At 35.5% G+C, this 72,089-nt stretch overlaps 1 protein-coding gene across 1 annotated transcript; it reads right to left on the reverse strand.

The window, feature by feature from the left end:
• Window positions 1-22,755: 22,755 nt before the first annotated feature.
• LOC116014992 (superoxide dismutase [Fe] 3, chloroplastic) lies at window positions 22,756-27,050 on the reverse strand. The gene is made up of 10 exons (XM_031254969.1): window positions 26,935-27,050; window positions 26,725-26,864; window positions 26,562-26,654; window positions 26,199-26,390; window positions 25,380-25,551; window positions 24,318-24,391; window positions 24,196-24,222; window positions 24,027-24,050; window positions 23,793-23,938; window positions 22,756-23,009 (listed from the first exon to the last, which is right to left on the reverse strand). Exons 2-9 carry the CDS (start codon window positions 26,827-26,829, stop codon window positions 23,813-23,815), a joined length of 813 nt encoding a protein of 270 aa, XP_031110829.1. The 5' UTR covers window positions 26,830-26,864; window positions 26,935-27,050; the 3' UTR covers window positions 22,756-23,009; window positions 23,793-23,812.
• Between the last annotated feature and the right edge of the window lie 45,039 nt (window positions 27,051-72,089).

Raw genomic sequence — 72,089 nt, forward strand, 5'->3', positions numbered from 1 at the left:
CATTCATGTGCTCTACTTTGAAAGAGGCGTACGATAGAGCCTCGGATCATTAACAGGTGTACTTGGATCAACAGGAAGTTTACGGCCGAAACAAAAAGAAGGCTGATGATAAATCACGGAAGTTCCCGTTGGGAAACAAGAAAGCTAACCAAGGTAGCTTTAACCCAATACGAGGAAGAGGAAGGGAAGGAATCAATCAGGGAAACCGTCCTGCTTGCCGAAGATGTGGAAGGAATCATCCCGGAGAAAATTGTCAAGGAATAAAGATTAAGTGCTTCAAGTGTGGTCTCTTTGGACACAAGTCCTTTGAGTGCCAAAGTCAAATAGACAGTCCCCAAAAACCCCTACAGAATGTAAGCCAAGGGAGAACATTTAATGGGAATGCCGGCCAGAAGCTCGCAGGGGCAGAAAATAAAAGGGCCAACTCCCAGTCAGTAAATTTGGGAAGACCAACAAACGTCACATTTCGCCCCAATCACAAAGGAAAGCAAGTGATGGGAGAAAGCAGCGCGGGGAACCAAGGCAGGATTTACGTCGTTAATAGCGCTCAGGCTCAGGCTAGCGACGCCGTAGCTGGTACATTTCCCATAAACTCAGTGCTTGGATTAGTACTATTTGATACGAGGGCTACCAATTCATTTATATCATCTGCATTTGCTGATAAACTGAAGATAAGGCCTACTGCTAGATTAGATCTAAATGTCACAACGGCGTCGGGAGTAGTAGTAGTAGCCTGTAGAGATAGTTATGACAACGTTGCTATAGAAATAGCGGGATCTAACTGTCCCGGTGATAAGACTCCGAGATACCCTTATTTCAGGCACATTTTAGGGTGTTTTATCGCGTCTATAGCATCCTTACTTGGTAAATTATGTGCGTAAATGCTTGAAAATCACTAACTGATGCACAAAAGCTACTTTTAGCTTAAAAGAAGTAAAACAGGAGCCCCGGGAGCAAATAGGACCAAAAGTTGAGCTTAAAGAGCAAACCACGCAAGAGCGGAGCCCCGGAGGACCAAACTGGAAGGCCACACGCGTGTGAGCAGGCGTCAAAACTTTCCAGAAGCTTCCCACGCACGCTCACACGCGTGTGAGAGGCGTGGAGACGGTGATGCGCGAATTTCAGCTAGGGTTGTCATTTCGGAGACTATTTAAACCCCTTTGATGAATTTTCAGAGGAGGTTCCCAGAAATTTAGTTTTCCTTTTCTTAGTTTTTCCTTTGGAGAACTTTCTCCATTTTTCTTAGCTTTTTAGATTAGATCAATCTCCATTGTAGCAAGGCAACAAGCTTGGATTGAAGATCTTCTTCTCTCTAGGTGATCTCTATTTCATTTCTATAATTTTAGCTATCTTATTCTTGGATTAAATTAGCTTTTGTTTGCATTTCATACTATGAGTAGCTAGTTTAGTCTAGGGATTTGGATTGTGTGATTGAATATTGTTTGTGTGATGATCTTATCTCTATATCTTGGATCTATGAGTTTGTGTTGATGGATTATCTATTCTTGTCTATTGATTGTTGTTTTGATGAGATCTTGATTGGATTTGGCCAATCTAGATGAGAGATTGAGCTCTTGACTCTTTCATGTCTTTGATTAGAGTTAGGATTTGAAGCTTGACACAATCATAGTTCCTATGGACTTCTTGAAAATAGTAGGATAGTGTGTAGCTTGAGTGTTTGATAAAATTCCTCTTAGAACTTTGGATGCTTGAAGGCACTCCTAAGTCAAAGAAGCCTTAGTACACAAAGGTGGAAAAGGACTAAGACAACACACTCTTGAATAGACAATATCCTAGCAATCCTAATCCTTGACCTTAGACACTCCACTATGCAATATTCATGAACACTATCCAATCCCTACCCCTTTTACATATTCACAAAATCACTTTTACTTTACTACTCTCTTGCACTCAAACCAACCAAATGAACTACTCTCACTCACAAATCCACCCTTCACCACACTCGAGTCCTATGCATGATCCAATCAAGTAAACTCTCGAACGCTTGACACACCTCCACGTCCCTCCTTCGAGACCGATACTCGGGGAGTCACAGACTTTCCGTTTTAACATAAATATCTTTTGACGAATCAACCCCTACACAATACTGCTTCTTCAAAAATGGCGTCGTTGCCGAGGAGGGCAATAGGTTTTCATATGTTTTTGTTTACTTTGATTGCATGAATGCTAGGTTTGAGAAATATTAATCCATTCCACTTAATTTTGTTTTATTTTTATTTGTTTTTGCTACTAACCCAATTGACTACTTCTAGTCAATTGTGGAAATTTTTGTTTCATTGATAATTTTACTAGGTGAATGCACACGCGAGCAAAAGGAAATCAAGGTTTACTACCCTACATTCCTGAAATTAATAGAGCAACTAGAAGGAAAAATACCCAAGGATCACTAATGGCTTCATCAAGCGCAACAAGAAATCCACAAGGAAGAGGCACAACCGTACCAAATCCATCCCCAGTTCCAATTAATCCACAAGTACCAATTAACCATGAAGAACCAATTATTGAAGAACCACAAGCTAACAGAGCGAAGAATCAAGAGAACATTCGTGAAGAATAATATTATAGAAATCCTCAAGAACCACAAAGATCAATTGCAGATTACATGACTCCGGATTTTAACATGCACAACTCGATCTATGTACCCCCAATGGAGAACGTCAACTTTCACGTGCATCCAACTATTCTCACACTAGTTCAGAACAATCAATATTCGGGATTACCATCTGAAGATCCCAATGCACACATCACAAGGTTTATACGAGCATGTGGGATGTACAGACAAGAAGGCGTTAGCGAGGAAATAGTTTGACTCAAATTATTCCCATTTTCAGTTATAGGAGAGGCAGCACGATGGTTGGAAAGCCAAGACGACAATCATTTCAGAACGTGGCAACAGTTGCATAGTAAATTCATGAACGAGTTCTTTCCCATTACAAAAACTATGAGGATTAGAAGATTGATACAAGAATTCAAACAAGGAAGACTTGAAAGTTTGGGAGAGGCTTGGCGAAGATTTAAAGTTCTTAAAAGGCAATGCCCACAAGATCTGATGCACCCATGGGACATGATTAGCTCATTCTATGGAGGGATGACATCCGTGAGGTAGATGAAAGACTCACAAAGACGATCATGGAACTGAAAAATGATTGGGCAAATCTGAAACAAGAGATTACTCAAGAGATTAGACAAGAAATTTCTAGTCTTCGACAAGAGTCTAAAGCCACACTTAAGACAATTGAGAATCAAATTTCTCAAATGTTTAAGATGATGTCAGATCGACACTACGGACAACTCCCGAGTAACACTGAAAACAATCCGAAAGAGAGAGTCAACGCCATTGATGCAAAGGAAGAAACACATGTGAAATGTGATCCAATGGATGCTATCTGTGGAACATGTCTAAGGTAGATGACCAAAGAATCAAGACTACCGCTTGTAGTCCGAATCTCGAATTGAAGAACGCGAGCACTTCATGCACCATATCAATGAAGGAACACAAGGAGAAAACCACTTCGGAAGAATGCCCAAAAGAAAAGGAGCTACCACGAGATAACATCAAAAGTTCAAAAGAGAAAGAAACGGCTCTAGAAGGTACAATTAATGCTTTTATTCGAAAATTTTTCAATAACAAAGAATGCCGTGAATTGTTTGAGAATGACATTTGTGATAATTTTACCTGTTTAAGCCAAGAATCTTCGGCTTGTTTAACTGAGGGAAACCCCAGAAAGAAGGGTGACCCTGGAGCTTTATTGATTCTTTGTTCTATACAAAACATGGAACCTAGAAACGCTCTTGCTGATCTTGGTGCTTCTATTAATGTCATGTCTTCAAACCTTTTTGAAAAATTGAACTTACCACGTTTGAAACCGACGAGGCTAACTCTACGTTTAGCTGACGGAACCACACGGTATCCTGAAGGCTTAGCGGAAGATGTTTTAGTAAGAATAGGAAAATTTCTTGTGCCTGTCGATTTTATTGTTTGTAAGATGGGTGATGATGATCCCCATGAATCCTTAATTCTTGGAAGACCATTTCTGGCTACTTGTCGTGCACGAATAGATGTTAGCTCAGGTGAAATTACCCTGAGATTCGAGGGACAAGCCACAAATGATGGCAAGGAAAAAGCAAAAGAATGAACTAATGATGATGAAAGGGCAAAGGTCAAATCAAAGACGAAACCAAAACCGAAGCGGAGGAATGATAAGCTTACATGGAAGAACACGTGGGTACCAAAATGCTTTCTACCCACTACCAAGGAATATGGTTGAATTTTAACCAAGGTATAATGCGTCTAGCCAATGACGTAAACCGTGGCGCTACATGGGAGGCAACCCAAGGTTTTAATAATATGTTTTTACATCATTTTTATGTTTTCGTTTTTAATGTTTTTGTTCTAATAAATTGCTACAATCAAATGGAACCATGTTTTGAGGACTAACTTGTTGGAGTCGGGACCGAAAATTGCTTTGGAAAGGCTTAAATTGGACATAGGTATGAAGGGAAAAGCCAAAAATCGGAAGAAATCAATGCAGTGGACCTACACGAGGCTCACACGTGTGTAGCCGTGCGTGGGAACGAGGCAGTAGCCTCCCACGCACGCTCACACGCGTGTAGCCATGCGTGGGAGCAAGACAGAGAGCTCCCACGCACGGTCACACGAGTGTGACCAGCGTGGAAGCCCCCCCTACGGATTTAAAACCCTTGATTTGGCCACTCCACGCCATTTTGTCCCAAAACACTATTTTTCTCTTCTCTTCTCCACGCAAGGAAGAACCAAACTCACGGTTTGAACATATCTCTTACTTTTTACCTTCAAAGAAGATCAAAAACATCAACATCAAGGTAATTTCTCATCTTTTTAACTCTTTATCCTTGAATATTCATGAGTTTGGAAGAGCTTGAATGTGAAATTTATTCTACATTCCCTTGCATGATTTTGAATGTTTTGAATGATTAAATTGGTTTATAATGCTTCATAGAATTATCCTTTGATGTTTACTTTCATTGTTGATGGTTACATTGATAGATTGTTATATATTTTTGAGCTTCAAGTGTGAACACCATTGATGAAGAAATGGGTTTGTTAAATTTCTTGTTTAAATTATGAAATTGATGCTTGAATTGATGAATAAACTTGTTGTAGAACTATTATATGCCATCAATTTGATTTTTCACATGCTACATTGCCCAAATTGAATTTTCAATTTCAAACCCTAATTTTGAATTTGGGGAAGAAGATGAAGTTGACTTTTTGAAATTCTTGACTTTTGTAGTTGACTTCTTATTTGACTATCAAATTGATATATCTTATGATGAATTTATGCATGTGTGTGATAATGGAATGATATTGTTGATATTCTTATGATAGAATTGTCTAAAATATAGGGGAAACTATGGCAAAATTTTCAAAAATCCTTAGCCCTATATGTTGCAACCCATTATCTTGACAAGTAATTTTACACAAATATAATGGTGATTTATTCAAAACCAATTACCATGAATGTTAATTTCTATAATTTGTAGGATGGGACGCTCGAAGGAAATTGCGAAGAAATCAAAGCATGATAAAGGAGAATCGAGTCGATCAAGGACACGGCAGCAAGCTACAGCTCAACAGGCTACACAAGAGTCGGGGTCAAGGTCATTACGACACTTGATACCCATCCAACTCGCAACAGTGGATAACTATAAAGGGAAGCAGCTTTCTGTTGGTCGTCACTTCGAAGATAATGTTTTAAGAGAATTTGGTTGTTTGAATGAAGTAAATAGGCTTCTTAGGCACCCACAGCTCCGCTATCTGTTTGAGTGGAGGGGACCCACCTATGCGCTTGTCACTTATGAATTCTTGGCGACCTTGGAAATTAGAAGGGAAGTCAACAATGCAAGAGAGTCTATTTCATTCACTCTTTTCGGCAACCACTATTGTATGTCTGTCAACACTTTGGGTGTTACACTTGGTTTCCATGATGCAGTTAGCGTGTCCATGCCATATTTCAGAGATTTCAAGGAAGATTTTGATATAGACGAAGTTGCTAGACAGTATTGGAGAAGCATCACAAACAATGCCCCATACAACTCTTCAAACTTGGAGGCAAAACTCATCACCCGAAATGCTCTGAAGGCTATCCGATTAGCCTTTGCTATAAATCTCTCAGGTAGAACCACAAATCGCAACAAGGTATACAAGCAGGATCTATTCTACATGTGGTGCATGGAGAATGATGTTGGCATCAACATGGGCGTTCAAGCTAGAAAGTGGTTCCAGACCCAGCAAAAGCCTAAACTGTGTTTATTGGACCTTTTGTTACTAAACTGTGCATCGGGTTGGGCCTATTGGACCAGTTGATGGGAGAGAGATCCGATGGTTGCACAATTTCTTTCTCCGTGGGTGAGTTCTTTGCCGCAGAATTAAAGCTTGGAGGTGATGATGCACCTGATCTAGAGGCTTCTGATGAGGATGATGATGAGGACGAGGAAGAGAATGAGGAGGAGGATGTTGCACAGGAGCAAGGCCCTATTCCAATGGATTGGGCCACGACGCAGAATTTTCATAAACAGCTCCATGAGGAACAAATGAACTTTTGGCATGAGCAACATACATGGCAAGAAGGCCACTTCACATCCATCTCCGCGAGACAGGATGTCCACTCCGAAGACCTCAACGGCATGAGACAGGCGGTGGAGGATAATGATAGGAGAATTGCCGCTCTTGAAGCTAGATTCGACATGCAATTCCATACCTTCGGTGATGACTGATGCCTTCCTACGATTTTTCTCGATCCTGATCTATTGACATTTGATATTGAGTTCCTTGACAGTGGTTACTATGGTTGCTAGCCCCATCTGAACATTAGGATCCCTATGCGCGGGTTTCTGACTTTTATTTCCTTTATTTCTTTACTATGCTTTACTTATCTTTATCGCTTTATGTTATTTAATTTCCAACTGCTTTACTTTTTTGCATTTCTATTCGAATAATTCTACTTATTTATATGCTTTATTATCTAAGTTTTTGTTATCCTTATTGCTTTTATATTTCTATCAGCTTATAATAATTGAATAGTACTCCAAAAACCCTTTTTGTATGTTATGTCTCCATTTCTTATAGAGCATCTATAATGGGAGCAGGCCTATGCTGGAAGCTAAAGTGTGGAAAGAGGGATGCATACTTGGTTTATCCTCTTATCCCTTTTCTAATTTTAAGCCTCGTTTTGATCTTTAAAGTGTGGAAATATTTTCTTTATAGCTTTGTGTATGAGTATATTAGAGCTTACCATGATTAATGGGATCGTTTGATGCATACCCTATATCCCAGAGCAATTTCCAAAGTGTGGAAAGGGATTTTTATTTGTCTATCCTTCGAATCCCTGTTTCATTCCTTTACCCTGTACGTATGGAAACATCGAGGACAATGTTTACTTTAAAGTGTGGAAAGGACGCACTTCGTTCTTTACATGCTTACATGCTTAGTATTAGAAGTTGAAGCTCTTGGGAATGATAAGCGGGTGCATTTGCAGTTTTGAAAAGAGAGTTATTATTTGTAATATCTAGGGAGAATTTTGACTGGATGCCCAAAAATTTTTACTCTCGAAATATCTTTGAGGGAATTACTTTTCGCACCCATGAGAGTGTTTAGAGCCAAATAAGTTTATATTCTTGTCTGCTTGCATGATGTTCACCTCTTATTTACGTAGGACCTTAGTCAAGGATCTCTCGAAGTGGGAGTGTGCACTCTTTAATTTGAGAAAGATAAAACTATCGAGGCCCGGAATTGAACTAACCTTGGTAGGGCATGAGGCAAAAGGTGAGCCTAATGGTGAGCTTAATGAGAAAACAAAACCCTTGAACATTAAATAGAAAAAGGCATGAGGGGTTGACATGAGGAGAAGTCGAAAAGGCAAAAGGCCAATCACCAAAGAGTTTAAAATTGAGGAAAGCCAATTCGTTGGGTTGTGTCCAAACCATAGTCTTCAGTAAGCAAAAAGCTTTATATGGAGTCGGTTGTTCACATAAAAAGATCCCAAGAATTGAGAAAATAGAGCTGAGGTGAGCTGCTTTGCTAGGATTCGAGTACCCATTGCACTGACCTTCGGAAAAGCATGTATCTCCATGTGAAGTCGGGCGGCTCGATGACGTTATCCTAGGAAGTGAGAAGAAAGAGGGACCGCGCTAAGCCAAAAGCGGTGAGTGGTCCATGCCCCTACCCTCATTTACATTTACGTTGGGCTTTGGCGTATAAGGATGGAAAGTTGATTAGCTAGTGCACATCGTTCCCACTAGTGGAATCGGATAGAGGCCCTATTTAAATAAAAGGTGAACCAGAACTTCGGAAATGCATGCTTGCGTATGGTGCGAGGAGTGTGATCCCTTGTTTTACTTGTTTATCTACGAAAGGTTTTTATTTCCCGAAAATATTTCTTTAGTTGCTGACATCTGACCAAAATCCTTTGTAGATAACACAAATGATATCCCCCGTTTCAACAGTCTTAGACAACCATCATTTTGACTTGCCAAAAGCTTTGTTTTGTATGAGAGAGTATCTCGGAGACTTATATGCTTAGAGAGTAAAATGTCTTGCTTGAGGACAAGCAAGAAACAAAGTGTGGAAAATTTGATAAGACTCCGAGATACCCTTATTTCAGGCATATTTTAGGGTGTTTTATCGCGTCTATAACATCCTTACTTGGTAAATTATGTGCGTAAATGCTTGAAAATCACTAACTGATGCACAAAAGCTACTTTTAGCTTAAAAGAAGTAAAACAGGAGCCCTGGGAGCAAATAGGACCAAAAGTTGAGCTTAAAGAGCAAACCAGGCAAGAACGGAGCCCCGGAGGACCAAACTAGAAGGCCAAACGCGTGTGAACAGGTGTGAAAACTTTCCAGAAGCTTCCCACGCACGCTCACACGCGTGTGAGAGGCGTGGAGACGGTGATGCGCGAATTTCAGCTAGGGTTGTCATTTCGGAGACTATTTAAACCCCTTTGATGAATTTTCAGAGGAGGTTCCCAGAAATTTAGTTTTCCTTTTCTTAGTTTTTCCTTTGGAGAACTTTCTCCATTTTTCTTAGCTTTTTAGATTAGATCAATCTCCATTGTAGCAAGACAACAAGCTTGGATTGAAGATCTTCTTCTCTCTAGGTGATCTCTATTTCATTTCTATAATTTTAGCTATCTTATTCTTGGATTAAATTAGCTTTTGTTTGCATTTCATACTATGAGTAGCTAGTTTAGTCTAGGGATTTGGATTGTGTGATTGAATATTGTTTGTGTGATGATCTTATCTCTATATCTTGGATCTATGAGTTTGTGTTGATGGATTATCTATTCTTGTCTATTGATTGTTATTTTGATGAGATCTTGTTTGGATTTGGCCAATCTAGATGAGAGATTGAGCTCTTGACTCTTTCATGTCTTTGATTAGAGTTAGGATTTGAAGCTTGACACAATCATAGTTCCTATGGACTTCTTAAGAATAGTAGGATAGTGTGTAGCTTAAGTGTTTGAAATAATTCCTCTTAGAACTTTGGATGCTTGAAGGCACTCCTAAGTCAAAGAAGCCTTAGTACACAAAGGTGGAAAAGGACTAAGACAACACACTCTTGAATAGACAATATCCTAGCAATCCTAATCCTTGACCTTAGACACTCCACTATGCAATATTCATGAACACTATCCAATCCCTACCCCTTTTACATATTCACAAAATCACTTTTACTTTACTACTCTCTTGCACTCAAACCAACCAAATGAACTACACTCTCACTCACAAATCCACCCTTCACCACACTCGAGTCCTATGCATGACCCATTCAAGTAAACTCCCGAACGCTTGACACACCTCCACGTCCCTCCTTCGAGACCGACACTCGGGGAGTCACAGACTTTCCATTTTAACATAAATATCTTTTGACGAATCAACCCCTACACAATACTGCTTCTTCACCCGGAAACCTCGTTCGTTTTGAACTTGAGGGCGTCGATGTAGTACTCGGGATGGATTGGTTGGATAAGTATAAAGCTAGGATCGTGTGTAATGAGTGAAAGGTTGTCCTACGAGGACCAAAGGGAAGGAGAATATCCTACCGAGGAATTGGCAAACAACCCGAGTCAAGGTTGTTGACGACGCAGAAATTGAAGAAGTTCGTGCACCAGGGATGCAATGTGTATCTTTGTTTGGTGCAAGATGCCGAGGTAGAAGAACTTGAGATTGATCGAATCCCAGTTGTACGCGAAATTCTTGACGTATTCCCCAACGATCTCACGGAAATGCCGCCGGAAAGGGAAGTGGAATTCACCATCGACCTCGTACCAGGAACCTCACCTATCTCGAAAGCGCCTTATCGAATGGCACCTAAAGAGATGGAGGAACTGAAGGCACAATTGGCGGAATTATTGGAGAAGGGATTTATTAGGCCAAGCGTATCGCCTTGGGGCGCACCGGTACTGTTCGTTAAGAAGAAGGATGGGAGTCTTAGACTGTGCATCGATTATAGGGAACTCAATCGAGTCACAGTAAAGAACAAGTACTCGTTGCCCAAGATCGATGATCTATTTGATCAGTTGAAAGAAGCGGGCGTATTCTCGAAGATTGACTTACGGTCAGGGTATCACCAAGTGCGAGTTGCGAAGGAGGATGTGCCTAAAACGGCATTTCGGACGAGATACGGGCACTATGAATTCACGGTCATGCCATTTGGAGTGACTAACGCCCCAGGAACCTTTATGGACTTGATGAACCGAATTTTCCTTTCGTATCTAGATAAATTCGTCGTCGCCTTCATATATGACATCTTGGTCTACTCTAAGACACCGGAGGAACATGAGGAACATCTCAGGACAGTGTTACAGACACTAAGGGAAAAGAAACTTTTCGCAAAGCTGTCAAAATGCGAATTTTAGAAGAGAGAAGTCGCATTTCTTGGACACGTAATCACCAAGGAAGGAATAGCGGTAGACCCAGCTAAGATACGAGCTGTAATTGAATGGGAAGTACCCAAATCAATTACGGAAGTCCGCAGTTTCTTAGGTTTGGCGGGTTATTACCGAAGATTCGTTCAGGACTTCTCAAAGATAGCAAGGCCGTTGACAAACCTGCTCAAAAAGACGACCAAGTATAGTTGGAGCGAAGAATGCGAGCAGGCATTCCAGGAACTTAAGAAGAGGTTGACAACTGCTCCAGTGTTGACCCTACCTGTTAGAACGGAAGGTTATGAGTTGTACACTGATGCGTCTCACAAAGGACTAGGATGCGTCTTGATGCAAGATGGAAGGGTAATAGCTTATGCTTCTCGTCAATTAAAACCTCATGAAGCTAACTACCCGACACATGACTTAGAACTACCAGCCGTGGTATTTGCTCTCAAAATTTGGCGACACTACCTCTATGGAGTCTCATGCAAAATTTATATGGACCACAAGAGTTTAAAGTATATCTTCACTCAGAGAGATCTCAATTTAAGGCAAAGGAGATGGTTGGAGTTGATTAAAGATTATGACTTGGAAATTCAATACCAAGAAGGCAAAGTGATAAGCCTCCGAGATACCCTTAAATCAGGCACATATTAGGGTGTTTTATCACGCTTGTAGCATCCTTACATGGTGAATAATGCCCATAAATGCTTGAAAATCACTAACCTACACATTAAAGCTACTTTCAGCCTAAAAGAGGTGAAACAATAGCCCCGGGAGTAAATAGGACCAAAAGTTGAGCTTAAAGAGCAAACCAGGCAAGAGCGAAGCCCCGGAGGACCAAACTGGATGGCCACACGCGTGTGAGCATGCGTGAAAACTTTTCAGTAGCCTCCCACGCACGCTCACACGCGTGTGAGAGGCGTGGAGACTGCACTGCGCGAATTTCGACAGGGTTGTCATTTCGGAGACTATTTCAACCCCTTTGATGGATTTTCAGAGGGAGTTCCCAGAAAATTAGTTTTCCCTTTCTTAGTTTTTCCTTTGGAGAACTTTCTCCATTTTTCTTAGTTTTTTAGATTAGATCAATCTCCATTGTAGCAAGACAACAAGCTTGGATTGAAGATCTTCTTCTCTCTAGGTAAATTCTATTTCATTTCTATAATTTTAGCTATCTTGTTCTTGGATTAAATTAGTCTTTGCTTGCAATTTTACATTATGAGTAGCTAGTTTAGTCTAGGGATTTGGATTGTGTGATTGAATGTTGTTATTGTGGTGATCTTATCTCTATATCTTGGATCTATGTGTTTGTGTTGATGGATTATCTATTCTTGTCTATTGATTGTTGTTTTGATGAGATCTTGTTTGGATTTGGCCAATCTAGATGAGAGATTGAGCTCTTGACTCTTTCATGTCTTTGATTAGAGTTAGGATTTGAAGCTTGACACAATCATAGTTCCTATAGACTTCTTAAGAATAGTAGGATAGTGTGTAGCTTAAGTGTTTGATAAAATTCCTCTTAGAACTTTGGATGCTTGAAAGCACTCCTAAGTCAAAGAAGCCTTAGTACACAAAGGTGGAAAAGGACTAAGACAACACACTCTTGAATAGACAATATCTTAGCATCCACGATCCATGACCTTAGTCACTCCATAATGCAACATCCATGAACACTATCCAATCCCTACCCCTTTTACATATTCTCAAAACACTCTTTACTTACTACTCTCTTGCACTCAAACCAACCAAATGAACTACACTCTCACTCACAAATCCACCCTTCACCACACTCAAATCCTATGCATGACCCAATCTAGTAAACTCCCGAACACTTGACACACCTCCACGTCCCTCCTTCGAGACCGACACTCGGGGAGTCACAGACTTTCCGTTTTAACATACAAATATCTTTTGACGAATCGACCACCACCCTACCACTGCTTCCCTTTGCCCAAAATGGCGCCGTTGCCGGGGAGGGCAATAGGTTGTCATATGTTTTTGTTTACTTTGATTGCATGAATGCTAGATTTAAGCATTGTTAATCCATTCCACTTTATTTTGTTTTACTTTTATTTGTTTTTGCTACTAACCCGATTGACTACTTCTAGTCAATTGTGGAAATTTTTGTTTCATTGATAACTTTACTAGGTGAATGCACACGCGAGCAAAATGAAATCAAGGCTTACTACCCTACATTCCTGAAATTAATAGAGCAACTAGAAGGAAAAATACCCAAGGATCACAAATGGCTTCATCAAGCGCAACAAGAAATCCACAAGGAAGAGGAACAACTGTACCAAATCCACCCCAGCTCCAATTAATCCACAAGTACCAATTAACCATGAAGAACCAATTCTGGAAGAACCACAAGCAAATAGAGCAAACAATCAAGAAAATATTCGTGAAGAAGAATACTATGGAAATCCTCAAGAACCACAAAGATCAATTGCAGATTACATGACTCCTGATTTTAACATGCACAACTCGATCTATGTACCGCCAATGGAGAACGTCAACTTTCACGTGCATCCAACTATTCTCACACTGGTTCAGAACAATCAATATTCGGGATTACCATCTGAAGATCCCAACGCACACATCACAACCCATGTGATGGAGAAGAATATGCATCATCATATTATACCACTATCTGTGATGGAGGCAATATTTGTCAAGCTTCCTCAGTATGAATTGAAAACACAACATATTCAAGGCTCCGCGGCGCGAGTCGAAACTGCCTCATATTCATTCAAGGCTCCTTGGCACGACTTAAAACTGCCTTATCTCCTTCAAATCATTTCAATCTCCTTAGCACGAGGATAAACTACTTCAAATCATTCCAATCTCCTTAGTACGAGGATAAACTGCTTCATATCATTTCAGTCTCCGTAGTATGAGGATAAACTGCTTCATATGGTGTCGAGACTTCCTTGAATTATGCACTTTCAAGCTGGATGCGTTCTCACGTGACACATTCAAGCAAGTCTCGAGGGGGCAATTTGTAGACACAGAAATTTTGATGGAATTAAATTGGTTATTAATATTGGACTGCATATTATTTAAACTTGTATATCAATTAATTAAATTAATTTGGGTTATGTTATTTGCCTAATTAATTTAATTATTTGATAAAGATTTAGTCAAATTATATATTATTATTTAAGATATTATAGTTGTGATAGGATCATGAACCTAGACATTATGGTGACTAAATACATTTTGGATAACTCTTTATATTATCTCAAATATTTATTTATTAATTTTGAGATAGAGTTAATTACACTTTTGGTCTTATGACTATTGGAGTCCTATTAATTTGAGTATGCGACTTTAAAAAGTAACAATTTAGTCCACTGACTATGCTTTTTTTAACAGATTTGGTCCTCCTGGCCAAATCACCGGCTAAATCTTGCCGGAAAAATGTAATTATTTTTAAAATGTTTATTGATGGGGGTAAAACGGTCAATTGTTGTTATTAAAATAAGGGAAAAAATAATTCTGGTCGTTGGGTAAACAATCCTAAATCGATTTTAACCTAATTTCGCATCAACTACGAAGAAAGAATCCAAAGCTACTCTCTGTGTGTGAAAAATAGTCCAAAAGAAAATCGATGCAATCTTCACAGTATCGCCGACCTTGCCAATGCTCTAATACATAATGAAGCTAATAATAAATTAAAATTGGTTTAAAATGCGTGCAGGAGTTCTAGCAAAGTTGCTATTGATTTATGCATTATTTGATTCATTCTGGCAAGCACTCTATCAGACGCAATCTTCAGTTGGCGGCGGACGACATTTCTACCGATTTGTGCATAGACCATTATTTTAGGCTATGAAATTGACAACAGAATTGTAAGAGAACAGCGTTCAACACTGCTACCTTACACCCTTGCCTGCTTGTTCAATGGTTTGATCTGTCGCCAGTGTGCGACGGACTCCGGGTGATTGGTGAGTTCGGCGGACTCCGGGCAACTGACTAGTGAGTGGTGAGGGCTGAGTTGCTGACTTCAGCTTAGGTTAGTCGCATTGGTGATGAATTAACTTAAATTGACAATTTTGCCCCCATAAATAAACAATTTAAAAATATTTACATTTTTCCGGCAACATTTCGCCGGTGATTTGGAAACGATCAAGTGTGGTTCATTGTCGATCGACTGACCAAAACAGCGAGGTTCATTCCAATGAACAAAACATGGTCAATGGAAAAGGTGGCGAGAGCCTATATTAAACACGTGGTTAAATATCACGGAGTAGCGCAAGATATCGTTTCGGACAGAGACTCACGATTTCTGTCACGTTTTTGGGAAGCGTTGCAAATGGCTATGGGCACTCAGCTCAAATTAAGTACAACTTTTCACCCTGCCACTGATGGGCAAACGGAGCGAACAATACAAACGTTGGAAGATATGCTCAGAGGTTGTGTGCTTGACTTTCAGGGTTCATGGGACGAGCAGTTGGATCTAATAGAATTTTCCTATAACAACAGCTACCATGCGAGTATAGGAATGGCTCCTTATGAGGCATTGTATGGGCGGAAATGTCGAAGTCCTCTGTGTTGGAGCGACAAGAGCGATGTTGTTATACAGGAGACTACTGAGGCAATCAAGGTAATTCGAGAAAGGATGAACGTCGCGCAGGATCGACAAAAGTCGAATGCCGATTTGAAGCGACAATTCACCGAATATCAAGTTGGGGAGAAGGTATTACTGAAAGTCTCACCCACTAAAAGAGTCAGAAGATTTGGAAAGAAAGGAAAGTTGAGCCCTCGTTATATAGGACCTTATGAAATTTTGGAAAGGATAGGAAATTTAGCCTATCGACTGGCCCTACCAATTGAGCTTGATAAGGTACATAACGTATTTCATGTTTCTCAACTTAAGCGGTATGTACCTGATGCATCCCATGTATTGGAACCTGAGGAATTGGAGATGGATGATTCGTTGGTATACGAAGAAAGGCCAATTCGAATCTTGGATTCTAAACCCCGAGATACAAGGAGGAAATCAGTCAAAATGATCAAAGTCCAATGGTCGAATCACAGCCCAGAGGAAGCTATGTGGGAATTGGAAAGCGTTATGATAGAACATTATCCAGAGTTGTTTAACTCAGGTGCGTAGAGTCGATCTCCTTGTTATGTAGAGTAAACAAATTTGTGTGCTAAGATTAGGCATACTAAGAATCCATTATGTGTAAACGTAGGTAAGTAGCAGTCTCCTTGGAAATCGTGGAAAATAAGAAGGAAGTTTCGGGGACGAAACTATTTTTAAGGAGGGAAGACTGTAACCCCTCACCTATTCCAATAAGTCTAGGGTTCGAAAAATATTTCTTTAGGCTATGAAATTCATGAGATGATCTTCCGATACTTCAAAAGGATTTTTATAAGTAAGAATAGTTATTAATAAGCTGTGATCATACGTGCCGGTCACGAACCGTAAAAATTTTTAAGGACGAATATTCAGTTCGGATTTTTTTTCCTAGGAAATGGATTATTATGCATAATATGATTAAGCATGAACTTCCTAGTTAGTTAAGTTGAAAGTAGACGAACTATAAGAGTGAAATTTATTACGAACCTTCGTATCGTTGTACTTCGCGATATACCGGAAAATTTTCCGATTTTAGTGGTTAATGACGGGATTATTTTTAGAATAATTTTGGTATTAAAATTTTCCCGAATTAAATTATATTCCTCCGAACTTTTATCTAATTTAATCCCTAACTGGCAAGGAAAGGCTTATTCTTCAAGATTTACCATACTTACCATAGAATTGTGACAAGTGTCACATTTATTTACCATGTGGTAATAATAAATTAATTAACTAGGATGAGTATTGGCTAAGTCTTGCTAGGAAGAAACTTAATCTCCAAGTTTCCCCATTCCTATCCATCTTGGCCGAAATAATTAGAGAGGAAAAGAGAGAGAAAATTTCATCTTCATCTTGGTGTTCAAGAAACTCCATAGCCAAGTTTCTTAATCAAGTTCTTCCATACTAGGTAAAACTTTGATTTTTATTCGGTTAAAAGACTAGAATTCTTTCCTAGAACTTAATTTTAAGCTAAGAATTCTTGAAAATATTGTTATTATGGTGTAAATTACTTAGGATCTTCGGTGGAAATTTGGAGGAAAGGATCACAACAATTTATACGGTGTTAAAAGCTACTTGAAAGGTAAGGAATCCCTTAAGTCCGTTTAGTCACTTGAAATGGACAATTGCAAGTGAATTATGAGACTAGGAGTTTTACGTGGAAATTATGTGTTAAGGTCGAGGATTTCTTAGTTAGCTCATGAGACTACTCTTTGAATTTTGGAAATTTTTGTATACATGTTCATAGCTAGTATATGCATGTATATGTTATATTTATGTCCATATAGGCTTATACTGATGAAAATATTGGAAAATCAAGTTGTTACCACACTGTTTTCACTACCCAGAACTGGCAGAATTCAGGGACGCGACCCTGGACGCGCGTCCACAGCGCGTCCAGTAGGCTCGGAACCAGGCAGAACGGTCGGACATGGCACCAGACGCGCGTCCGTCGTGCGTCCAGCAGCGCGTCCAGCGGTGCGTTCTCTTATGCGTCCAAGTTTTGCGTGGATCTGTTTTCAACTGAGTTTTCTTCCAAATTTTTGCTCATACATGATATGATGTTTGAAAGGCCTATGGGCAAATGAGTTCAATTTTTGAAAGAACAAACATTGTTTTGGAAGTTATGTACATCACTTTGGAAGAAAAATCTTGTTTTTAAGGAACAAGTATAACCCTTGTCAATTGAGAAATTTGTGTTGAAAAGCCATTGGCAAATGTGAATATTTTGGAAACATAGTTTGAAAGAAATAAGCTGTTTTGGGAGGCATTATGTGAAAATGCTATTTGAATCCAGGAAAGAAAGAATGTTTTGAAAACCTTAGTTTCTAGATAAGTTGTGGAGGACTTGATTAACCCACGAGAGGGCTTAATAGCCATAGCCCAACGGTTGTTTACAAGATTGACCTACGGGAGGGCTTGAATGCCATGGCCCGGGGTTGTTGAGATGATTGACCTACGGGAGGGCTTAAGTGCCATGGCCCGGGGTTGTTTACAAGATTAAGGAAGATATGGTTGACCTACGAGAGGGCTTAAATGCCATGGTCCGGGGTTGGAGAAAGGGAGTTAAGAAAATACTCCAAAAAGGCCTCACACTTACCCAGGGGAAAACTAAGTGAATTTTGACTATGAAAAATTAGTTACTCCGTAACTATGCTGAAGAGCAAAATGTAATGAATTTTGAGCATTGAAGGGTGCTGCTGAACTCTCTTTTGAGATAAAAATGATGAAAATTCCTGGAAATGAAAGTTTTGCAAACTTGTCTGAAAGGAGGAAAAGTGATTTTGAGCGGCAGTTATGCCATTATCTTTAATTGAGAAAAGTTTTACATGTTGATTCAACTCATATACTCTACTATACTCTCTACTGTTAATAATCTGGTTGTAGGTAGAGTTTCAACTCATGGGTAAAACTTTGCAGCTTTCAAATTATTATATTTTCAAAACCTTTGTTTACTTTTGAGTGACAATGGATTTCCTTGCTTAGCCGTCGTGCTAACTACACTTCATTGTGTCCCTTATCAGATGCAGTCTAGTGTGGGCTCTTGCAGCCCAAGGAACTCTGGTGGTTCATCAGATTTTATGTTCCTCATACTAGATTATGATGATTATGTGCCGTATCTAGCGGGTGACGACCCGTATACTCCCCGCTTCACTCCTATCCCTCCAGCTCCGGCTTACGCTCCTGATCCTATTCCTGCTCCTGTTCACCCGGTTGTACATGTCTGTCCTCTTGCTCCCAGTAGTCCATTGAGTTTCATTGATGCTATTCAGGCGAGTTATGGGTTCTACCCCATCGAGGTTTTAGAGGAGAGTGACCCTCTCGAGTTCGTTGTTCACTAACCTTATCCGTGGGACCCTAGTCCCCCAGATAGTTATGACGAGTGGATGATGGTAAACACCCCATGTAATTTCTTAGATCATATCACCTGGTTTGCGGGCGACTGGCACCTTGTTTGGGAACGTATACCGGCCCAGTGTACCGCCCACTAGAGTAGACTGCGTTCCAGGGAAGAAGTCAAAGCTGACCTTTTTGTGTAAATACCTTTTTGTAGCCATGGTAGTTCCAAGTTGGCTAGTAAGGTCGGGGATAGCCCAAACTTTTGTTCTAATGGGCCGTAAGAAAACTCTTGTACATATTTGTAGCTAGTATAGCTACCCTTTTGCTGCTAATATATATATATAGAAGTTATGATGGGTAATGACGATATGAAATAGTTTCCTTGTCTTCAGCCTGTGCATCTAGAGTGAATTCTATCTGGATTTGATTGGGTTCAGTCTAGGTGTGGCGGTAACTACTCCGGATGTATGGAATAGCCGAGCCGGGGTGTTACATTTAAAGTAAGAAAATGTTGCCTACTTTGCTGCAGATTTAAGAGTAAAAATACATACCTGTTCGTCGTGTAAGACCACTTCCTTACTATTTATTTTGGAAGAGCTATTCTTTTCCATCACCAAGTACGTACGAATAACTTTAACCTTCATTGCACTTCCGTTCTTGAAGGTGGATAATTCATTCACCAGGATGTACATTCCCATAATTGATGGAGGGGATATGGAAATGAATCGCAAAATTGTATCAATGGTTCAGAATGTTGGACTGTGATTGTGAACTTGTAATATATAAGATGTATCCCTTGCAGTTTTGAATCTGGTAGAGTTTTAGACTCACAATAATTCCTATTTAATTTGCTCTTTAATTCCAGGTAAGTATAATGAGACTTTACTTTTACACTTCTCCCAATCGACTCTATTGGCGAATCGTTGGAAACTATTCGATTTCCCAACGAAAGAACAATTATTCCATCTAGATAGTTCTGCCATTAATATCTCTATAGATTAAAATAAAAGATTTAAATAAAAAGATATTGGTGTTGGAGCCTTTTTTCAGAGTTCTAACGCAGGATTTGTATATCAATATATTCCCGAAACGGCACCGTTTCTGCTTGGGCGTTGGGCGGGAACGTTGTCAAAACTGCATTTAATGCTCTTCTTATGGCTTTTATATATATATATATATATATATATAATAGAGATATCAATTCACGTGTGAAACTCTTGAAAGATGGGGTGAGATCTGAGTCGTTAATCTAATCTAGATCAACGGCTCAAATCATGAAAAATTATTGTTTTTTTTTTTAAAATGCGCTTCTTGCCAACATTGCTTGCAAATGATCAACTGTCTCAAACTGATGTACCTTAAGATATAAAACTACGCCCTTAAGTTATAAAACAGTGCACCTTAAGATATAAAACAACGTAATTTAATTTTAAACTGATGCACCTTAAATTAGAAAAGTGACGCATCTTAAACTTTAAACATACACACCTTATGTTATAAAAGTGCGCACCTTAAAGTATAAAACAACGCACCTTAAGTTTAAACTGATGCTCCTTAAACTAGAAAAGTGACGCACTTTAAGATTTAAACATACACACCTTAAGCTATAAAACAATGTACCTAAACCTTAAAACTAAGCATTATAAGTTTTAAACTGATGCACCTTAAACTAGAAAGTGGCGCACCTTGTGCGTTAAAAATACGCACCTTAAGCTATAAAACTACGCACCTTAAATTTTGAACTTATGCAAACTTACCATAATGTCACCGCGTTTTTTTTTTTCAAAGTTTTCTTCAATCTGGGCTATTGATTTTGGTTAGATCAAGGGTTGAGTTTAAATCCCATCTTTCACCTTCAACCTATTACTGCACCTAATCATATATATATATATATATATATATATAATAGAGTTCAGGTGCGACCACACCTTTCATTTTAAGATGGACCACTAACCTAAAGTTCATTTTTAATATATTAAAAGTTCATTTTTAATATATTAAAAGTACATTTTTAATACACTAAATTATTTATTTTTGAAGGTACATTATTTGAATACTGAAGATTCACTATTACCAAATAATGAACCTTCAATATACCAAAAATATAAATTCAGTATATTAAAAATGAACATTTATTTATGGTCCACATTGCAATATGAATACTAGTATACAGTATAATTTACCGTGAACTTGTGTACTAATAACAATTATATTGCACGTTTCTAGAAAGATTGTATTTAACTTTTGAATACTACTATATTTTACACATTCAAAAGTTTTTGCTGTACACTTATATTTTCAATTGCACTTGTAAGTATCAAAAAATGCATTTGTAACTCTACGTGATACACTTTAAAGTTCACACTTGAGTGCAATTTCGAACCTCTTTTTATATATATACTAGTTTTACACGCGCATTACGCGTATAGGTTAATGTCCAATATTTATATTTAAATAAATATTTAAAAGTATATTAATACAAGATTATATATGAAAAGTTTATACATAGGTAATTGAATGTCGAATTTGTTTATTTAAATATGCAACTCAAAGTATAAGAATCCAAGATAATATATGAAATTTATTATAATTGTCACTAAAATAAATGTTTGCAACTTTGTAAAATCGATAGTCTAAATACTTGGTCTAAAAATGATAGTCTAAATAAATACTACTTTTGGTTTGAATTTTTCTAAGTATTTTTAATTCTCTTTTGAGTAACATTGTCATTGTCTTCATCTTTACTATTTGTCATCTTCCTTTTTGTTGTAGTGTGTTATTTGCAATTGGGTTACTGTTTGTAGCATAGATGACAATGTCGTGCAATGAGATTATGATATAGGAGCTATGGACTTTCCTTTAGATGTTCTGCTCGAGATTCATTTGGTTCAACTATTATTGTTGGATGAGTCAATGTGGATAAAGAAATCCCTAGTTTAAGGAAAAAAGATTAAATAAATTAGTAAAATTTTGAACATTTTAAATATGATGTATTCCAAAGATATTAAAAGGTAGTTTTGACTTCAATTTGTTGGGTAATGGGTTATTTGAGTACTTTCATTATTGTCAACAAATTTCCCAAGTAGTTAATATGATTGGTTTCAAACTATTCTTTTTTATTTTTTTCATGGTATTAATAAAATACTTGGTAAATAAATATACAACATTATTTTGTATTATAACTTTGATATTTAATTACAAGATATTGTAAAAATAAGATAATGGACAATGTAATGAATATCAATTGATAAATTTGAATGTAAACAATCAGGAAGAAAATAAAGACAATATAACTAATGAAATCATGTCTCTTATTTAATTTATTTTTTTTTATATTGAATAATTTTTTCAAATAAAGGTATTATAGACACATAATTCTAAATTAAAGAAATGCATATGTATCATTTTTTGTTGTAACTACTAATTTATTTAATTTAATAAGAGTAAAATAGAGTAAGGAACATAGTTATGCCAAATTTGATTGGGGTGAGATTCGAACCTAAAACCTTTCTTATATAAATTAATGGGTAAATTAAAAGTTAACGTAATATTAACGGATAAAAGAATATTTAACGAAAAACTTAACGGATAATTATATAATTAAGGATAAATTTGGAAATCTCAAGGAAAAATATAAATCTAAACAATCTGAACCATCCATTTGATAAATTAATTTGACCGCCATTTTTCTACCTATTTTAGGTCTAACTCTCTTTGCCCTTATTAGTATAGTAGATAGATAGAAGTAAATATAGCCCCAAAACACCGTTGTTTTGGGCGGTACTTTTACCAAAATTTAATATACCAAAAGTTTGTTGAGATTAAGAGGAGGGAATGGGGAGAGTGATTTGCAGAAGTATGAGGGAGAATTGCAAAGTATGAAAAAAGGGAGACTGCAGAAAAATGGGAGGGAGAAAAGGAATAACTTTAATTAAAACTCAGCATGATAATCCAAACACTGCCTACAACTTCAAATATCAAATCCTCAGCATCCGGATGAATCCCTGTCAGTCCTATGCAAGCAGACAAAGCTTTGATCCAAAAACGCCATTTTGGCCCCCATTCTCTTTGGTTGCCAATCTTCTGCTATTTCGCTTAGGTCCTCTGCTGAATTTAATCCATTTACCTGCTTCTGCTTCATGGCATTTTTACTTCCCTTTGTTATCATCAAGGCAGGAAAGCAAATAATTAGGATGGGTTGTTTCCACTTTGTTTTTAGTTTCATATCATCACAACAGACGTAGCAATATGCGTAGTTATTACATACTTTAAAAAAAATACACATAACTTTACTTTCTACACTCACAAATTATACAAATGCGCCAAGCACTTTGTGCTCATTTGGCACATCTGCGGCTCTCCTTGAGGGAAGGTCACAAGATTGAATCCCGGGTGGTGGATATTGACTTTTTGGGCTACAATAAATGAAAAAACTACACATGCAATTTTCTGTGTAAATGAATATGAAAAGTGTTCCAAATCATGAATTGCTTTAGAGATAAGAATGTCAACTTCATATGGCAATACGTTGGTCAATGGACCGGAAACAAGACCGCAAAGATCAGACAGAAATGTTGAGCCATGTAAACAATGAAATTGGAATTCTTACTTTATCCTTCTCCAATAGAATTATAATTCTTTTTCCTCCTTAATTCTTTCATTGCAACCAAACACCCCCTAAAGGTTTAAATTACTTTGAGCACAAGCACACAAAGCATTAATGGTAGAATAAAGTAAAAAAAGACAAAATAAAAAATAAAAAATAGCACTATTTCAGTAATTTGATCCTCAACAGGAAAATTTAGCAAAGATATTTAGGTGATCCATACTAGAAACAAATTCAACTCGACCCTCAATAAAGCATCTTGTAGATAAAACAGCTCTAATGAAGAATGCCCCTGCTTTACTTTGACAGATGCAATATAAATTATATCCTTACCGAATAAAGTTGGAGGAGTATCATGCAACAGGAATTTTGGGTTCTCCTAAGTTCACAAATGCCTGTGCGCGAGCCATGCGTACCAATGCAGATTGCCAAGAAACAAGGTGATTCATGAACATGTTAACATACTTGGCTCTATCGTTCTGTAAAAAGGAGGAGGAATTTAGACAATGACTGAAGGAAAACCATAGAATTAAGAGTCAGAGAAATATAATACTTGTGAGTTGTTACCTGGTAATCAATATAATAAGCGTGCTGCAAAGCAGAAAAAGATAAGTTATCATCAGCATGTATCATGTCTGTGTATGCAAGCAAATAGTGCTGTGTGTGTGTGTGTAAATGTTTAATTAAAAGGGAGGAACAGTGAAAAAGGGGTAAAAGTAGGTGACGATGAACATACTTCCCACATATCCAAACAGATGAGAGGCTGGAAAATTAAGAGAAGTCAAATTAACATCTAGAGAAGTTTATCAAATATTTTTAATGCTTGTAATACAGATGAGATCCGCAAAAAGTTCTCACAATGTCATTCCACAAAAGAGGGTTGACAGCATTTGATGTTCTAACAACAGCAAGACATTTCTCCTCACTCTTCACTGAAAAATAACAAATCAATCAGAAGACATGAAGCACACATAAAACAAATATACAAGTTAGAAGACATGAAGCCATGAGCAATTTGTCCATTGAGACACTAAGGGGGTGTTCGGTTTGCTGGAAAATATTTTCCAAGGAACTAGAATTTCTAAAATTTGAGGAAAACATTGTTATGCTTTGTTTGGTTCAAGGGAATTTTTTCCAAGGGAACTTAATTCCTCAAATACGAGGAAAATCTTTTCTTAACTCGGTATTTTATTTTCAATAGCATTTGGGAACAAATGTTCACTTAGCAAGACAAAACTACCCTCATACGACTTGATTGTACTGAGCATAGTCTGGAGATGCAAGTTATCAAATAATGCTTATTTAAATATTGCTATAATATTTATTACGGAGTATATTATTATAGTAAAATATATAATTATAATATTTTAATTTAAATTTGTTATTTTATAATGTTTTAATATTTTAATTTATAAATTACTATTACTCTTAGTATTGTGTAGGGACATGTAGTTTATACTCATTATTCCTTACAATTCCAAACCCAACCAAACAATAGAATCAACATGAATACAGGCCATTTTCCCAATGCAGACACTTTGTATATTCATATGCCATTTTACCTCAAGAAATGTATCAAAGGGCTGAAATGATTTCGATTCTTATAATGCATTATATCTTTGATTTCCAAATTTTGATAAGGCACCTATATAAACCTATTACATACACCAGACAAAAAATTTGACAAAGAAATTTTCAGTGACTTTCAGATTGGTAAAAATGATACCAGTCATTTATGATCCTAATAATGCTCTCAGGAAATGTAGTTGCTACGTTGAAAATATAATTGAAGAAATGGTTGACCTTCATCTCCTCATTTATTTTAATTACTTTTAACTGAATGAATATTAGGACAAGGGCACAAGGTAAATAAATGTTTAGCCATGGCCCATGAGGCACTCTAATTGCAATGGAACTTACAAACAAGCCAAACCCAACCAGAGCCAAATGATTTGAGGGCTTCTTCTATGAACTTCTCTCTGAAATTTGTGAATGAGCCAAAATCCTTTTCAATCTGCTTTAGTAGACTCAATGTAGGCATGTCCCCTCCTCCAGGTTGCATGGATTCCCAAAAGAAATCATGATTCCATACCTATAAAAGCATAAGGCTTCCATAAGTAGTGCAATAGCTAAATAAGCTTCATAAGAGACTGAAGCATCAGCAGCTGAGAGGGAAGTAAAGTTCACTTTTTTTCACTTGGCTCGATTTGGTGACACAACTCAGAAAGATATCTCAATAGGCATTCTGTAGATAGCTCTACCATAATTCAAGTAAGCAAATTCTGAATGCAATCTTCATAAAATATCTATATAGCGTCTGTCACCTGCAGGAGTATTGTAATTTCATTCCTACCAAACTCCATGGAATTTATATTCCATGGTTTGGTTGGACGGAATTGCAATTCCCTCCAACCATGGAATTGTAATTCAACAATGAATTACTATTTTGCCCTTGTTATTATTATTATTATTATTATTATAAAGGGCATTTTAGTCTTTATTCACTTCTTCCCTCTCAATTCCTGCCTACCAAACAATGCAATTTGAATTCCCATCTTATTCTCTTCTCACAGAATTACAATTCCTTTCCCTCCTTCCAACCAAATGCCCTAACATGTTGATTGAAAACTAAAAACAAGTGCAACATGTCATTTGTAATCTGTATTGATACACTAGACTCTAAAACTTGCCAACCATGTACTGAAGTGATGAGAGGTGAGAATGACAGACCCTACATACCTGAGCAGCATTGTTGAATTCAGGTAATGGATTACCATTGTTATAGGTCACTCTAATAAGTTCTTCCATGGTGAATCCATACAGTACATCATTCTTCTCAAGCTGTTTGTTAAGGGCATCCACATAACTACGATGGTGCCCACCCCAGTGTATCTCTAGTGTCCTTCGGCTCATGTATGGCTCTAATGCATCCTACAAATGCAAGTTGCATAATAAAAGATTAACAGAAATAAATAAATAAATAAATAAATGAACTCAAAAAAAAATAAATAAATAAATGTAGCAGGTGAGCTAAAGAACTGAATCCTCTAAATCTGAACAAACAAGATTGAAAAGCTAAAAAACACAGAAGCCTGGCCTCACAAGTTCAAACGGAGGTGCTTTGAGGCCGTAATAGGCACAAACTTTCCCTGCAGGGTAGCGATTATGACTTCTTCTGTCGCGCTTCTTCAAGCCCTACATTCAAGATACCAGCAGAATTAGGAAATTAGAAATGCTGAGAAGCAGGACACAGGAATGAACATACGATATAAGAAATTTTGCCCCAGCTCTTTAATTGCTTCAATGGCGAATTGGAAGTGTCAAGAATCATAGAGCGTGAAGTAGTAGTAGAAAGGGAACACCAACTCATGTCTCTCCCTTGACGCTTAAAAATAGAAGAAATTTCTGCAGAAAAACAACATTATATTTTGTGCGAATATGAACATATATATATGATAATGAAAGCATAACTTGCCTGGAACTGGATCTTTCAAAGCTTTCTTCTTTTTGCTTATAAAGCGATAACGGGGAGGTAACTTTAGTCTTTAGGCAAGGGATTGTTTTTTGTTCTAAAAAAAAGGCAAGGGATTGTCTGGGCCGTAATATCAAGCTGATGTTGGGCCTTCCATAATAAATGTAAAATGTGTAATCAATGTAGAAAGGTGAACCTAGTCCATGTTCACAATTTTAGAATTATATGTTCACAATATTAGAATTTTATATTTATAATTTTTAAATTTTATATTCACAATTATAGAACTCTATGTTCACAATTTCATCAATCTATATTCACAATGTCATAACTCTATATCTAATAGTATAGCACAATTTTTTAATATATATAACAAAATTGTAAATATAGAGTTCAAAAATTGTGAATATTGAGTAATGTAATTTTGTATATTAAGATTTAAAATTGTGAACATTGACATAGGTCCACCTTGCAAGGTTGACACAAGTCCATGTTCAAAATTTTAAAACTCTATGTTCATAATTTTAGAACTCTATGTTCACAATTTTTTAACTCTATATTCACGATTTCATAACTCTATGTTCACAATTTCAGAAATCTATATTCACAATTTCATAACTCTATATTCAATAGTATAACACAATTTTTTTATCTATATAATAAAATTGTGAATATTGAGTAATGTAATTTTGTATATTGATATCTAAAATTGTGAATATATAGTTCTAAAATTGTAAACATAGAATTTTAAAATTGTGAGCATAAACATGGGTCCACCTTGCAAGGTGGACCCGAGACCATAGCATAATTTGCCAAATGAAGGTGATTCAAAATCCAATCTACTTTAAAAATTAAACAAATTAGCCATCAAATAAATAAATGGGTTGTTATAACATGGATCCGGGTCCACCTTGTAACTCCATGTTCACAATTTAATAACCTCATGTTTACACTTTTAATAACTTCATGTTCACAGTTTCTTAACTTGTTCACAATTTCATAACTCCATGTTTACAGTTTCAAAATTCTATGTTCACAATTTCATAACTCTATGTTCAACATTATCATAAATTTATGTTCAACAGTATAACACAACCTTTGAATCTATATAACAAAATTGTGAATATTGAGTTCAAAAATTGTGAATATTGAGTAATGTAATTTTGTATATTGAAATCTAAAATTATAAATATAGAGTTCTAAAATTGTGAACATAGAGTTCTAAAATTGTAAACATAAAACTTTAAAATTGTGAACATGGACTTGCAAAGTGGAGCTAGGTCCATAGCATAATTTGCCTAAATAAAGCAAAAAATTTGTGTGTCCGTGAGACGGTTTGGGTCGGGTCAAGATGAAAATGTAATATTTAAATTGAAAAATATAATACTAATAAGTAATAAAATGTTTATTACCTATATGGGAAAGTATAATACTTTTTTTTTTGAAAATGTAATACTTTTACATTTTGATTTAAAAGTATTACATTTTTCCCCAATAGTATTACATTTTCCCTTATAAATAACAAACACTTCCCAACGTTAGTTATAAAGTAAAGTGTAACACTTTTGATAAAACAAAATGTAATACTTTTACATCAAAATGTAAAGTATTTCATTTTTCCTCAAAAGTATTACGTTTTTCCTTATAAGTAACAAACATTTTATTCCTAATTAGTATTACATTTTCATATTGACATGACATGTTCCAACCTGTCTCACAAATACAGATCCGTGAGACGATCTCATACAAATGTGACCCAATAAATAAAATATGTGCAATTTAAACCTTTTTTTTCTTCTAATACAATTTCAGTAGAATACATTTCAACTTTTACTATCATGACAAAAGAAAGGGCAACTCTTAGTACATAATATGTAAGGAATGTGACTGAATTTTATTGAGAGACATCAAAAAAATCTCTTTTGCACATATTTTGCTTATTTGATGATTCAATTACACTCTTTAAGTTCAGTAAGCTAATTATACAAAACGATAAGTTTATTGATCTATTTAATATTTTTTCTATCGTGCTCACAAGTACATCGCCAAATGTTGTCCACCCAAAAACCTTCAAGATGGCTTGCATCATGGCTCAATGACATCAAGTATGTCTCGCAGTTCTTGCCCTTGCAAGTATCTACAATGGCCTTAACTTGATATCACGAGCCATTTTCCACTGGTTATATTCATTTTACCTTTCCCTATCACTATGTATATGGGTGGCTATTAGCATATTCCAATACCCACTTCGAGGCTCCCAACATTATGTCTCCATGCCCAAAGATGGTTTCTGTTTCAAGGTAGGGTGGTACAAAGTTTTATACTGAAGTTGACGCATGTAGAAAGATTTTCAAGGGAAACTTTATCAACTGGCTTTACACATCTCGCAAGAATAACATAGATTACATATTTCATGATGATAATAAAGGGAATGAGGAAGACTTGGAGTACTTTTTATGCCTTCGACCTTGTCTCCTTATACTACGTCAAGGATAACAATGTGTAGCTAAACCCTACACACCCCATCAATTCAGTAGGCAATTTGGATTCTACCAGGCTCATACCCCCAAGTGTCTTGAACTAGATAAGTGTCGCATCTCACTTGATGAAGGATTGAGACAATGGCATCAATATGCGCATTCTCTGGATCCCAATCAAAGGCGACATTTCCTATGGACCCAATAACTCCAAAGAAACATCATTCTAGCAAATATGCGGCTTGGCTTCTACAAGCGAAAGCCCACCTACTTGAGGATCACATTTTAGACTTAATCACTCTTAGAAATTCATCCACAACTAAAGGAGGAGAAGTTAAAGAACCTGTTTCCCCCAAGAAAGGCAAAGAGACCAAACCATCTTCCGATCCGAAGGCAAAACAAGTTACCCATAAAAGAAAACCAATAATAGAAGATCATTTTGAGAAGAAATTGGACGAGGAGACACATAACAACAAGGGTCGGCATTGGAAAAAAGCCAAGAAGAAATCGTCAAAAGATGTCATAATAATTCCTTTTTTTTTCCTTTGAAACTTATCCTTTCTAAAAACATTTTCTAAATGTTTTCTTTCCCCTTGAACATGTTATCGTTGAGCACTATACGAGCAAAGGTGCACAATCTTCAAACCAACTTCCATCTATAGGCGATGAAGAGAACAACGAAGGATCAAACTTTATTATACCATCAAATTCTTTGGAGATAACCCAGGCAAAGACCCCCCCCCCCCCAATATGCCTCAAGTATTGGAATTGACACCTCAAGCTTCTATTTTCCAAGGTATAGATTACTTCTATTCAACATACAAGAAATTTGTTGCTAATCTTTGGGGAACAATCCGCAAAACATTAAGTGCGGCCCCAACCGATGAAATTTCCTCCTTTAAAGAAATTACCAAAAGAAACATTCAGTTGATGAAAATGTATGGATTAGATATATCAGCTTTAGATCAAAGAGTGGTTGACTTCTTTAAGATGACTCAAGATTACGACCAAATTGATTTTAGGACTTTTGAGGCATCTTCATGTAAAATCCAAGATGGTATGTTATCTTCAGCACAAGATGCTCTTACAAAGGCCCAAGAGGAATACTCTCAATCTCAAGAGTTACTACTTAATCATTAAAGAGCTTTAGCAGACTCCAACAAGCAACAAATTGAACTTGAGGTCGACATATAAAAGACGCTAGGAAGCTAATAAAAAAAGTCTAAAGATAATTTCAAAGAGATCCATTATCAAAAGCCAAAACTTGAAGTTCTTATTATTGAGGCCCAACAACAACTTGATGCTACATAAATTGTCGTTTCAAATGTTGAAAAAGAAGTTTTGCGCATTCAAAACAATGTCGTGCTGATAGACGATGCTGCTAAGAATGAAATGGAAGCACACAAGGAGGACCTCATGAATTTCAACTTGTTCTTGTAAGAATATAACACAAATATACTAACCTCCAGCCATAGTTGTACTTAGGATTGCCTTTTCTGATTCTGTTGAATGTGTTGGTAGTGGTAGGATTCTGCAGAGTGTCTCCCACTTATTCTCAGGTTTTAGTATAGATGGTGTATGTATGTCTGAGACAGTAACCAGAGCAGTGGGGGACCTATTCCTTATATAGCCTATACAACCATCAATATAGGCTTTTGTAACGGTTGTAACGGTAACCGTTACAACCTCTAATTAAGGTACCACATTATGGCCATTGAAGGCCATAAATTGCACCACACATAAATGGAAAATGTTACATTCTCCCACTTGGTGCAATTACAAACTCAAAGAAAATAAAAAACATGAACTATAGAGATACGTCCTCTTAAAGTGAGTATTATCTACTATAATCACAATGTAACTTGTTCTCTAAGCATTTCTTGTATCAAAACTTAATAGATAAACCTTATGTTTATTCCAGGTCCAAAATATATATTTTCTCAACAAAATATGTGCACAATACAATAATGAGAAAATATCTAAATGCTTTAAGAATTTCATACAATAATTGAATGTATACAAATTTTTACAAAGTGGGCGCAAGTCCCATTTTCTCAACAAAATCCCTAAACTTGAATGGTGGCATGCCTTTAGTCAGGGGATCAACAATCATCAACTTAGTGCTTATATGCTCAATGACCACTTTCTTATCCTTAGCACTCTCTCTGATGGCTAGGTACTTGGTGTCGATATGCTTGCTTCGACTCCCACTCTTATTGTTCTTAGCTAGGAAGACCGCAGCTGAGTTGTCACAATAAACCTTTAACGGTTTAGAAATAGAATCCATAATTCTAAGCCCTGAAATGAAATTCTTTAGCCATACACCTTGAGATGTAGCCTCAAAACAAGAAACAAACTAGGCTTCCATGGTTGAAGTGGTGAAAATATTTTGTTTAACACTTCTCCGTGAAATAGCTCCACCGGCCATAATGAAAATGTTTCCCGAAGTTGATTTTTGAGAATCAACGCAATCGGCAAAGTTCGCATCACAGTACCCAACAATGCTCAATTTGATCCTCTGTTACAATTTTCATCCACCAGCCGTTATATAGAGGGGCAAAATCATCATTTTTAATAGTCGAGGGACCAAAATGGGTACTTAATAGTCGAGGGACCAAAATGGGTCATTATTATTATTATTATTATTATTATTATTATTATTATATTCAATATTGGGACAATATATCTTAGTTTTGTTTTGTATATCAACATTAGGGGCGTGTAATCTATTAATCGAATCATTTTAACTGAAGTTCTTAAAACTTTAACCGTTAATCGAGCCGACTTGAAATTGTTTTTGATTAATCGGTTGGTTAACCAATTAACCGAACTTTTTAAAGCAAAAGTTCTAAATCCTAAAAATAATACCTATTATAATAAATCTAATTAAAATAATACATATATATAATAATAAATCCATAACAAAATATAGAAAAACAATATCATAAAAACATTACAAATTAAATTTATAGAGATTTTACATATTAGATTATTATTATTATTATTATTATTATATTCAATATTGGGACAATATATCTTAGTTTAGTTTTGTATATCAACATTAGGGGCGTGTAATCTATTAATCGAATCATTTTAACTGAAGTTTTTAAAACTTTAACCGTTAATCGAGCCGACTTGAAATTGTTTTTGATTAATCGGTTGGTTAACCAATTAACCGAACTTTTTAAAGCAAAAGTTCTAAATCCTAAAAATAATACCTATTATAATAAATCTAATTAAAATAATACATGCATATAATAATAAATCCATAACAAAATATAGAAAAACAATATCATAAAAACATTACAAATTTATAGAGATTTTACATATTAGATTATATATATATATATATATATATATATAATTTTGGTTAATCGTTCAGTTAACCAACAAATTCGAACCCAATTAACCGTTAATTGAAATTGTAGAAATTTTTAACCATTAAACGAACTGAAAAGTTCAGTTAAAAATAGTTAACCGGCAAATTTGAACCCAATTAACCGTTAAGCGAAATTTTAGAAAATCTTTAACCATTAACCGAATCGAAAAAGTTTAGTTAAAAATAGTTAACCGACATTTTCGAACCCAATTAACCGTTAATTGAAGTTTAAAAAAACCTTTAACCATTTACCAAACCATTGAATCAAAATTTTAAAAAGTTTAGTTACAATTTTAAAAAACCTTTAACCAATCAAACGGTTAACCATTGTTTAACTGAACTTTTTCAGTTGGGTTAATGATATTATTTTTGTATATTTTCTTATGGATTTATATATTATTGTATGTATTATTTTTTAATTGAATTTATTATTATAGGTATTATTTTTAGGATTTAGAACTTTAGCTTTAAAAAGTTCGGTTAATAGACCTATTAATCCAAATTTCAATTCGGTTCGGTTAGCGGTTAAAGTTTTAAAAACTTTGGTTAAAACGGTTCGGTTAATAGATTACACACCCCTAGCGCAGCGTTGATATATAAAACTAAACTAAGAGACATTGTCCCAATATTAAATATAATAATAATAATAATAATAATAATAATAAATACTCATTTTGGTCCCTAAACTATTAAGTACCCATTTTGGTCCCTCGACTATTGAAAATGACGATTTTGCCCCCATTTTTAACGGCGGATGGATGGAAATTGTAACGGAGGATGGATGGAAATTGTAACGGATGACCAAATTGAGTATATTTTACAAGTTAGAGGACTAAATTGGGTACTTGTAATTCTATGGGACAAAATCAAGTATTACGCTATAGTCAAGGGACCAAAATGGGTATTAACTCTATTATTATTATTATTTCATTCTAGTTCGCCTTTTTCCGTATAACTTCAAACTTGTATTTTTATTTCGTTTTAGTTCGTCTTTTCCTTCCATAAATTGTCAAAGTAGACTTGTCTTGCATTTTAATACAAGAATTTTTTTCATTATCATTGAATTTGAAAAGGAATCATGCCAATTACACATACACCTTATCCTTAAAGGATTCAAATGAAATTTGAACACAGGAAATTCTGGACAGATTCATGCCTTCACTTTTCAAATTTTGACCCTTCAAAAGTCATATTCAAGCTCTGGTGTCTTCTAGAAAGTTGTAGCTCTGGAAGTTATATTTCCAAAGACACCTAGATCACCCTTATCGAACTAACATAGACCAAGATATAACCAAAATACCAAGAATTGGTCAATTGCTGCAAAAATGCATTCCTTTAGAATTTTCTTCCATTCCAGGACTTGCAATACTTCCTACACTTTCCCCCTTCTTTGCCATAAAAATAATTAATGTATGCTTGACTTGAATCACAATAGCATCACTATCTTTGACATGAATAGAACTTCTTTTTGTTATGATTGAACTTATACAATAAAATTTATATGTTGCCTACGTACTCCCATAAAGGAGATTAAGTCAAACGTAGTTGAAGTAACTTTTTGAATAGTTAATGATATATACAATTTAAACCCTTGCGGGCTAGGAGCTCACCGTATGCAGTTTAGACTCTTGTCAAGAGTGTCTATAATTTGGGCTCACCCACAAACAAGAGAGATATTTTAGCAGTTTAACCACATGCAACATTTTTTGTGGATTTTTCCATTTATCAAAGTACCATGTCCATGCAATCACCCTCTAACTCTTGTGGTGCCTCTTCATCTTAACCATTTTGATATGCCGCATAGTTTGATCCCATACTTTTTTCATCTTCTTCTTGTATAGAAGTGTGCAAGATAGTCTTCCAGTTTAACTTGTAAAACTTCGCCACAAAAAATATTGATATCAGCTTCTCGTCTCATACGAGAAAGGACTACACTCTTAATTACTCTTGATGGTTCTACCCCAAGAGAGGAGTTGGTATACTTCTTAATGATAGAGAAAAACCCAAATCTCTCATGCATAGACTTTCTCTTAGCTTCCTCAGGGCTTGGCATCCCAACTTGTCAAAGACTAATTGTCGTGGTTCCTCCTTACTAATCTTGTCAAAAGCTTATTGTTTCTTATCTTGACTTTGCTCATTAGTAGTAATGCAATTACTTGCAACTCGATTTATAAATATCCTCATAGGATTTGGAGGAACATACCCCTACCCCTTATGCGTATGAACATCTTGCTGTCTCGAAATTCCTTTGCCACCAATTTCCGAGGTAAGCCTTCCTAACTTTTGTAGCTCCATAGGGTTTAACTTGACATGGCTAAGAGTTTATAAGCATTTGGATCAAAACCCTCAATGCGTTGCATGGGCAACACTTGATTTCCTCTATCACTACTTCTATCTTCAAGTGACTCTTCTATGTGGGCCTTAAGTGCATCAATCATTGTAAGAGGAAAGGCAAATTCCCTGCTCGGTTGGTATTGCTCAACAACTTGTTTCCCTTTTCATTTTGGCTTAGGGGATGCACTGACTCCATTTTTGTCAATCTCTTCCACAACAATTTGCTTCTTTACATAGAACTTCACATCAACGAAATAAGAATCAACTTTAGTGAATGGGCTCTTATCGGCAACTACCTTTTCCACTACTCCATTTTTCTCGTACATAAAGCATTGACGCCACGAAGATGGAATCACCCCATTTTCGTGTATCCATAGTCATCCTAGCATCAATTTATAAGATATCATTGCATCTATACGTGACATAGTGTGCTTGAACTTAACTTCCCAACTGTCATATTAAGTCTAATGATACCCAATGCTCTTTGCTCCCCTTGATTAAATCCTTGGATCATCATGCAACTTTGGGAAAGATCATCTATAGAAATACCAATATCTTTGAAAGCTCGAAGCGACAAGATATCGACAGTTAACCCTTGATCCATTAAAATCCTTTTAAGCTTCTTCTCACATGCATAACCCTCAACAAACAACAGGCGATTATGAGGTGTACCACCAAGAAGAAAATCTTCATCGATGAATGTGATCTCAGCAAAATAATAGGTAGCCTTATACATTTGGATTTCCTCCCCTTTATCTTCCACATGGGACGAACATCTTAATGTTTCAACTAGCGCATCGTTGGTGTTCAAACATGAGCTAGATGTACCTACCCTTTGCAAATCAAACCACTTTGACATGTCTTAAGTCAACATAATAGGGATTCGTGGTTTGTTCAGATTCTCCTTCATCTTTGGCTTATGGATAAAGCCTTTTGATGGGCTTTTCTCAATCGATATCTTTGTCACTTGTCTTAGAGATTTCATGGGGTTAACCACTTTCTTGTGTTTCTTACAGGTAATAACTACCCAGTCACTTTCAGAGGTATCATCAACTTGTTGCGACTTTGCTTGAGTAGCATTCTTAATGATGAGCCAAAGTTGGAGCCTTTGTTCTCCTCCTCTCTTTCTCCCAAAATCTTCCTTGAGAAGCAGAGGAAACCTTCCAAGTGATATTGTAATTTGATTAGTAATTGCAGTAGCATCAACAAGATCTATCTCTCCACTTCAGGCTAACGCTATGACTTTATGCTTGAAAACAAAGCACTTTTTGATCGAATGACTAATGAGGCGGTGATACTTGTAATAATTAAGGTCATCAACTTTGGAATCTTCCTCAGGACGATGATTTGTAGTTTAGTGTAAAGGGAGATGAAATCCCTGAGTGTCGTTCTCTAAGGATGACAAATTGGAGTCAATCAAGTGCAATGCTTTCTAATTCAACAAGAGATAGCTAGGTGCAAGGAAAGCTTGAGTAGGCATTTGAATAAGGAAGCAAGAAAGCAATAATGAAAGCAATTAACAAAGCAATGAAAGCGGGGAGTTAGATTCAATCACTAGAACGATGTATGCATTAGGCTGAGATGGATTCAATTTAATGCAATTATGTCTAGACTTAAGTGATTGCAAGGCACAAACACCAAGTTACATCAAACTTGGACTCCTAAGTGCTCACTCAGCTAGGAAATTTCATTAAACAGTTTGTCTACCAATCCTTCCGAGCCTAGTCCTTTCGGACTTAGGGCGGGAATGTGGATGAGTAAGACTACGTGGAGCCACAATCTCTTGCTACAACTACTCTCTCACACGCCTCACTCATCATGGTTATTAATGAGCAAAAGATCAAAGCATCACATCATCCACACAAAAGTAATTAAGACATAATAGCAAGAATATCATCAATTCAACAACTAAGGATCAACATGCATCAATTCTAGATCATCAAATCTAACTCCTATGTTAATCTAGCCACAATTCACAATGCAATTAGAGAATACACAATCTTAGGAAATCAAATGTAGAAAGTGGAAGTGAATTAAAATGGAATTGAGATGGATGAAGGTGATTACCACATTCAAATCCTTTGATTGCAATCTTCAAAATTACAGAAAGGGAGTGTAGCTAGTTGATTCTACTTTAGATAGAGAGAGAAAAAACCAAGTCTAAAAGATTTGGGAAAGATGAAATGAAAAGTAGATTGTCAATCCCGCCACAATTCCTTTCTTAAATAGCTGTTTTTCTACACAAATTGAAGTCCACGAATAGCCCAATTTCAAAGACAATTCGTGGAACTTTCTGTTTCAGATCCACGCGCGACCCACGTTTGTGGAGCGTTCGTGGATCGTGCCACAATTCGAATTTGCTTTTTTGGTCTGCACCAAAGTTGTAGTCCTTTAATTTGCCGTTTAAATACCACTTGAATCATCTCATTTGGACACTCCTAGCTCAAGATATGCTCAAATTACCAAATTGTCACCGAAGTGCCCTACAGATTTCAGCTTTTGCTATATTCCACAATCGCAACCACAATTAGTCATTGTGCCTATGTTTTATCAAAATAAGCTATTAAAAACATGTAATAGGCTCAAGGGACTCCATTTATAACACAATATGTCTCTTAAATACCCTAAAAAGGTAGTATCTTTGGCACTTATCAAATGCTTCATCTTTGGTAACTCAATCAGCTTTAGTTTAAGTAATTTATCAAACATAGGGGAAATATATTACTCTAGGAATGAGTACTGATTTTCTTGTCTCTACTCAATAGTCATTGTCCTATTTTGCTTGGTGGACCAAAAAATGGTCTTGGCTTGGGAAGCTCAGCCGCCTTGGTAAAAGCATTAATAACTCCAACTTTCACATTGATTGCTTCTTTTTTTTCCTACTCTGGAAAGGGTTTACTCACTTTTTTAAGACCATACTTTCCATTATCCTTTGAAGAGCTTGAAATGTTGAATGCACTCAACCCACTACCGCCCGCGATATTTTGTTCCATATCATGAGCCCGACTAGAGAGTTCCACAAATGTTTTAGGCTTAATCCCTTGCAGGATGTAAGAAAGCTCAAATCCATTCCCTTAATGCACATGTCAATGGATGCACATTGTGATATCTTCTCTTGAAAATTTAAGTATAAGCCTCTTCACCTTCCAATGTAGTCAACTGAAGGCTCTCCTTTCGATTAGCGAGTAGTGGTGAGTTTTAAGAATTTGGCGGTTCTTGTCGTACTATAGAACTGATCCAAAAATGCACGCTCCATGTCATGCCAACTATTAATACAGTCTGACTCCAGATCGGTATACCAGTCAAAATCTGTTTCTTTCAAAGAGCGAACAAATTGCTTAACGAGGTAGTCGTCGTATGTCATCGCCTCATTGCAAGTTTCCACGAAATGGGCAATGTGTTGTCTAGGATTTCCCTTCCTATCAAATTGTTGGAATTTAGGTGGCTAGTACCCAGGAAGCATCCTTAGTTCCTTGATCTTTTGAGTGTAAAGCTTGGCATATGTATAAGAACGGTGTCTCACCTCGACCTTCGCTTTGATGGCTCCCATGATGTAGTCATTTAGTTGCCTGATATCCTACTCCTAGAAATCGGAACACTCTTTTCGATGGGTGGCGGGCGAGATACTATTTCTTTCATCCCTGCAATGAACCTACCACCATGAGTTGGCAACTCTATGCCAACCTCTTCTTCTTGGGTTTGGGTGGCTTCCTAGAAGCTTGACTTGTTTCGCCGTTACTTACGATATCTACTTATTTGGCTAGGTTATTTATCCTCCTTTCTTTGTTATGAAAAAGTGCAGCTACCCCCTTGAGAGCTTTGGTGATGCTTGCTCGTTGCTCCTCCATCGAAGGCACATCAATTTCCATATCGGGGATAACTTTGTAGACACGAGTACATTCTAGTGTTGTTTTCCACAAAGGTGATGATTGGGATATAGGAGATGAGCTTCCACTGGTAGTAGTTCCATTTGAAGGAGTAGGAGAAGAACTCCCACTACTGGTAGCTTTATTTGAGGGAGTAGAACTCTTGCTACCAACAATCTCTATTATAGAAGATGAAGCCCTATCATATGTAGCTTTCCTTAGCACCGTACAACCGCCTTCAATCCTTCGGATGATATTTCGAACAATGTCCTGGGTTTCATCCAATTGCACCCCAAGTTCCTCTTCTCTCGACTCCAAGTCATTAGACCTTGCATCTCGCGACTATCACCAGAACTGGACTCAAATGATATCTTGGTGCTAGTAGCTTGAGGAGAAGTCAACTTGGACATGAGATTTCTTGATGCCATTTGGATCCTTGTGTAGAGATGAGAGGTAGAGATGTCCCATTAGGCATGTCAAAATCTGTAAGTAAGAAAATCTGAATTATATATATATATATATATATATATATATATATATATATATATATATATATATATTCAAAATTCAAAAGCGATTACAGTCGATTCAAAATTCAAATTGCGGGCACAAAATCTCTATAAAAAAAAGTCCTCTGATTCTTCACTTGGCTTGCTTAAACACTTGAATGTTTAACTGAAAGGTATCTGAAATGCAGCTTGTTTTTCAATGAAGGGCTTATTTGTTGCTTGATCTTCAGGAAGGTCCTCCGGACTCAAAATGGCTTTATCTTTAGTCCACTTTTGCAGAGCTTTAGTATGGATTTCTACAGAGCTTCTCTATGACTTCTAAAAGATGTCATTCTTCAAATAAGGGTCTCTATTTATAGTGGAGAATATGGGGGACTTTCATTGGAACTCAAACTCTTCAATATTATCCTTATATTATCATTTAATATTTAGGATAATATGAATATATATCCAAAATTTATCCAACCACAATTTCATCGAGGTTCATGATCTTATCACATACCTAAGTTAACATTCATTATTACATGATGTGTGGACCACAGTTCAAAAACACATAAAGTACATTATTCTAACTCATAAAATACGTTTTCTTACCCCATAAATTGTATTCTAAAACACATATAAAGTATATTATTCTAACTTATAAAATACATAATCTTACGCTAGAATGTTCATTATTCTAACACGCACGGGGGGCAATGAATTATTTTATTACATCAAAGCGATGTCATTTTAGATAGTGGTCCACACAATAATTTGTGCTAAATCAAATAATTAATTTACTTGTTGGGCCAAATATGGATTATTCCATTCTCATTATTTGTTAGGTTTCAACTAGCAAGTGCAACCAACATAATTTGAGTCCACTTGCCTTCAATTATATTTAATTGGGTAATTGGACCACTTTAATTAACAAATTTAATAAATCATCAATTAGCCCAATTATATTAGGACCAATCATTATTCCATGGACTATGGTCCACATAGCTGTGTGGACCATAAATAAAAAGTATATTTTTAATATACTAAAAGTATATTATTTTTGTACATAAAGTATATTATTTTAGAGTACATTATTTAAGTAATGAAAGTACATTATTTTATATATACAATGAAATAATGTACCATAAGTACAAAAATAATGTACTTTTAGTATAATAAAAATATACCTTATATTCTGATGACCATGGTCCACACAATAATTTGCCTATTAAGACAAAGCTCAAAACATATAAATAGGCTCATTCTTCAACAATACATTTTCGCCTTCTACAACCCTTTCATAAAATGATTTCATCGGAAAAAGTCATCAGAATTATCAAAAGTGTTCAAAATATGATAGTCTGGGGTGTTAAATGACAAAAATGATTGTCTGAAACTAAATTTGAAAATGCCACTGAAGACAATGGACCTCCGTTAGAATTAACTAATTGAAAAAATAATATTTTTAAAAAATAGGAGAGACCGAAAGTGTCCAACAAGTGTCCAAAATATGATAGTCTGGGGTGTTAAATGACAAGAGTGATAGTCTGAAACTAAATTTAGAATTGTCACCAAAGACAAGGGACCTCCGCTGAAATTACCTCCGAGTTAAAATACTCATTTGGATTATATTTATTTTGTATTAATTAACTTCAATATTTAAGAACTATCCTAAGTATATATGTACTTGCTTTACTTTTTGTGTTGGACATTAATTTGATCGCTCAATGTGGGCATTATGAGTAAATTACACTTTTGGTCCTGTGACTATTGGGGTCCTATTAATTTGAGTACGCAACTTTAAAAAGCAACAATTTAATCCCCTGACTATCGATTTTTTAACGGATTAGGTCCTGCCGGCCAAATTACCGGCCAATTTCTGCCGGAAAAATGTAATGTTGCCTAAAATGTTTTTTGTGGAGGGTAAAATGGTCATTTGAATATTACCGGCCAATTTCTATTTGTGTTCTTGATCCAAAATCCAACGGAAATGAAAGGGATGGAATTCCCAGTATGTTCACTCCTAGCAAGACACACCGTTAGCTCCATTCCATGCGCCATAACAATGGCTTCATAGTAAGAGCTGAGACCCTTCGCGTAATCCGCCTTGGTGTCAATCACGAACCATTTAGTCCCGTCGATGATCTGATTGAACACCGGCGGCTCCTTCCCGCCGTCAAACACGCAGTAATAATAAACCGTCTTCACCAGCAGCTTTTTCCCCTTAGCCACCGGCAAACTGTAACAATATTTCTTGGCCTTGCTGCTGGGAAATAACAGCACAAACCCACCGCTGACTGGATTTTGGATGAAGAACCCAAATAGAAATTGGTCGGTAATATTCAAATGACCATTTTACCCTCCACAAAAAACATTTTAGGCAACATTACATTTTTCCGGCAGAAATTGGCCGGTAATTTGGCCAGCAGGACCTAATCCTTTAAAAAATCGATAGTCAGGGGATTAAATTGTTGATTTTTAAAGTCGCGTACTCAAATTAATAGGACCTCAATAGTCACAGGACCAAAAGTGTAATTTACTCCTAGTTATAATTAGAGTAAATATCATTTTTGGTCCCTTGACTATCATAGGTGAAGCACATTTAGTCCTTGACTATTGTTTTTTCTAATTAGGTGCATGACTTTCAAATAAGTATCACATTTTGGTCCTTTGGTCAAATTTTCCGGCCACATCTTGCTTGAGTTCCAATCGAAAAAATATTAGGTTATAATTAGAAGGGTATTCTTGTCTTTTCAAATTTATTTTATTTGCCTATTTTATTTTTCTTTTTCTTTTCTCGTTCCCGCTCTCCTGTTCATTTCCCTTTCACCTTCTTCTCACTGTCTTCTTCTCTATTTCTTCTCTTTGTCAAGTATACACTAACTTCATTTATTCTATTTCTCGATACAAGCTTCAATCGATTCTTCCTCTCACATTTTTCCGACCTCTCCATTCATTCTATTTCTGGCGTGAACCCTAACAGCACAATCCAAAGTTTCAATCTATTCTGCATAGCAAGGGCTTCTACGAAATACTCAATGCGAAGCTAAGATGGAATCGAGTTCACAAAAGTCGTAATCTAGTAAGTGAATTTGAACTAAGTTGTGGGTATATATTGTTTCTGTATTTTTTTACAGTTCAAATTTCGATTGAGAAGTTCGCAGCATCCTTCGAACTGAGACACCATCTTAGTTCGAAGGATGTTTTGAATTGAGATGTCTCAGTTTGAAGGAGGCATCATTCGAACTGAGATGATGTCTCAGTTCTAAAGATGCTTCCTTCGAACTGAGACATCTCAATTTGAAGGATGCTTCCTTTGAATTGAGATGATATCTCAGTTCGAAGGGGGATGTTTCCTTCGGACTGAGACATCATCTCAGTTCGAAGCTCCTTCGAACTGAGATTGAGAGCTCAACTCTCTTAGATTGGAGCATTATATATAATTTTAGTATATATTGTTAGTGTGCTGCTGCTGTTATATATTGTCAATAGAGAGTATAAATTGTTAGTATTATATATATGGTTGTAGTTACTGTAGTGTGGTAAATGTATATATATTGTCAATGTTGTTGTTATATAGTTCTGTAATATGTATTTTTTTTTTGTGTTGTGGGGAACTTGCATTATTGTCTCTTTTTCATATGCTGTGTGCACTTAGTATGACATTTCTTGTGTTGGGACCACTAAACTCCAACGTTGCTTTAATCTTTGTGCTTAGTGTTTGATGATGTTTTCTTATAATTTGTATATCTTAAGTATGTAATGCAGGGGTAATTCAAAGTTTACTTTAAAGCTGGTACATGGTGGGAGGATAAAAAATTTTGGGAAACATTCTACATACTTAGGAGGATTTGTTGAGTTTTATGAAGACCTTGAAGTAGATGAGTTTGAGTTAATTTTATTAAATGAAAAGTTGCAAGAATTGGGGTACAATAACAAAGAACCTAGGTTTTATGTATATTTACAGTTTGGTTTGAAACAATTGGAATCAGATAGTGATATTTGGGCAAGTGCAACTTATTTAATTTGAATATATTTATGGAGCTTGAGTTGTGGGTTGACTTTAACAAAATACACAACGAAGATATTGATGATGGTGAAGACTTTAGTCTTAGTGGGTATGACAGTGATGAAATATTAGATGATATTGACTATGAGCAAAATGTAGACCAATCAGTTGAGTATGGGCGTTTTGGTGGTAGTGTTGATAAAGGTGTTGAAGGATATTGCTGGGAAAAAGAAACATGTAACCTATCTGATGATGGTTATGTTAAAAGAGTCAGATAGTGATGGAGAAAATGAAGAAGGGAAGTGGCCTATATTTAGAGCAGTAACTGATATGAAAGATCCAACATTTAGTATTGGCATGACCTTTGCTAGTAAAGAAGAGTTTAAGGAAGCAATTAAGAATTATGCCTTCAAGCATGGGAAAGATTTGAGGTTTGTCAAGAATGATAAGGAAAGATTCATTGTTTGTTGTAGACATGCTTTTTGTCCTTGGAAGATTAGCTTAAGGAAAGTGACAAATTCATTATCTTGGAGGATCTTCTCAATGAAAGACAAACATGATGGTTGTACATGGAGCAATACCAATGGGTTAGCTACTTATACAGCAGTAGCTAAGAGATGGTGCAAGGAAATTAAAGATCATGATGGTTGGAAGATGATCCAGTTTAAAAATAAGGTTAAGAGTTCTGATGGATATGAAGTAAGTATAATGCAAGCATACAGAGCAATGGCAAAGGCTAAGAAACTAATCCAAGGTGATGAAGAAGATAATTTCAACAAGTTGTGGAGTTATGTTGCAGAAATCAGAAAACTAATCCTTTATCCAGATGTTGTGTGAAACTGAGTGAGTTTACATAATCCAATGGACAGAAAAGGTTTCTAAGATTGTATATGTGTTGGGAGGGGTGTAGGAATGACTTTAAAAATTGTAGACCTCTTATAGGTGTGGATGGGTGCCATTTGAAAGCTTCTACTAGAGGTCAAATGTTGGTTGCTATAGGGATAGATGCAAATGATAATATTTTCCCCTTAGCTTATGCTATTGTTGAAGGTGAAACAAAAGACTCATGGTGTTGGTTTTTTGAACTATTAAAAAGGGATATGGGAATTAATGAACATAATGCGCATGAATTCACTGTGATTTCTAATAAGCAAAAAAGATTAATCCCAGCATGTGAAGCTGTTTTACCTAGTGTTGAGCACAGATTTTGTGTAAGACACTTGCACTCTAACATGAAAGTGGCAGGTTTTCAAGGAAAGGCTATTAGGGATTCACTTTGGTCATGTGCTAGGGCATATACTATGAATACATTCACTTCAGCACTTAGGAAGTTGAAAGACTTGGATATGAATGCTTATGACTGGCTTGCAGATAAACACCCTTCCCAATGGTCTAGGTCACACTTCTCTTGTGGTCCCTCGTCTTTAAAACGACCACTAGACGTCCTTCTAGTTTAAAAAAATTACCACCCGTGGTCCTCCGTTAGATTTTCTGTCAAGAGAGCGTTAAATGTGAGGGCAAATTTATCATTTTATCAAGTGAAAATATTGACTAGTCAAAATCAGCCCTTAGATTGCTCTTCTTCCCCGCCCCGCCTCCAAAATCCATTTTTGCTCGTCGATCTCTCTCTATTCCTATGGCGGCGGCCATGAGAATACATATTCTCTCTCTCTCTAACGCTCATTTCTTTCCATTTTGCTCTTCTCTCTCTGTAATCTCTCTACAGAATACAGATTCTCTCATCCGAGATTTTCTATACCTCTTTCTCTCTCTATCTCCATAACCGCTCCCTTGCGATACGGCTGCACGGCCAGACACGAAGCTCTAGCGGTTTGTGTTGACAGGACTACTCACCGCCGGCGCCGGCTCCTCCGCCTCCCCATCGGCCGTCCGTTTCCTGCGAGGATGATCTGGAAGGTGTCGGTTCCCCGTTGTCACTGTCAATTAATTGCACGTTTGCGGGTTGCGAAATCGTGATTAATGTTACTGGGAACTTCAAGCTGGATGGGAATTCGACCATACTTGCCGGGACTTTTCAGCTTGTTGCCAACAATGCAATTTTCAGCATCGGTTCGGCTGTGAACACCACCGGGTTAGCGGGTTTGCCTCCAGAACAGACAAGTGGGACACCTCAAAGCTTGGATTGGGGAGGCGGGGGGTATGGAGGAAGAGGGGTGGTCTGTTTGACGGACACAAAGAAACTGCAGGAGGACGTTTGGGGTGGGGATGCGTATGGGTGGTCGACAATGCATGTGCCATTTGGGGTTGTGATGCGTACGGAAGTAAAGGCAGAACAAATAGCAGGGATGTAGACTAGGCGGGGGTGGAAGGTTAATATTGGTGGTGGATAGGTTCCTGGAAGTGAATGGCTGCTTGTTAGCTGATGGGGTGACGTAGGTACCAAAGGTGGAGGTGGTTCTGGTGGCATCATCTACATCAAAGCTTATAAGATGTATACTTTTCTCTGCTTTCTTTTTATATTTTTATTGATTAATTTATATAGGATGCTAAATGACCCTCTGCATGTTGCCATCTATGCTTAATGTAATCTATGTCTACCACATTCAATTAACTAAAAGATGTTATATTTCTGCTTCTATGAATAATTGTGAGCATCATGCACTTGTCGTTTCTGGAATACCTGAATAACGCCATGGATTCCGAGGTCACAACAATGGCGAACATGTTCCAGTGAAACCTGAACATGTTCTCCACCAGGTTAATAGAAATCAGGCTGGCGCTACACCCCGTTTCGGACAAATTAAACGCTCTCACATCCCCCGTCATCGCAAAACGCCGCAAGATTCTCGAGCACAACGACGGCGCTGGCGACAGTATTGAAACGTTCACGACGATAACTTCAATCTCCGCCGGAGTTTACCATGATGCGTAACAGGAACCTCTGTTGAGTATATAATGGTGAAAGGACAGTTTTGCCCTCATATTTAACACCCCTTTGACAGAAAATCTAACGGAGGACCACGGGTGGTAATTTTCTTAAACTAGAAGGACGTCTAGTGGTCGTTTTAAAGACGAGGGACCACACTTGGTAAATCGCTAATACTCGGAGGACCAATGGAGGTATTAACTCTTAATAATATATGTGAGTGCTTTAATTCTGTGATTTTGGAAGTCAGAAACCAGCTTATTATTAGTTGTCTTGAGACAATAAGGAAATTGTTGATGAAAAGGTTGTTTGAGAGCAGGGAAAGGGCAACACATTGGACATCTGTAATCTGTCCTAAGATTTTACACAAGATAGAAGTCATAGAAAAGCAAGCAGCAAAATATATAACTACTCAATGTGACTTCAATCTATTTGAGGTAAGTTGCCTTTATGGGGATCAACAAGAAGTTGACTTGGAGAAGAGAAGTTGCAGCTGCAGAGTATGGGATTTGACTGGAATCCCTTGTAAACATGCAGTGTCTGCCATTTGGTTGAAACATGGCAAGGGACCAGGTTTTTATTATGTACATCCATGCTATAGAACAAACATCTATATGAAGATCTATGCAAGTTCAATAAAGCCAATGGCAGGCCCGGAAAAATGGCCTTTAAGTGACATTGATCCTCCTCTACCACCTCAGTATACTATTAAACCTGGGAGACCCAAGAAGCTAAGGAAAAAAAAGTGCTTGTGAGCTTTCAAAAGATGGAGAAAAAGTTGCAAGGACACATATCAAGCTACATTGTACAAAATGTAGAAAACCAGGGCATAAAGCAAGAAGATGTACACTAAACCTACCCAATTTACAGAAACAAGTATTTCATTTGTTTATTCATTACTCAATGTTCAAAACTTGCAGAAAACAGTACTTAAATTGACATTTTATTTCATTTGTTTTGTTACAGAAACCAAGGAAAAAGGTAGGAAGTAATTCACATGTACTAACTGAAGAAGCCCAAGCTGTCATTGATGAAGTTGTAGGCAATCTTCATAACACAGTTGGTGAGAATATAGAAGGAGATGATAGTGCTTTGGTGGAAGTGGATTTTTTGACACAGGATGGTGTTGACTTTGGCCTGTTTGGAGAGTGCACACCTATTGAAATAGAGCTAACCCCACAAACAAGAAATTTGTAGCTTCAAAACCAGATCAATATGTCAACTATTATGTCTATTTTCATTGCCTTTTTTTTTTGAGATGTTGACTGTGTTTTTGCTAATATAGGCAATGGATACCTTTTGATAGTATTTTGACAGTGCAGTGATATAGGCAATGGCCTTTTTTTGAGATGTTGACAATGTTACATTATTTTGACAGTGCAGTGTAATTATTTTCCTCATCTATAAAATGGAAACTGAAAATGTCATTTAGAGTACTAATTTGATTAAATTTAACAGGGATGGTAAATAAATTTAACAGGGATAATGTCTTGCTACTGGTGGATATAACAACCAAGACTGTAAGAGTTCACCAAATGGATAAAAAAATTCATTAACTGTAAACTTGAGACAACAATAGCTAAAACTACAAATATTGACATTACATTAATTGCATCAAACTTAGTTCACCATATTTTTTTTGACATTTTTAGCAACACAAGACCAAATACAACTATTACTACAACTAGATACTTTTTCTCCCATCTCTTAAGCTTCCACTGAGCTTCATTGCCAACTCTTGCCTCCCCATATTTAAGCTTCATCTCAAGTCTACTAATTTCTTCTTGTTGCCGGTTTAGTCTTTTTAGCAATCCCAGAATAATTTTCTTTGCCCTCTTACAAATTGGAGGATCAAACCACTTCATATATCCACAACCTCCATTGTTCTGCAACTAAATTACAAATCACATTACAATTTTCACTTAATTTTTTTTAAAGAAAGAAATATTGATGAATAATTTCTTACCCCTGATATCTGCTATTTTGTACATTTATTCACCCCTTATTTTAGTTGTTTTGAGGTTTATTTTCTGTATCCTAGTGAAATTGGGAATTGTTTGTGTGTTATATTGTCCAAGTGCTGAATTATCTACAAGGAACAACAAATGAAGAATATTGGAACATTTTGGACAAGTTCTGGAAGAAAAGGAAATTACAAGGAAGAATACAAATTGGAAAAGAATTGGAAGTTGCCTAATGGGCCAAGGCCCATCTACCTCCTATATATTCTACCTATTCTCTACAATTGAAGGAGTTCCCCGTACGAAGTTCAAAACCCTAGTTTGTTAGATTATTTTCCCCTTCTCTTTATATTTCCCTAGCATAGTTTAGATTAGTTTTACATTAGATTATTTTATTTCAAGCTTGGAATCTTGGATTGAAGTTGGATTTGTTCTTTATCAGTTAAGTTCTCTTATTCCTTTATTTACTTTCTTCTCAGATTTCTTGCAATGTTTATGATTACTTATTATTGCTTTGTTTTGTTTACTTCAATCATGCGTGAGTAATTCGTTTATGGGTTTGGATTAGGGGTCCATTGTTAATCTTGATGTTCGCTTTATGATTATTGCATAAAGGGATTGAACCTTTTGCCTAGGGTTTATGTTGATTTGGGGATTTCTTTGTACTTGTTAATTGATTTGTGGCCACAATTAATTGCTAGTCTAGGAGAGGGATTCATTACATCGACAGTTGGATGAAGACCTCGAGCCTTACCAATTTCAACCTAATTTTCCTGCTATGAAAGTAGAGGTAATTTTGGGGGCTTAGCTTACAATGCTTAGGAGCTTAAGGTTATGATTGATGCATCACGACAGTCGGGCAATTGTAGCCTAATACGCTTATTGATTACGAAAGTAGCTGAGTGAATTCTTTTGTACATTGCCCATAAATCCCTTGGTTAATTATTCCTTCCCTAATTCTGAGTTTGTTAGAACATCAATGTTACAATCCCCTGATCTAGCCCATACCTTTATCATATAGTTTTCATCTTAATCAATTGTTTTCTTTTATTCTACATCACTCAGTCTTTGTTGCTTGGATTCTATAAATTCATATACTTTAGTGCCTGGTAATTCACACAGTTACGTGCCATAACACCAATCCTCAACGGAACGACATTACACCCTTTTTCACTCATCATTTGTGCTCATCAACCCCATTATTTTGACACTGCCAAAACCTCAAACCTGGGTTATCATTTGTCCATGATGTGCGTAGCTCGACTTCGTGGCCACAATAGCAATGTTTTACTGGAATACATTCACCAAATTCATAATAACTCCGATGGATAGAAGAAGATGAAATTGACATTTATTGGGATTGTCTTGTTAGGGTTAACACAGAGAAATAGAAGAAAGGGAGATGAAGAAACGAAATGAACGGGAGAGGAAGAAGGTGAGAGGAAGAAAGAAATAAAGAGAAAGAACCATAAGAGGAAGAAGTTTGTGTTGTCTTCTTAGGGCTTAGTGAGAGATAGAAATGGGAGATGAAGACCGTGAGAAGAAGAAGAGAGGGATAATAACGAGAGAGCCAGGAAGAAAGGGGAAAGAAAAAGAAAAATAAAATAGGCAAATAAAATAAATTTGAAAAGACAAGAATACCCTTCTAATTATAAACCAATATTTTCCCGGTTGGAACTCAGGCAAGATGTGGCCGGAAAATTTGACCGGAGGACCAAATGTGATACTTATTTGAAAGTCATTAGTCATGCACCTAATTAGAAAAAAGCAATAGTCAAGGATTAAATGTGCTTCACCTATGATAGTCAAAGGACCAAAAATGATATTTACTCTTATAATTATAAGGTTAAAATTATTAATTACAGAAAAAAGTGAATGAAATAATAGATGATGTGTATGAGTATGACCTACAAAAATAGGGGAAAATAGGAGAATGATTGGAGAAAAAGAATGAACAAAAAATGTATATGGTGATGTAGAAGAATTGGATCCATAAAATAAAGAGATAATAGGAGAATGATTATGGATGTCCAAGAGGGGCTTTGATTGACACAAGTTCATAATCTCAACAGTAAAAAGGAAAATACTATATGTATTTTTATTTTCTATTTTTAATTTTAATTTTCACACACAAAATCTTAATGTATACATTTTATTGGAATCCACATGAAAAAATAATTTATCGGCATTTATTATATTAGAGGAAATTTAAAAAGTAATATTTGAAAGTCCATGTAATAGATAAGTGAGGAGTTAATTATCGATTTGGTCCCTCGACTATTGGGATTTCACTACTTTGGTTCTCGACAATTTTTCTTGCTCAATTAAGTCCTCAACTTTGAAAAAATTAACCAATTTGGTCCTCCGTTTATTTTGGTGTTAAACAGCCGTTAAATCAGGACCAAATTGGTAATTTTTCTATAGTTAAGGGACCATTTCGGTAATTAATTTTGACTGAAATGGCCCCTTGACTATAGTGAAAATTACCAATTTGGTTCCGATTTAACGAATATCAAATGGTAAAATAAACGGATGACCAAATTGGTTAATTTTTTCAAAATTGAGAACTTAATTGGGCAAAAAAAATTATCGATGACCAAAGTGGTGAAATCCCAATAGGCGAGGGACCAAATCAGTAATTAACTCGATAAGTGAGTAAAAACTTAATGACCCAACAACCGAGGAGGGTGAGTACGTGAAGTAATCTACACAGTACAGTTCAGTACAGGGATAAATCATTTTCAGTATGTACTTTTGGATTCGAAGGTACAGAGGGATAAGATCGAAGTTTAATCCCCAAAATAAATAAATAAAATACTTAAAATGCGTTGTCATGTTAGCTAATGAATGGTGTTTCCGAAGTCCAAAAAGAATCCATAATAATTTCTTATACACGCCATGTGAGGCACACATGCAACCCAACCAGAGCTGTTTTCTATACCACACAATATAATGCTCCTCAATACTTTGACAGTTTGACATAACTAATTGTATACGGAATATTATATTGGTGTATTCTTGAAGCTCTCATTTATTAAAATAAAATAATAATAATAATAATAATAATAATATGCACACGTTATTTTAAAAAAAATTATAAGTGTAACTTAATAATAAAATATTAATACTACATATAACTTAATAATAAAATAGTAATACTACATATACTTGCGCATTCTATTCTATTTTTCTACTCACTGCTTACATGTCACCTTTCTCTTCAAAAAAAAAATTTGAGTCATAGTTTCTATTACTTTCTTTTCACTCTCCTCCAATAAAATCAAAACACATAGCAAGTGTTTTAATCCTTTCACTCCATTCACCATTCACATCACATGCCATATATTTCATTAGAAAAAATAGATAAAATATGTAACTCATCTTATTATTATTATTATTATTATTATTATTATTATTATTATTATTAATAACAGAAGAAATCAGTAGTCACTAGTTGTCAACTTGAGTGTGTGTACTGAGTAACTCACTTTATTTTTGAATCAATTAGAGCATGTTGTTTTTTCTCTAAGTCATGTTGCAGCCATAGTTGAAAAAATTGCTAGGCGCTTCTTGGGCGCATGTGTTTTTTATTTTTAATTAAAAATTTGTACGACTTGATAATAAATTATTTAATACTTTAATTTAATATTTAATACTAAAATATTAAATATTAACCTAAAAACACATCTAGCATTTGGACGATTTAGGGTTATTTCGCTCAAAACGACATCACTTTGAGCGAAATAACCCATTAAAAAAAGAGGAACAATAGCTAATCAGCTGACTAGGCAACTTAGTTGGCGCCTAGGTAGCCAACCGACGCCTAACGCCTTGGCACCGATCGGCGTAAAGACGCGAAAGATTTTTGCAACACTGGTTGCAACCGTACAAAAATCATTGCATAATATTTATGTCTTTATCATTTTATTGAATACTTTTTATATTTAATTATTACATGAATTCTTTATTAATTTATGATAAAATAGTATAATATTGAATGTCTTTTTTTAATTATTAATATAATAATTCTATAATAAGTATTTTTTAAAACATAACACTTGAAACATATTATATTAAAAAATTCACAACAATGATCGGTAATATTTTTTTTCTGACAAAGTACTTGTAAATATATAAGTAATGTCGTAATGGTTTATTGGTTGAAGATCTATCACCAAATTGGATCCAAAACTTCCTATTTGTGCAAATTTGGGAAAAAAGGGTTTCTAAATATAAATATATTTGAAAATGCTAATTATTCTAATTTGTTAAAAGTTATATTTTTTGAAATATTTTTGAACAAATAAACTATTTGTAAATAAAATAAATTCAAACATATTAAAATCTTTACACATATAAAAGATGTAATAGTTAAACAGATTATAAGAGACAGCAAGCTAATAAGTTGTATAAAAATTAAATAATATAAAATGATGCAATAGCTTGCAAAATGTCATATGACCTTTACCAGGACGTCACTATATTTCTTATTTCATAAAACCTTTATTTAGTATTAGCAAAAAGTTTTATATATATATGAGTGCACACAGTTTAGGGTGTGTGCATTCGTGAAGTAGACTATGTGTACTCACGTTATCGCACTGTCTCACGGGAAGATGTTGTCTCATATGAAGTCAACCATATATATAGGGTTGAATTCAAGTGAGAATCCTTCCTTAGGTAAGAACTAAGAACTAATCTGGTGCATCCATCATTTGGTTTTCAATAGTTAGGATCAAATAAATAATAATTTATGGTATTACGAACGTTTAATTACTGGGGATGTTTTTGCTACCGGTGTGGATGTGAAGGGCACTAGTCTCCTACGTGTTACACACCTATGCATTTGGTTGAAGATTATAATAGGATAAAGAAGAAAACTGACAAGCAACCGTCAAAGAATGAATCTCATCATGTCACTGTCAGTTTGCCTTAAGCAAATGCAGTGATAAATAATGATGATGATATCCTCAAGTATGAGCTAGAAGATTATGGTGATCATGTTATGGTATTTTATGGATGTTTTGTTTTTTATTTTATGGATATTTTGTTTTGTTTTGAGTTGGTGACAATGAATATTCCTGAAATTTTATGTATACGTGTATATAGTATGACTTAATTTAATAGTAGTACATTCTAACTCTATTTGAAAATCTGTCTTATCACTAACCCAGTAAAAGTGTGGTAGACCAGTTAGTGTGATAGAGATAAGACACGGTGTAGAATTTAAATAAAAAAGAATGAAAAGACACAAGGTATTGTTTATCCAATTCGATACAACAGTACCTACGTCTGGGGGACCACCATTTGAGAGTCCAATCCACTATCTCAACTAGTCAATCATACAGGTGGAAAAGAGACTACAATCACAACCCAATGTGCGATATACCTCACAAGGTAAGTACCCAATCTAATGAATTGAAGCTTATAGAGCATTGTTGAGGCGGAGATCCATGCAATCAACAGTCCAAAGAATCCCTCGTTTGGAGATCCACGCTATAGTTGTTCATCTCACTGACTCACACACAGTGTTGCAAAAATCGCGCCTAGGCGCTAGGCGGCGCCCGGCAGCGTCGATGAAGGCCGAAATCGGCCTCCTCCGCGGTCGGGCGCCTAGCCGGCCGACTAGGCGGCGCCTAGGCCGCCTGGGCCGCCTAGCCCGCCTGGCCGGGTGCCTGGGCCGCCTAGGCCGGCCGGCTGGTTTTTATTTTTATTTTTATTTTTATTTTTATTATTATTAAAAAAAATTATAAATCTGAAACATTTAAACTATTAATGTTATAATGTATTAACTAATACTCTAATACTCTAATAATAAAAAATACTCCCTCCGTCCCATTTTATCTGTCCTACTTTCCTTTTTAGTCTGTCCCAAAATATTGTCTACTTTCCAAAATTGAACATCATTATTATTCTGTTTTTCCAACTTTACCCTTAGAAGTTCTACAATATCTAAGGTATTTATAATTTGCTAATTTTTTTAAAGCAATAATACTCTACAAAGTTTTTAATTTTCTTTTTGAGTAACACTTGTGTGAGACCGTCTCACGGGTTTCAATCAGTGAGACGGGTCGAATAATTGATTAATGGGTTGAATTTTTTATTGATTAATCAAAGATTCGACACGTCTCACAAATTAAGACCCATGAGACGGTCTCACACAAGTTTTTTTTTTCTTGCAACGAGGGAAAGCAAACACATACGGAGTACTTTAATTTATTGACATAAATTTTCATTCTAGATTAATTAAAATTATGTACTCCGTATATTAATAACCACATTTGAATCTGATGCAATTTGAAATTGTAGCTTATTTGTTCATCTAACATTATTCTTACTTCCACAGTCATCACCCATACACTACAATAGCCATTCATTTAACATTATTCCTATTTCCACAGTTATCACCCATACACTGCAATCATTTGTCATAAACAATACAGAGTAGCATAAAGATAAAAGCACACTCCAAAATGCAAATGCTATAACTAAGGCATTAATGGAGAAAGCTTCCATTTTAAAAACAAAGTTAAAACTGCCATAAGAAAAATAGCAAAAACTATACTGAAACTTGTACTGTAACTGCAAACTATAGTGTTTAACTGCTTCACATAAATTCTTAGGACCTCTGAGCAGAACCTGGACAAATTATGCACAAATTACAGATTAAATAGACTTTTAATCTTCATACATAGCGTTTGAACACAAAGTAGTCTTCATTAGAATGTAAAGAAAAGATGAACAGAGTACATTTTCCACCAATTACACAATACATAAGCATTTAAATAAAGCATTGCACCCTTACATAGATCACATGGATCAATTTATACAAAATGAGCAAAATAAAATACTCTAATCATCAGTGTCTCCTGCCATACACTTAAAGACAAAATACATTACTAAAAGCAATAGTGCTAGATACAAATGTTCACCAAAAATACTTAAGTGAACATCATTAGAACTCTCTTCCGGTATAAACTCCATTAGCAGACAAGAACTTTTTTTTTTACTGTAATACAGAAAACCTCTCTATTGTGAAGTACTCTGAGAAAGAAATCAAAAAATGCTTCCTACAAACACACTATATATACGGAGTACTAAGCATTCTATTGACCATAAGGTAAACAAGATAGAGTATTTTAATCTTTAAATGTCATATCAAAAATTGGCGGAAAATTTTGCCGCTAATTTTTCACAATTTTAGTGATCCTACAGCATATATCGACATAAACTACAGAGTAATTTTTCTCTGAGAAGTTCATGGTATAAAAAAGAGTGCTTTGTATAACTATTAAAATTGAGAAAATTGAGTATAAAAAAGTGAAAAAGAGAGAGAGGGATTCAAAATTACAGATTTTTTTTTGGTAATCTGTATTTCAATTTGTAGAATTTGAGATTCAACAAAAAAAAAAATCAAAAAAAAAACCTAGATTGAAGGAGAACTAAGAATAATTTTTCNGAATTTTTTATTGATTAATCAAAGATTCGACACGTCTCACAAATTAAGACCCATGAGACGGTCTCACACAAGTTTTTTTTTTCTTGCAACGAGGGAAAGCAAACACATACGGAGTACTTTAATTTATTGACATAAATTTTCATTCTAGATTAATTAAAATTATGTACTCCGTATATTAATAACCACATTTGAATCTGATGCAATTTGAAATTGTAGCTTATTTGTTCATCTAACATTATTCTTACTTCCACAGTCATCACCCATACACTACAATAGCCATTCATTTAACATTATTCCTATTTCCACAGTTATCACCCATACACTGCAATCATTTGTCATAAACAATACAGAGTAGCATAAAGATAAAAGCACACTCCAAAATGCAAATGCTATAACTAAGGCATTAATGGAGAAAGCTTCCATTTTAAAAACAAAGTTAAAACTGCCATAAGAAAAATAGCAAAAACTATACTGAAACTTGTACTGTAACTGCAAACTATAGTGTTTAACTGCTTCACATAAATTCTTAGGACCTCTGAGCAGAACCTGGACAAATTATGCACAAATTACAGATTAAATAGACTTTTAATCTTCATACATAGCGTTTGAACACAAAGTAGTCTTCATTAGAATGTAAAGAAAAGATGAACAGAGTACATTTTCCACCAATTACACAATACATAAGCATTTAAATAAAGCATTGCACCCTTACATAGATCACATGGATCAATTTATACAAAATGAGCAAAATAAAATACTCTAATCATCAGTGTCTCCTGCCATACACTTAAAGACAAAATACATTACTAAAAGCAATAGTGCTAGATACAAATGTTCACCAAAAATACTTAAGTGAACATCATTAGAACTCTCTTCCGGTATAAACTCCATTAGCAGACAAGAACTTTTTTTTTTACTGTAATACAGAAAACCTCTCTATTGTGAAGTACTCTGAGAAAGAAATCAAAAAATGCTTCCTACAAACACACTATATATACGGAGTACTAAGCATTCTATTGACCATAAGGTAAACAAGATAGAGTATTTTAATCTTTAAATGTCATATCAAAAATTGGCGGAAAATTTTGCCGCTAATTTTTCACAATTTTAGTGATCCTACAGCATATATCGACATAAACTACAGAGTAATTTTTCTCTGAGAAGTTCATGGTATAAAAAAGAGTGCTTTGTATAACTATTAAAATTGAGAAAATTGAGTATAAAAAAGTGAAAAAGAGAGAGAGGGATTCAAAATTACAGATTTTTTTTTGGTAATCTGTATTTCAATTTGTAGAATTTGAGATTCAACAAAAAAAAAAATCAAAAAAAAAACCTAGATTGAAGGAGAACTAAAAAAAAAAATCAAAAAAAAAACCTAGATTGAAGGAGAACTAAGAATAATTTTTAAAAAAAAAACCTAGATTGAAGGAGAACTAAGAATAATTTTTCAAAAGTTTTAATCTTAAAGAGGAGAACTAAGAATAATTTTTCAAAAGTTTTAATCTTAAAGTCACTATTTGAGAATAATTTTTCAAAAGTTTTAATCTTAAAGTCACTATTTGTAGAAAAACTCCATAAAGTTTTAATCTTAAAGTCACTATTTGTAGAAAAACTCCATAGATTGAGTGTAGAACACTAACCTTGGTATCAATTCCTCAATTTTTTTGAAAGATTACAGAACCCATGCTCCAATTTCATCAAAACTCCATACTTGTGTGCTGAAATCTCTACAAAATTAGGTGATGCATATCTTCAATATCTTCCCATATCAGTATGGCGATGTAGATCACAAAGGTTTCATGGAAGAAATAATTTTAGAATTCTTATCGGAGAAAAAAATTGGAACCAGAGAAGTATTCCGTAAGAATGAAAGATAAAGAGAGAGAAGTGTATGGTGTGTTCTAGAATTCTAGTGGGTTATTACATGTGAGAAAATAGAGGGGTAAAATTGGAAGACAAAATTGGAGTACTTGGCTACCTTAAAATTCGTGCAAAAAGAAAAGAAGACAGGGATTGCGGGACTGAGGGAGTAACTAATAAGTAATAACATAATAAAATAATGAGTAATAACTAAATTAAACTAATAAGTAATGCACTAATAATTAATAATTAATAAATAATAACTAATAACTTAATAAGTATTAAATATTTAACTATTAAAGTGTAAAGACTTACAATATTAAACACTTTACAATTATTAACACTTAAAATATTTTTTTAATTTTTTTTTAAATTAAAAAAAAAAAAAAAAAACCTAGGCGCCCCCCAGGCGCCTAGAGGGCGCCTAGCGATTTTTGCAACCTTGCTCACACACCACTACACCACAATTGAATGGAATACAATCCATAGATAAGCACTTTGCGAATTGTCTTCTCAATATGTCGCCTTAAGTTTGATCATGAATGTATTGAGAAGATGATTTAGAGAATGAACTTTTAATAGCACATAGAAGGAGCCTCTTGAACAATTGATAATCTCTTGTGTGTAAAGTCACTTAGTGACTCAGGCTTAGACAACCTTATATATATATTATATATAGGATCTCTGAATCTTGAATGACAAGTAATCTTCTAGGGTTTCCTTGTAGACCAAGATTACTTGTCATGCATCCTTTTCGGTAACTATGACTTCAACATAGATAGTTTCTTAAATCCTTAATATGGTAACTACTCTACCGGTCTGGAAGGAAAGACGGTGAAGAGCATCTGCTGGTTTCCAAAAAAAAAAACTTCTGTTGTAGTGTTTGTTCTATCAGAACCCTTTTCTGTAACACAAGACAACTAAACTACTGCCTATCTACCAAAGACGTTGTGGTCTAGTGGCTGCTAGAATAAAATATACAATCATAATAATACTGTAATGATTTAACCTGATAGCGGAAGCCATAGGATCGAGCATCTCCAGCCATAGTTGTTCCATTGCTTGAAATTTCGGTTCAGATGTTTTGTCTACCACTTATCTCCTAGGGAACTAGATGGTGTAGTATATAACCTTAACCAGGAGCAGTGGGAGGACCATGCATATATAGCCTACATGCCATCATTATAGGCTAAGTAACGGTTTCCGTTACTTCTGTTTCAAACCACAATAACATAATGACCATAAATGGTCTATTAAACTTGCACCACTAAATAGTGTCATAATGGAAAATGTTACATTCTCCCACTTGGTGCAAGTATTAACTCAAAGAAACAAAACATGAATCATAGAGATAGTTCCTCTTAAAGTGAGTAGTATCCACTTATGATTGCAATGTAACGTGTTCTCTAAGTACCTTACGTGGTGTACAACTTAATGAATAAACCTTATGTTCATTCTTGATTTGTAATTAGTTATCAAAAACTAATTATTGCCACAATGACTAAATTTGGCCTTATAAACCTCACACCGCTTGATTTGTACAATATTAATGGAAATGTTATAACTTTCCATTTGGTGCGAGCATTGGCACAACCTTCATTTAAAAATCAAAAACATGAATCATAGTGGTATGTCCTCTAAATTAAAGTGTGAGTAATACCAACGATGCATCACATGCATTTGATTTCAAAATCATATTCTTTATGAATAAACCCTACGTTTATTCTTCGTCCAATCTAGAGGATGTTTCGTAAATAAATATGCGCATAACCATATGAGAAACCATCCATATTACATAGAAGTGACAAAATGTACGTACGTATAATATAGTCACATAATTAGTTCCATGTATCCTATATGATCCTTAAAATTCCTTAAGCATGCCTTAAGTAAGGATTCGAAACTATTAGCAAAATGCTAATATTTAACACGACCAACTCCCTATCTTTAATACTATCTATAATGGCTAAGTTTTCGGAGTTGACATGTCTGCCACTCCATTTTCATTAATCTTAGCCAAAGACAGTATTTGAGTGGTCTACATTCCAATGGCTTTAAATGACAAAATAATAAGTCTAAGCCCACAATGGAACTTTAAACATACACCTTATAAATAATCTCAAAAATAAAAAAGGAAAACCCAACTTTTATGCCATAGAGCAATAACGAGGATTTATTTATGTAACTTTATGAAACAACACAAATGTTGTATCAATATAATTAAAAATCCTCAATATGAATCAATCTTATGAGCCTTTGCTTGCTTTATGCCCGCCCCTCAACATTGAATTTATGAGCCTTTTCAAATCTTAATGACCCAGGATCAATTTGATGAGACGAAAAACTCCAATAAATGCTAAAGAATTCAACTCATGATAGTTCACCATAAACTTCATGCCATTGTTAAATAAAAAAAAAAGTTGTTACAACATTTTCATAAATATGTTGCAAAACTTGTAGTTCAAACAATTTGAACTTATTTATAATTAACAAGGCAAGGTGACTTATCGTTGAAGTGGAACAATCTTGAAATGGGATATCTTAATGATCAAATGACCACTCCCACTAGTCAAGCCATTACTCCCACTGATCAAGTCATTCTTAAGCATTATATAAATGATATACATACACACTAATGATCCTCATGTCCAACTAATTTTAACAAAGAATAAAATTCCCACTATAGTTGGACATACCAAATATGTAACAGACACAATTTTCAACTATTTGAACAAATTAAATTGCTCTAGTTGAAATTTGGCTAGATGTGTACACTTCCAATATAAGGATCCAAAAGTATATCATATCTAAAATTCATACAGAAAAGATCTATTGTGGTTGAGCTGAAAAAACCAAGTAAGCCATATTCAGTAACAATTTCAAGTTACTAAGTTTTGGAGATTAACAAAATACATGTGTTGCCAATGCAATCCATGCCTCATAGAATTATAATCGACCTTAAGTTATAAATTCTAAAAAGAATGGTATGATAAAATTTTATCTTGATCATCAATTTAACCAAAAGAATCTAGTGACATAAAATTTGCCTGTAGGCTAAAGATTTATTCAATTAGACTCAACTGAGCTTTTATGACAATCAAATAGAAGATTCTAGTGACATAAAACTTGCATGTGGGCTAAAGTTTTATTCAATTAGACTCAACTAAAAATTTATGATAAAATTATTATCAAAAAGATAGAAGAATCTAGTGACATAAAACTTGCCTGTGGGCTAAAGTTTTATTCAATTAGATTCATCTATAACATTATGATAAAACTATCAAATCATGTTCCTTTTCTCAATCCCTGTGGGTAAATTAAGAAATATGATTTGATCTTTTATCCTAACTATTTACATAAGCTATGATAAAATCTACCGATAGGAATTTATTATAGTTTATGTAATTAGTCACAAAGTGATCAAAAATTTCAGTTATGAAATTGTATTGATCACTTGATATATGTACATTAAAGAATATTAATGTGTCAAGCTATTAATCTAATTTCCTTTTAATGCATAAAAACTACACACAAAAGAAACCAAACTAATACCTCAAAAATAATATTCTTTAAATATGTACATATATCAAAACTTTATGATAGAAAATGACAATTCTCAATTTATATCATAACCATATAATAAATAAATTGACTTTCCTATCTGTAATGATAAAAACTCACCAAAACTATATTCTGAGACATAATTGCATGTGGGCTAAATTACGATCATATATAGTTTGGTGTTTTTACCCTAATTAATCATATGAATATAACAAAATTGCCTGTGGGCTAAATTTCATTATATCATATAATTAATTACAACCAATACGTCTATGACTGTATGTGATCTTACAAAATTTCAATTAAATACTATGGCTACTCTTTAATTAATCAAAATTATATGATCACTAGATGATTATCTTGATATTTTAGGCATCAACTTTAAAGCCTAAAAAACAAATGATTATCTTGATATTTTAGGCATCAACTTTAAAGCCTAAAAACAAATATGTAACAATGTGATAAACAATTCCAAGTATCCTCCCTGGTCATGTTTTCTCACACAAAAGGCATAATTGACGGATAATCTTTTAAATCTTAATAGTTCACCTTAGGGAAATACTTTTAATCTCAAGTGAACACTTCAGACGGTCATAACATGCTTAAACATAATGCACTACCGTATATAAGTCCACACATAAAGTTCAACTTAACAAGGAATTTTTAATTCCTAACATATGCAATTCTAAAGGCATATATAAATTCACATAACTAGAAAATATAAAGTTATGCTAGTGAACAATTATGTATGAAATTCAATAAGCTCATAAATAAATTGTACACCATAATAGCAATTTAAAAGAGCTATAAAATTATTATTATTATTCAAATAATGACATAAATCCAAAACTTGAAGGATTATAAAATTTGAAAAATAATAATAATCTATAATGACTATATACTTTTCACAATTGAAAGGTTTTAACTTGTATGCCCAATACAAAAAGATTCAATGCATATAGTAAACTTTACGAGAACTAGTCTTAAAATTGTAAATTCTAATCATATCAAAACCATAGGATATGGTGACATTTACAAAATAATTCTCACGAAACAAATTGCATAATTTAAATCATAATATTATGCACTTAATTTAATTATATGCATAAAACAAACTCATTAAAAATATGAATATAAAATCAAATATTCATACTCAATCAAAGTGGGCATCACAATCCAGAAACAATAATGATAACAATGTTACGACATATTGATTTTCAGTTCAAAAACTAATAACCGTTTTTACTGAAATAATATTTATGTAACAGTAATAACTGAACAATCAATTTCCTCAATCGTAACCCTTGATATTTGATAGTAATAACTATAAAATGTCACAAAACGTTATCATTATTAACACATATATTTTGGATCAAAAACCAGATTGTTTCAAAATTATGATTTCAAATCATACTATCAAAATCCAAAACTAATGATTATAGTAACGGTGCAAATCATTGATCCATCGATTCAAAAATCGATAATCGTTATTACTATAATAATTCTAATAATTATTACATAGTATTAATAACGGAATAATCAATTACTGTAATCGTAACCGAACAACATTCAGTAATAATAATAATAATAATAATAATAATAATAATAATAATAATAATTATTATTATTATTATTATTATTATTATTAAATGCTACAAAATATCATCATTATTACTCTAAATTTTGGATAAGCAAATTCAAAGGAATTTGAAAATATGATTCTCAAAATCATAATAAAAATTATTATGGCAAGACTAAAAACAATATCCAATTGTCATAAACACACAAGCTTTTTCCAAATTGTGATACAAAATCACACTCCATAATAAAAATATTATCAAATTATGACAAAAATTCAATGAATAGTCATAATATCACATAATATTGTAATAATTAGGAGATTTGAAATGGAAAAAACAAATTGCTAGAACCGCAAGCCTTTAATATTTTTCGGGAAAATTTTTAAAACTTAATAAAATTAAAATCCGAAAAACTTTAATGTTGAAAAATGTAAAAACTAATAATTTTCAACTTTTATTAACTGATATAAAGGCATAATTAAAAGCGGTTCTTGACTAAAACTTTATTGATTTTATTAACAAAATCACAACAATTAGTCACAAAATTAGCAATTTTACCTTTATTGCCAACAATATATATCAATATGATAATAATCAAATAATTACAAATAAATGTACATAACAACCTCATATTATGCATATTATTTATTTATACTCCATGATTAAATTGCAATGCTTAGGCAATTTAATATAAATCTCAATATCAAATTCAAATTCAAATAACAAAATTAAAACCTGATATTTGTCAAATGATAATTTGATAATAAATGATGGAGAAAATAATTCATTTGAAGATTAAGCTAAAGACCCAAATGAAATAAAGAGAAATGGAAGAGAAAAATGTAGGCCCAAAATAACTAAAAGGAACTCACATGGTATTCCAAGTTATATGGCAATCCGGGTTTGGGCCTAAGCCCTACCCACTTCACTTTCTTCATTTCTCGCCTAGAAACAAGACCAGCATCAGCGGCGGCACCGAGAAACATAGCAGCATCGAAACAGAGCAGCATCGCTGGGAAGAGAGAGGGAGAATCGACGGTCGCCGTTCGCCGGGAAGACCAGCCCGCCTCCGCCACCTCTCCCCGACGCGACACCCGCAACCGCCACTACGCCTGCGTTTAGCCGTCGTCCTCACCACGACATCCGACGATCGATCACACAGCAGCAATCTGGAGCCGACATCGCCTGGAGGAGGAGAAGGAGCATGGAACCCAGCTTCATCACCGTCGTTTTCCTCTTCGTAGTGCCAACGTCCACCGCCCGATCTAGCCGCGACGCCACCGGATCCCTCTCGTCGTCGTCGACAGAAGCCTGAAGCGACATTGCCGGAGATCCTAGCTCTGCCACCGCCGCATCTCTCCGTCGCAACGTGAACGCCGTCGCCACCCGCCAGCCTTGCCACCGCCTTCTCGCCTCCATCGTCCGTCGCCGACGCTGCCTGAAGGAGAATGGAAGCAACGACGCTGCCGGAAATCCAGCTTCGCCGCCGCACCCGTGACCGTAGCCTTTCACCATCGCAGCCGAGCCGGAGAAAAGCAGAGAGAGATACGGAGAGGTCGCCGGCATGAGTCCGCCGTTCGCGCCACCGCAATCGGTCACGCACTGGCGTCCCTCAGCCGTCACTGCCACCGTTCACCGTCCAACGGCAAACGACATCACCACCCACTTCCGCCATCGTCCTCATCTTGGATCGTCAATGAGATTCCCAATGCCGCCACCAAAAGGAAACCACCAGCGACTCTCAGACAAGCGATTCCAATAACCACGAAGACAGTAAGATTTATTTTATAAATTCTTTATAATTCGAAAAGTAAATTAATGTGTATATATGTACATATATGAAATATGGATACGTACTGCATACATACACATTGTGGAAGAAAACAATAAACATATATTATGAATCACAGACTTTAACTTTTATATATGTTAGGTGCATATATAGTCAAATTCATATGCATATATAAATATATATGCCTGTAAATTTCTACAAATACATATAGAAACCTCATAGATATATAAATTCCATAATATATCAAACAACTGGGCAGAGATTAAACATGCTCTGATACCAAATGTTAGAATAAAATATACAATCATAATAATACTGTAATGATTTAACCTGATAGCGGAAGCCATAGGATCGAGCATCTCCAGCTATAGTTGTTCCATTGCTTGAAATTTCGGTTCAGATGTTTTGTCTACCACTTATCTCCTAGGGAACTAGATGGTGTAGTATATAACCTTAACCAGGAGCAGTGGGAGAACTATGCATATATAGCCTACATGCCATCATTATAGGCTAAGTAACGGTTTCCGTTACTTCTGTTTCAAACCACAATAACATAATGACCATAAATGGTCTATTAAACTTGCACCACTAAATAGTTTCATAATGGAAAATGTTACAGTGGCACCGGGTGTCCCGATTAACACTCCTACATGGATGATGGGAGTGGGTTCGAGCCTCAGTGGAGGCATCTGTTGACTCCCCCTTTAGCTATTATTTGACAAAATAAAAACACACCTTTAAAAACATCTAACCTTCTAAACTAGAAGCTATCCAAAGACCAATAAAATATCCAGGGCTACAATAAGATAAATCCTCACCGAAGGATAATAGGCTACAATAAGATAAATCCGGATAATAGTTTAAACAAAGCAACCAGAGTAATCGAAGGATAATAGTTTAAACAAAGCAACCAGAGTAATCATAACCCATCAGTAAGAAATGGAAGTAAACAATTCAATAATGCCTCCCCCCCAATCAAGTAATTCTCCCCTCTTTTTGTAAAATAATAGACAAAGTAGCTTTAGACCGCAAGAGTATCTCTTCCACTCTCGGCGACTGGAGTTGTTCAACATATGCTAGACTTAGTCGTAGTATAACAATAACTAAATTAGTTCGAGCAGCGTCAAGTTAATTGCTTGCCTATTAATTTTTTATGCTACTTCTAGATCATTGACAATACGTTTCAGCTTTATGGACAACTGTTTATCCCTAACATACATGAACTAGTTTTCATCAACAACGTCATTTTCAGCGGGCATAACAAATGGAGGAGTGACTAGCGTAACATCTTTGACATGTTTCCCACCCAGTAGTCAATCATCAACAAGATAGTATATCATGTTCTTCAAGGTCACTTCATGAGCAAAAGAAGATAGGCCCGACTTGTTTCTCCATGAGTTGGTAACTCTTTATCAACTTCATCTTCTTGAGTTTGGGGCTGTTTCCTAGGAGTCCGACTTGGTTCTCCATTCCTTACGTTATTTACTTTTTTTTTTAACTAGTTCATCTATCCTCCTTTCTTGATTTTGAAGAAGTGCACTCATTCTCTCGAGAGATTTGATGATGTTTGCTAATTGTTCCTCCACTAAAGTTTCATTGGTTGCCATAGCGGGCATGACTGTGTAGACACGACTCTATTTCGATGTTGCTTTCCATAGCGGTGATGACTGAGATATGGGAGATGAGCTTCCATTGCTTGTAGTTTCTTTTGAAGGAGTAGGAAAAGGACATCCGCTTCCAGTAGCTTTATTTGAGGGAGTAGGACTCTTGCCACCAATGATCTATGTTGTTGAGGATGAACCCCTATCATATGTAGCTTTCCTTGGCATGACGGAGTTTCTTTCAATCCTTTGAATGAATATTACACACCATGTTCTGAGTTTCATCCATTTGCACTCCCAGGTTCCTCGCTCAAGTCCTAGTCATTGGACCTTGTATCTTGCGACTATCATCAGAATTGGCGACGGAATGACGCCTTAGAGCTGGTAGCTTGAGCATAAGTCATCTTGGACATGGGAATTCTTGATGCCATTTAGATCCTTGTGAAGAGATGAGAGGTAGAGATGTCCCACTGGGCGTGCCAAAATCTGTGAACAAGAAAAAAGATGAACAATATATATATTTGAATTTCAAAGTGCACGGGTACAAGATCTCTATCAAGAAAATCCTCTTATTCTTCACTTGGTTGACTTGACTTGAAATTTTGGTTGAAGGGCCTCCGGGATATGGCTTGTTCTTCAATGAACGACTTTGTTGCTTGATCTTCGTTGAAGGGCCTCCGGTCTTGAATTGGCTTGATCTCCAGTCCACTCTAGCTTGTCTTTAACACTTGAATATTTGATATTCAATCCACTTTAGCTTGATTACTAGAATATTTGATCTTCAATCCAATTTAGCTTGACTTGATTTCTTGGATATGTGACAATGATGTTTGTATGGGGTGAGTGGGTATGTGAAGGTGTAGGTGGTAAAACGAAGAGTCAAGACTCCCCGAGTGTCGTATCTCTCAAGGATGACGAATATGAATCGAATTGGTGTGTTGGCATCTAAGAGGTTGAAGGAAAAGAGTTACGAGAATGGCTAGGAGTTGGATTCATTGGCAAGAGAGTAAGGTTGATAGTGGTTATGTGAAATAAGGAAAAGTAAAGTGGAGATTGGGGCTTTAGGCTTTTCCATGTGGTTTATCTTTGGTTGGTTTTGCGAGTGCAAGTCGTGGAATAGACTAGGGAGTTCATGGCACACTACCAAGTGGTGTCACACTTTGGACTCCCACATCCTCATTCGGTTGGGGCATTTCATCGAACACTTTGTCTACCACTCCTCTCGGATCTTGTCCTTTCGGACTAAGAGCGGAGATGTGGGTGAGTGAGACTCGTGGGTGGCCGCTATCGCGCGCACACTCACTTCCTTTGGGTTTGCTACCTAATGTGGCCACAAAAGGCACAAAGCTTAAAGAACATCATCCACACAAGTTCAACAACCAACAAGCAAACAATTCACAAATCAAAGCAATAATATTAAACATCCACATAGATCTACCATGGGGCCACCAATCCCCTATCTAATCTACTCTATCATACTAGAGAAACAAGAAAGAGAAAGGAAAATTCAAAGAAACAAGTATTGAATTAGAAAGTGAAGAGAATGGTTACCACCCTTTAGAAAGGGGATCTTTACAACCTTGATCTTGAAATCCAATCTTCTCTCTTGCCCTTGATCTATTCTAAAACTATGAAATAAAGGAATTTTCCCCCAAGAGGGGAGAAAACCCTCTAAATCTATTCTACCCTATTCTATGAACTTTCTGATCTAATCTCCTCTTTTTTTAGTTTTAGGGCAAAAGGGATTTATATAGGTGACAAAGAAAAGGAACAAATTTCCCAAAATAGCCTTTGGCCCGACCACGCTTGCTCACACGCGTGTGAGTGGCGTGGTGGCTCTCTAGAATAAATCCACGCCCAACCACACACGTGTGAGGCTGCGTGGGGCGCTATTGCATGTCGGCTTGTTCGTCTTTTGCTCTATTTTAGCTTCAAATCCCTCTCCAATCTGTGAAATACTTCAAAACTCTTTCTGGGAATGTTGTTAGAAGAAATTAATCGCATTTGAGCTGAAATACATGCAATTGTTGTAATTGGATGTCAAAACGATGTGCTTTTAATCTAATAAAGACCCCTTATAAATGCTATTCTTGGTGCTTATCAATATGTGATCTTCAATCCTCTTTAACTTGGCTTGATTTCTTCAATGCAAAGCTTTTGTAAGTGTCTTCAATTCTTCAAGTATGTTCTTTGGAATGAATGAATGACTCTATTTATAGTGGAGAATATGAGAGACTTTCACTGGACTTCAAATTCTTCAATATTATCCTTATATTATCAATTAATATTTAGGATAATACAAATATTTATCCAAAATGTATTTAGCCACCATTGGCATCCAAGTTTTTGATCTTATCACATATTCAAATTAAATAATTAATTTAAATATATGAATATCTTATCACATGCTTAAATTAAATAATTAATTTAAATATATATATATTTCTTGTTCGGCCAAATATGGATCAATCCATCCTTATAATATGAGTGCACTAGCCATCAATTATATTCAATTTGGGAAATTGGGTCAATTTAATTGGACAATTTAATTCATCCAAATAAATCAATAATTAGCTCAATTAGATAAAAAATGAAGCCCAAAACATATGAATTAGCCCATTTGTCAGCTTCAAATTTTTTGTGTCTACATGGATATTTGGTATTAGTGTGATGTGCTCATGTGGTTCACTAATTTGAACATTTTATAATTGGTAGGTATTTTAGACTTTGGATACTAATATGGTAGCATATGAATATGTATTACAGTATTAATTGTTGAATTTATATGCATGGTTTTAGTGTATGGTCATTGTTTGGTAATCGACTGAAACCAACGATCGGTTAATCGGTCGGTTACGAAGGCCAAAATTCAAAGTCAATTTTTCTGTTATTCGATCTGTTATGTAACCGACCGATCGTTTGCTCACTCCTAGTTCAGGTTGGACTTGAGCCATTTCACATGCAGCAACATACGTGTCACCAAGTGTTTGTAGTTCATAAACAAGTATTGGTTGTGCAGTGTCAGCAGAAGAAATAATGACATATACACCAGAAATAGGAACAAAAGTAGATATGGATGCAGTAGACTCAGAAATAGTCACAACAATTTTATCGGAAAGCAGTTGTTACTCTTGCCTCACCGCGACTATTTCTTATCAGAAATACACCTACTTGATTTATCTTCCCGTGGAGCTTTTGTATCTTCATCACCGATCGAGGTCGAGGCATTAGGGTTGAATTTTTCAACTTTGGAGACTCAACATTTTTAATTAAAATAAGGTTCAGCTTACTTAGCTTACACCAGTTTTTGTACATATCTTCATAAGCTTCTACAAAGCCAACATCCTCATCGTCAGTCTGTATCTCTTCATTTACCTCTTGTGTAAGGTCAACATTCTCGTCGTCAGCCTGTATCTCTTCAACTACCTCATGTGTTCCTGGTGTGGTAGGTTGCATTTGATTTGAGTCCCTCAGTACCTCACTATCTTTCACAACTTCTTCTGCAATTTTGAAGAACTTCTCATAGTTTGCACGTTCTTCCACATCATCAGGGTGGCACATGCTACCATGGAATGAAACAAAATTGCTTGTCTGTTTTTTTACCTGTTCATCATTATTAGAATCTTCAAAATCACTCTAGGTAAGTGTGCATGGTTTCTTATCTTTGTTGTTTCCACAGTCCGCTGCAATGTGCCCATAACTTACACATTCATAGCATTAAACGTCTTTGAGCTTAAAATCTTAATTTAGACCTTTTTGCTTCTGAATACTTCCAGTTCCACATCCTTTGCTAATTGTTTTCATCTTTCCTTGCCCCTTGGCTTCCTTCAACATTTTGTCAAATTTCTAACAACATGGCCATAACCTCGTCCATTTTTGTATCTGAGTCACCTCTTACAGGTATCGCAGTGTTGAATGCAACTCCTTTGTTGTCCTTATTTAGGTATTTATCTTCCTCTTCCATTTCCAACTCAAAAGTCTGCAAATTTTCCATTAGAGCATCTAAAGTTAGAGTTTTTAGATCCACCGATTTCTTAATAGCAACAACTTGCATTTTGAACCTCGGGGGCAATGATTTCAGAACTTTGCGAACTAGTTTTTCTTCCTCAAATGGTTCACCCAAGTTTCGTGCACTGTTTGCCAAGTTTTTTTTTATCCTAGCGTTGAACTCAAAGACTGACTCAGTTTCTTCCATTCTTAGGCTTTCATACTTGTCATGAGAAATTGCAATTTTGAGACCTAAGCAGACCCTGTACCTTTGTAATAAGTCATAAGTGCATCCTAAACAACTTTTGCAACATCTGTGGTTGAAATCAACTCGAATTGATCTGGTCCAAAAGAACTATGAATAACATTCACGACCCTATTGTTCGTTGATGATTTCTTCTTTTCGTCTGATGTCCACTGATTAAGGGGTTTTTTTTTCTCTTCATTATGGACAATCATCATGGGTGGAGCCCAAGCATTTTCAACGGCATCCCAACATTCTTTATCCAATGATTTAATAAAGGCTTTCATCTTGGCCTTCCAATAAGCATAGTTGCTTACCCCTTTCAATAATAGTAGTTGTGAAATTGAGGCACCCTCTTCTATTTTGTAAAACAATACTCGAGTATCTCTAAGATCTCGCTAGCAAATTGAGTGACACTGCTCTGATACTGATTGAAAATATGTAATGTAGATATGTAACACAATATGAAGCAATAAAAGAAGCGACAAAATAAGTACACAGTTGAATTTGATAAAGCAGTTGGAGAACACTTCCTAATTTGCGGGGTCGCACCCAAAAACTTTTTCACTTAAGATCAACCCACGGTTTTTACAATTACAAGATTCAACAAATTACAAAACTAGGTATACCATTTATTTAAACCTTAACCTCATAAAACAACTTTATGAAAAAGTTTACAAGTACAGTTTGAACTAATTCTGCCAATTAAACAAATTGTAACCAACCTGAATTTTAACACAACTTGTACTAATATAAAGTGGAGTCGACTTCTCCAGATATTAATCTAATCTTTACCTCTTTTGAAGTTTCCTTGTAGCACATTTCAAATAGTTCCTTGTAGCACCTTCCAAAATAATATTACTATTTTCTGATTTTTAGAAACTTCATCTTGTCTTCATTACAAAGATCCCTTTTTATAGTGGTTTTGGACACCCCAAAAATAGGGAACTTAATCCCTGCATGTTACACCATAACGATAGCGCAAATTATATCGTAGACCGTGGTCCACAATGCATTGTGGACCGCGGTCCCAAAACGACGTCGTTTTGATTAATGAAACAGACGGATGAATTCGCGCCACTCACTTTCTTTTTATATATACTGCACTTTCTTTTCATATATACTGCACTTTCTTTTCAACACAACTGCAGTTCCCTTTCAACACAACTGCAGTTACTTTTTGATATAACTATAGTTTCATTCGATAATATACAACTGTAGTTATATCAAAAAGTAACTGCAGTTGTGTTGAAAGGGAACTGCAGTTGTGTTGAAAAGAAAGTGCAGTATATATGAAAAGAAAGTGCAGTATATATAAAAAGAAAGTGAGTGGCGCGAATTCATCCGTCTGTTTCATTAATCAAAACGACGTCGTTTTGGGACCGCGGTCCACAATGCATTGTGGACCGCGGTCCACGATATAATTTGCGAGTGGAGTTGAGGAGATTAATCTAATCCACATCTTTGTTGAGAGGTTTTAGGAATTTCCATTAGCACATCAAGATTAATTCTCCACTCCTCAAAACTAGTTCCGTTACATCCACAAATTAATTTTTCTCAACATATGTGCCAATTTAAATAAAGAATGTACTAAACTAATATATATATACATATTTAGTACGTAACCTTTAATATATATATATATATATATATATATATATTTATTATTG

Source organism: Ipomoea triloba, chromosome 4 (genome assembly GCF_003576645.1).
Source record: "Ipomoea triloba cultivar NCNSP0323 chromosome 4, ASM357664v1".
In the NCBI taxonomy this organism is placed as follows: domain Eukaryota; kingdom Viridiplantae; phylum Streptophyta; class Magnoliopsida; order Solanales; family Convolvulaceae; genus Ipomoea; species Ipomoea triloba.

Excerpts from the sequence above, each read along its gene's own strand:
- LOC116014992 (XM_031254969.1), bottom strand. The coding sequence starts at position 26,829 with ATGAGTTGGTGTTCCCTTTCTACTACTACTTCACGCTCTATGATTCTT. Across the intron at positions 26,655-26,724 it reads GGGGCAAAATTTCTTATATC|GGCTTGAAGAAGCGCGACAG; the intron begins GTATGTTCATTC and ends TCTTGAATGTAG. Across the intron at positions 26,391-26,561 it reads AAGCACCTCCGTTTGAACTT|GATGCATTAGAGCCATACAT; the intron begins GTGAGGCCAGGC and ends TTGCATTTGTAG.